The sequence below is a fragment of the Caretta caretta genome, chromosome 7 (genome assembly GCF_965140235.1).
Source record: "Caretta caretta isolate rCarCar2 chromosome 7, rCarCar1.hap1, whole genome shotgun sequence".
NCBI lineage: Eukaryota > Metazoa > Chordata > Testudines > Cheloniidae > Caretta > Caretta caretta.
In genome coordinates this window covers 60854185-60926273 of record NC_134212.1, presented here as the reverse complement: position 1 = coordinate 60926273, position 72089 = coordinate 60854185, and the positions used below count along the sequence as shown (strand labels likewise).

The 72089-nt window shown below is 48.2% G+C and overlaps 1 long non-coding RNA gene across 1 annotated transcript; it reads right to left on the bottom strand.

Annotated features, from left to right (window-relative positions):
* Nucleotides 1–43895: 43895 nt before the first annotated feature.
* On the bottom strand, nt 43896–61392 carry LOC125640525 (uncharacterized). Its single transcript, XR_007357800.2, has 4 exons — nt 61235–61392; nt 59175–59317; nt 50064–50142; nt 43896–45811 (listed from the first exon to the last, which is right to left on the bottom strand). It is a non-coding gene; the product is annotated as an uncharacterized LOC125640525 (long non-coding RNA).
* Nucleotides 61393–72089: the final 10697 nt, after the last annotated feature.

Below are 72089 nucleotides of genomic sequence, written 5' to 3'. Positions count from 1 at the left end.
TAAAGGAGCTTGCTGATTCCTTGTCAGCTGTGGTGGTGAAACGCTCCAGACCTGTCATCCTCTCATCAGCATTCATGTTAACAAACAAAAGCCCCAGATGCATATCCTTGCTTGGCTTTTTGGGACTCTCCCAGGTCATCTCTTGCCCAAGCCACACAGCCAGTCACACCCTGGACCTTGTCTTCAGAGTAGCTGTCAATATCAGGCACATCACAACCCAGCCACTGTCCTGGTTAGAGCATCGTCTCACTAAGCCAGAGGTCAGAGCCTTCCCAGCTCCCAGACAACAAGATTCTGGACCCTGATTCAACCATGAAGACTCATGGTCCCCATCCAATTCCAAAGCTAACGGACAGCATCTCTCCCCCTGCAGGGGATAAGGAGTCAAGGAGCTGGCAAATCATCACCATAGCCTGAAGGATAGACCGACTAGCTCCCAAAAAGTCACTTCCTCCCATCACGCACACAGATCTTTCTGGTTTCCTGTCACTCTGCACTGGATGAAGAGGGGCGGGTGGAAACTCGAGTCTGGATGGGGAAAAACAAGGCTGATACAGACAGGATGAAATACACCTAGGCTTGGAAGGATTTGATTTGTATTGGTAAGTACTGGTGTCCCTGAACACACACAAACAATTTCTATTGATAATAATCAAAATGTGCAGAGAGGCAAAGTATGGAAACTCCAGCTTGAGAACTTATTGCAGTTGGATGTCAGGATATTTGCATAGTAGATTTTGAATCTGATGGTAACAATTTGTGTTTTAGCGACAACAAAGCTTTATAACTTTTTGAATCTCAAGTGTCTACTCTCTTTAAAGAATTATTGTTGGGCTGCCTGTGATTTCCCACCACTGTGAAAATGTAAATCAATTACAATTGAGAAATGGTTAAAAATAAACCTTGATATTATCCATCAAAATATAATTCTGCCAAGCCTAAACATACCGAATCCCTCCAAGCCTGTGCTGAGGCCGTATTACACCACGCAAAGAGAATCTTCCTCTCAGCCTCCATGGTGCTATGCCAATGTACACTAGCTGAGGATCTGCCCATGGTGGGTGCCATCTATTCAGTGTCAGGCTGTAACCAAGTTCCATGCAGGTTCTCCTTAGATGGGACCCCTCTGTGCATGTCAGCTTAGTCTGTCCTAGTGCCCAGGTGTCTGTGCAGGATTCCCACAATCCATTGCACTATGTGAGAAACATCCACAATTCTCCACCAGCGGCTTAGGCAGCATGGGATAGCTGCCAGGTTTCCCACAATGCACTAGTACAAACATGACTGTGCAGCACAATAAATGTAGACAAGCCATTGTGGCTGACAAAATTCGGTTGGGAAAATTGCTGTGTGGACACGCTGACCCTGTACCCATGTCCGGTGAGGCTGTCAGAGCCCAGCCATGTTTCAGAGGGTTCTGTCTGTAATGCAGCAGCGGCCTGATATCACTCCCTGCACGTGACATTCCCATTCTCTTGGTGTCAGGGCAGTAGCTTGCAGTCACGCACGCTACGCTGGGGTGAGCAGGAGAGCAGGGTGAAGCTAGCCAAGTGGTGCTGACATGCCATAGGGGCAGTAAGGTCCAATGGGAGATCTGGGTGAATTCCAGTGGTAAAAAGTCCCGTTGACTTAAATGAAGGCAGAATGTCTTCCCCAGATTCTCGCTCCAGCTCTGCTCCTGACCTGCTGTGTGCCTTTGGCTAGTCACTTCACTGCTTTGTGCCACAGTTTCTCCATCTTGCTTTAAGATACAAAGACAATAAGTGCAGGGCTCGAACTGGTGTATATGCAGGTACATCATTCTAGGGACTGTATCCGGCCTTGGTCTCTAGGGCTGGAAATGGAGTGCTTACAGAGCTTATGCTGTGCTGGAATATACTAAAGGCTATTGTCGTCATTGTCGTTGTCATCTTCTTCTATATGAGGTCAGCTCTTGGAGACCTTCTTCTCCATTCCAATCTGTCTTGAAGCCGTTCCTCAGAAACTCCACAGCTAATTAAACTGTTTTGTATGACATCCATCCATCTAGTTTTGGGTCTTGCAACCCTTCTCTCACCCTCCACTTCTAAGTTTAACATCCTGTTTCTGTATATTCTTCCAATCTTTTTACATGCCCAAACCATCTAACCTTGGATTCCCTCTGCTTATTTGTAATTGGTGCCACCTTCACAATTCCCCTACTTCATTTGTTCCGAACATGGGCCCTCCCTGTAACTCCAGGTACCCATCTTAACATTTTCTTTTCCACTGTATTCAAGTTCTGCTCCTGTCTCTTCCTCAATGTCCAGCATTTGGAGCTATGCAAAAGGGCTGGCCTAATTACTGTCTTCTGGAGCTTACTTTTCAGTTTGATAGGCATCTCCTATTGCAGATCACTCTGTTCATTAAATGGCTATCACCTGTGAATGAGCAAAGAGAAGGGTCTAAACTCAGGCTGAGAAGAAATGAATCTGACAGGACACAGTGAAGGGGCCCTCAGGACTTGCAGAGGTTCAGTCCACGAGCCATTCTGCTCTGAATAGGGTCTGTGGAAATGGTCCAGGGAGATCTGTGGTTAGTATGTCTCTGAGACCAGAGCAAAGGTGGTCATGTTACAAGACAAGCTGTTTGTTCTACCTCCTGTTCCGTAAACTGCCCCTGGGCTCTGAGAATCAAGCTGGGTCCTTTCTGGCTTAGGTATTTTCACCTATCATAAAAGGTTTTGCAACTGGCCCTTAGGTCTCGATTCCACTGCTGGGGCATCTACCACAGTAGAACTCCTCTCCCTCTCTGACAGCTGCATTGCCTTGGCAGTCTGCAAACAGATTTTTCTCAGGCCTGGTCTACACTAGAAATTTAGGTCAGTTTAACTATATGGGTCAGAGGTGTGAAAAAGCCACACCCCTGAGCGATGCAGTTAAGCCGACCTAAATCCTCTTGTAGGCAGTACTAGGTTGATGGAAGAATTATTCTGGCAACCTAGCTACTGCCTCATGGGGAGGTGGATTACCTAGGCCGACAGAAGAACCCCTCCCATTGGCATAAGTAGTATCTACACTGAAGTGCTACAGCTGTGCCATTGTACCTTTTTAAGTGTAGACCAGCCCTCAGAAAAGAAAGCAGATGCCTCAGAGAAGAAACCTGTTCAGTAGGAAAATGTCGTGTTTACAGTGTCCCTCTGAGTCTAGAAGTGAGTCATACAAAAAACAACTGACTTTAAACAAAGATGAATGGCCCATTAGGGAAAAATATTCTCGGAGATCCCATACCACTGCCCAGTTGGAGATGACACTCAAGCTGGGGCCCGTTACACGCGTAGGACACACTCCCCTTGGCGGATTGTACTGCCAGACGATGATTTTTGGCAGCCCCTACAAGCTCCAAATTAACCTGTTCTAGGGTATCAAATCCATTGTGACTCTGATTCCTCTAGTGCAATTCATAAATGACCCAGTATCAGAGACTGGTGAGGAAATGCAGCTTCCCCAGCCCAGGCTGAGATGAGCCCAGGTACTTCCAATTATTAACCTGAACTCTGTTTTGAAGACAAGCAGAGGAAAAGGGGAAATGATGATGGGTCCCTTAAAAAGGAGATGGATGGGTTGCGACTATCCCATAGTATAAACTCTTTGCTAACCACAAGTGGTGGTATGTTGCTGTGAGTTATAAAAGCCATATGTGGGCATGAGAATAAAACGTTTGTGTGCTTAAAACAGCTAGGGAACTTCCAACATTATTTAAGGGAGGTAAGAGCTTGAGAAAGTATGCCTCATTCTCACTTTATCTCCCATAAATTATCCAGCTGAAGTGAACGAAATTTGGTGTTTACCCAGGACAACTGCTAGGATACGACATTAATTTAGAAAATAAAAATCATGCAATTTGACTCTGATAGCACTGATATCATGCAGGGAACCTTCATCTTTTCATTGATCTTTGGTGCTCAACAGAGTACACTTCTGGTGTCAGTGGTGGCTCGGGGATGTGCAATGGCCTGAGAATGCGAAAGCAGTTGCAGTGTTTTAAATCATAGAGTCAAATAATCTTTCCTAAGCAGCTTCTAAGAAGCTATTGCTGAGCACTGAAGTTCATAATGCAGCACTGTTCCCTGGAATTTCTGGGCCCCTGCAAATATTCTGGCAGTATCTAGCACTTTATTAACTAGAATAACACTTAGGAAAGTTTACAAATTGATATAAACCATCCTTTATATCTGCTTCCTTTTGCGAGCTAACCTTTTAACTCTTGTTTTGGGCTGACTATAAAAAGCCAGACTGTGCTACTGGGCATTCATGGGAGGGATTATATGAACAAAGCTGTCATTAAAGCACCAAACAAAGCTTCACCGATGGCTCATTTTTATGGCGGTCGAGGTTTGCTATTTGAATCAAGGCCTTGAATCAGAGTGAGGGCTGGTCTACGCTGGGAACTTACATCTGCATAGCTACATCTCTCACGGGGGTGAAAAATCCATACCACGGAGAGATGGAGCTATGCCAACCTCACCTCTGGCATAGACAATGCCAGGTTGATGGAAGGGCACTTGCTGGGGCCACAGTGCATAAACACCGCAGGGGGGTAGCCTGTGCCAGGCAGACACAAACACAAGGTCTGGCACCCCTCCCTCCTGAGCTGCCATGCCAGGAAGGTTCTGTATTAGCAGGGGCAGCAGAGACCCCCACGGTCACCAGGGGCCAGTCCATGGTGCATAGCACAGGCTGCTGTCTCTCTGGGGTGGCATGGAGTCCTGCAGGCAGAAATTCTGGATGGACTTGTGCTGCTCGCAGAGTTGCCCTGTGGAGGTGTTCCAGGAATTCCACTGCTTCACCCCTGGCCGTGCATCTGGTGCCAGTGAAATTTCACTGCACCTACCAGAGAAGATCAGAGAAGATCAAGTACAGGCTGAAGGGGCCACTGCAAGAACACTCCCCATTTCTCTTCACCTTGGAAGAACCACATGGCAGAGGCAGTGTGAAATGTAAGGGATGTGGCTGTGACAGTGTACAGTGCAGGGCACATGGCTGGGGCAGGGCACTACATGGGGCTGGGGCAGTGCACAACACAAGGCATGTGGCTGGGGCAGTGCACACTGTGGGGCGTATGACTGGGGTGGGGCACAATGCCGGGGACATGTCTGGGGTGATCCTTCTTGTCCAAAGACAGATTCAGAGCCGTTGGCTGTTTCCTACTGCTACAGTCTCCTCCCTGGCAAACGTCCCCTGCCAGGAACGCTCTGCCTGGAGCCGCAGCATAGGGTGGATTTAGCCCGTTGTCTTTGGGCTGGTAGTTTAGTGTGCAAATGGTGATACACTGGAGCTGTCTGTTCTGGGGTAAGAGATTGATTGATCTATAAAAGCACTGGAGAATTTCCCTGAGGTCGTAAGTTTTAATACATTCTGTACAAGCACCTAGAGTCCCTAGGACAAGCACGTTCAGCATGTGGTCATAAATAAATGTCAGTTTCAGGCTGTAAAGGATCCACCAGTTAGAAGTTCTCCCCGAAACTGTATTTGGCATTCTTCAGAGAGAGCCATTCAAAGCTCTCCTGTCCAGTTTGCACACAAGAGCCCGTTGCTGGTGCGGTGACACACACCGATGTCCCATTTGGGAAGCAGACTACCAGAGTCTGGCTCCCAGAGCAGCGCCCTGCTGTGCCCAGATGCCTGGCTCTCCGCGGCTGAGGAGCAGGCTCCTGTATGATTACTATTCTCAGCTAGGTATGTTTTGGCTGCTTAGAAACAGCTTCCCACAATGAAAGCCCAACGTTATCAGAGGTAAATCAGTGCAGAAAACTGCACAAATGGAAACCTGGACAATAGCATCAGTCAAATTTACTCAAGTCCGTGGAGCAGTTCCAAAGGCAGTCCATTGCTAAGTGAGCAAACACGGCTGCGGTTACAGCTTTGGAGTCTCCCATCAAAACCTTCAGCAAATGCTCGCATGTTTTGACGCCAGGTCTCGGAGCAGGCCCAGCCCAGCCATATGTGCTGGCCAGGCTCATTTGCTCTGGCCACCCAATAGTATTAAAATCATCAATAAAACCAAGGCTCAACCTCAAAATGTCAGATCAAATTCAACTCATAGGCTGCTGGTGGCTGGTTCTGCCAAAGAACAAGGTAGCTTCCCATCCATGGAAGAAACCCAGCTTCTTAGCACAGCCACAGGACGCAAACACAGTGCTGGCTGCTCTCTGCTCAGTGTTACCTAATCAAGGGATTTTTTTGGCTGCTCATAGAGAATTGAGCAAGGGCTAAACCGACATCACTCAACTCATTAAAGCAATGGTCGCCATGTCTCAGGCCACACTGGGCATTGTGTTATTGTTGTGTAGGGTTTGTTCTCTCCAAGAGACCCTGGTGCCATAGTGTCGGCCTTGTACATTCAGCCTCTGACCCCAGACACATCAGGACTTCCCTGAGAGCCCAGGGACAGGCTGGGGCTTGCATGAGGGATCTCTCCTCTGTCAGATCCCATTTCCTCACCCACCAATCCACAGCCAGAATCCAAAGCTGGGAGTCTGAAGACTAGCAAGACGCAGGGAGAGAGTGGTCCAGGCACAACATTCTCTGGTGACGGGCTGCATTTTCTCAGCTGCGTGATGGAGCAGCCATATGCGAAGTCACGGACAGACCTGGCCATCTCAGTCCCATAGCTCAGGCAGGGTTTACATCAACTGCCCCCCGGCCTGCTCACAGCCCCCTGCCAGTAGATGGTGCCCGGGTGTGGGTGAGCCCCTGTGGGAGCTGGAGCTGGCTTGCAGATTTACTGGGCTCCCTGAACAAAGCCTCCTTCCAAGAGCAGCCTTATTCTGTGCCGAGCAACATGAGCATAGCCAATGGACATGGGTGGTCGTGTGCACAGGAATTCCCAGACCTCACGCAGCCCTTGGAGCTCAGATCAGCCATGGACTTGCCGGACAGGGCTGGCTGCATGTGACAGCCACTGCCTGCCTGGAAAGAGGCCAATCAGACTTCTCCCCAGAACAGGCCCTCTGGGCAAAGGGGCAGCATGTGGCCAGGCAGCTGTCCACTCCCAGGGGGCAGCGGGAGAGGGAACCTACCTGTGAAGGTTGGTATGTGTTGGAAGTGTAGCCTGGTGGTTGCAGGGGGGGAGGGTCCATTCCTTCTTACTGCAGAGGGGGGGTGGAAGGAGAGCTCTTTAACCCCTTCAGTACTAGCGTGGGGTTTATACATCCCCATCACACAACCTCCCCCTCAAGTTCAGTGTCAGGGTATTCTCTGGTTTCAGAGTAACAGCCGTGTTAGTCTGTAGTCACAGAAAGAAAAGGAGGACTTGTGGCACCTTAGAGACTAACCAATTTATTTGAGCATAAGCTTTTGTGAGCTACAGCTCACTCAGTATGCATCCGATGAAGTGGGCTGTAGCTCACGAAAGCTCATGCTCAAATAAATTGGTTAGTCTCTAAGGTGCCACAAGTCCTCCTTTTCTTTTTAGGGTATTCTCTGTACAGCTGCGGGCTGGTTCTTGGTATGGGGCACACCAGCTCTGCCCAGCTGTGGGCTGGTTTGCTGTGTGCGGCACACCAGCTCTGTACAGCTGTGGGTTGGTTCACAGTACAGGGCACACCAGCTCTGCACAGCTGCAGGCTGGGTCGTGGTGTGGGGCCCACCAGCTCTGCACAGCTGCGGGCTGGGTCACGGTACAGGGTGAACCAGCTCTGCACAGCTGTCATCAGAACTTTGCAGGGGGATTTTTTTTAACAGCAAGACCAGAAATATAATCCAGGCTGCAAAAATGTCCAACTGCTAAGAGTTTGTGTTATCTAAGGGCCATTCCAAGCTAAACCTCTCCAGGAAATGGCAGTGTGTATGTGCATCCTGAGAACTACCTTTAATTTTTGCGAATAGTATTGCAAAGGTTAAATAAGTCAGTGTGTGTGTGTGTCAATGTGTAAGGGAGCATGTGTAAATTCACGTGTGTATGTGTGAGTCCATGTATAGGGTGGACATTAATGTCTGTGATTGGTGGGAAGAACAATTGTGTTGCTCTGGCAGGTGTGCCAGCGGTCTGCTGCAGAGAGCAGTAAAAGATCATTAGAGTTTCTAAATATTATAGGTAACTTTCTGACACTGTCGGTATTACGCCCACCCAGAGGTAACCTATACTGGACCTCATTGTGCCGGATAAAAATGAACTGATCATTGGGCTGGACAGTGGTGGTTACGGTGATTTTGGCATGATTACATTCATTCTGGGCAACCAAAGAACTGTCCTAATCTGTAATTACATAAATTTGGCTCTTCAAAAGGGCTAATTTCCCAAGGCTGAAAAAAATTGAGTGAAATTGATGGGGAGGAAAATTTGGCAGAAAATTTTGAATGAAAATTGGGAGTTGTTTAAGACTAGTTTATTAGAAAGCCAAAAAGACACAGTTCCTCTATCCAAAAAAGTGGACAACTTTGGGGAAAACCCCTTCCTAGTTCAGTGGGGACATGAAGGCAGCAATTAGACAAAAAAAAAAAAAAAGGCCAATATAGAATACATGACAAAAAGGGGAAGTAGATAGCAACCAATGTAAATGAAAAGTGATGAAGTGTAGAAAATAGATAAGAAAGCTATCGGGGAATAGCCATGGCTGGGAGCAGCAAAAGAAATCTTAGCAATGTATGGGGCAGTTTCTACATGGATATGGTAAAATTGTTAACAATGATGCAGAAAAGGCAGAAGTGTTCAGTAAATATGGCCTGAATTTGGAAAGAAGCAGGATGCTATATTCATACCACATGAGCATGAGGAAGTACTTTCCAATCCATTATTAACTGAGGAGGATGTTGGACAACATCTACTGGGACTAAACATTTTTAAATCAGCCGGCTCAGATAACTGGCACCCAAGAGAGCTAAATGAACTGGCGGAGGAGATCTCTGGCCTGCTGCTGTTGACTGCTAATAAATCTTGGAATACCAGGGAAATTCAAAAAAGACTGAGAAATTGCTCATGTGCCAATAGTTAAAAAGGGCAAGCTGGGTGCCCCAGGTAGGTATAAGCCGGTTAGCCTGACATCAATCCTGTGCGAAACAAGTGAACATAAACCTGATATGGGATTTAATTGACTGAGAATTAAAAAATGGGAATATAATTAATGCCAGTCAGCATGGCTTCATGGAAAATAGGTCCTGTCACACTCATTTGATTCATTCTTTGATGAGATTACAGGTTTGGTTGATAAAGGTAACTGCATAGATGTAATGTACTTAGACTTCTATAAGGTGTTTGATTTATATAGCACTAATTTTGCAATCAGAATGTTACGCGATACTAACATCAGTAGAGCACATGTTAAATGGATTAAGAACTGGCTGAATGACAGAGCTCAAAAAGTACTCATCAGTGGGGACTCATTATTGAATGGGGGTGTTTCTAGAGGGGCTCCACAGGGATCCATACGAGACCTGTGGCTATTCAACATTTTCATTGGAAGTAAATATAAAATCATTACAGATAACATTTGTAGATGACACAAAGATTGGCAGAAAATAATGTGGAAAATACACGTGAGGACAGGGCAGTCCCACACAGCGATCTGGATCACTTGGGGAGCTGGGGCCACCCCAACAAAACGCGTTTTAATACAGACAAATGCAAGGGGCAAGGAACGCAATCACCACAGAATGGTTATTGTCACCTGGAAAGCAGTGACTCTGAAACAGTAAGGAGGTGATGTTCCCTCTGCACATGGCAATGGTGAGACCAATACTGGAAACAGGATGTTGAATAATTGAAGAGGGACCTCAGAACAGCCACGAAACTAATTCAACAGCTGGAGGAAATACCTTACAGCAAGAGACTGAAAGAGCTCAACCTGTTTAGCATATCAAAAAGCAAATTGAGAGGTGACTTGATTAAGAACATAAGAATGGATCAGAGCACTGGTCTATCTAGCTCAGTATCCTGTCTCTGACAGTGGTCAGTGCTAGATGCTTCAGAGAGAGTGAACAGAACAGGACAATTTCAAGGGACCTGTCTCCAGTTTCTGGCAGTTGGAGGTTTAGGGACACCAGAGCACGGGTTTATACCCCTGACCATCTTGGCTAATAGCCATTGATGGACCTATCCTCCATGAATGTATCTAATTCTTTTTTTAACCCAGTTATACTTTTGGCCTTTAAACCATCCCCAGTCTGACTGCGTGCTGCGTGAAGTACTACCTTTTGTTTGTTTTAAACCTGCTCCCTAATAATTTCATTGGGTGACTCCTGGTTCTTGTGATTATGGTGTATGGGGCACAGATCCACAAAGGTTGATTGATTTCAGTGGACATTAGGAGCCTAAATACCTTTGTGGATCTGGGCATAACTACCATTACAGGGAGAACAAAGATACTGCGTACTAAAGAACTCTTTAATCTAGCAGAGAAAGGCGGAACTAGAGCCAATGGCTGAAGCCAAAGCCAGACGCATTCAAATTAGAAACAAGACACAATTTTTTTTTTTTTTTTTTTAAACAGTGAGGGTGATTAACCTCTGGAACAAACTCCCAATGGGTGTGGTGGATTCTCCATCTCTGGATGTTTTCAAATCCAGCCCGGATGCCCTCCTGGAAGATGCTTCAGTTAAACACAAGTTATTGGGTTCCATAAAAGAGTAACTGGGTAAAATTCTCTGGCCTGTTCTATGTAGGAAGTCAGACTAGATGGTCTAGGTATCCCTTCCAGCCTTAAACTCTGTGAACCTATTAATGTGTGAAAGGATGTGTGTGCATTTCCATGTGTGTTAGCATGCATGCGGGCATGCTTGTGTGTCCACGTTGCCATTGATCGTCAGCTACAATAGCCTCAAGCATTTCCATGATTAACAGTGGCATTTCCTAGAAATGTTACTGTTGTGGGGCAACGACTCACCGCTGCCTGCTGGTTGTCCAGGGAATTAGCTCTTTTCAGCCAGGAGCACCCTCTGCCAGTCAGTGTCTCACCTGCCACTGACCCTATGCCCCTCCCGGCCCCCGGTGCCCTTCTAGCTTAGGGTTCTGCCCCCGGCAGTACCCCCTCAGTCTAGGTCTCCCCTCCCCAGGGGAACCCCCTAGCCCTCCCTTGCCTCAGTGGCTACTGTCAGTCATCATCTAGCCCCCACTCCCTGGGGCAGACTGTAGTCTGTACTACTCATCATTGGCAAGGGGGGATCGGACCAGCTGCCTCTGTCTAGGTCTGGGCTGCTCCTCTGCAGCCTTAGTACCCTTTTGTGGGCCTTTACCTCGGCCTGGGGCTCTGCTAGGCTGGAGCTCCCCCTGCCCTTCCCCAGAACTTCTCTGCCCTAGGTACCCTCCTCGGCTTCCCAGGCAGCCAGGTCCTCCTCTCTCTATATAGCTAGAGAGAATGTCTCTCTCTTTCTGGCCCACTGCCCTCTTATAAGGGCCAGCTGCACCCTAATTACATAGGCTACAGCTGTGGCTGTTTTCCCACACAGCCCAGCTTTTTCCCTCTCCCAGGACTGTTTTAAGCCCTTCAAGGCATGGTGGGGGGGACCACCCCACTGCAGTTACACTGATAATTTTTGTTTGTGACATTTAAGTGTCATTTTTGTTCCTTGCACACATTTTGATTTAAGGGACTGGATGGGTGGGTGCATGTTTCTTTCATAGGGAAGTACATGGAGCAGGTGGACATGAACTGAACAGGTAAGACCCTCCTTGGCCTCCCAACAGATTAATTCCAACATGTTTGCACAGCTGTCCAAGTTTCCCGTTTCCTCTTCTTTGATGTTTCTTTTTGTGTGTCTTTTTCTGCCCATAAACATCTTTCTTTCTTTTTCCTTCATGGTCGTCAGCTTTGTGCTTGTCCACTTAGACTTGAGAAAAGTGCTGCTAGATTGCACTGTGCATTATGTGCCCTGGGAAAGGGCTGTGAATTCAAAGTACAGTTCTCTAACCCGCTAACATAATTTACCCAGGAAAACCCCTCACATAGTCACTCACACTGAGCTGGTTGTTGTTTTGATTTGGGGCTTTTTCTTAGAAATGGGGGAGGTAAGATAGGATAATTAACTTATATCTGAGATTCGTAGCACTATATGCTACATGAGAGCCATCTGTCTTAGATGGTTGAGACACAAGAAATCCTGCATCTTGGCAGGGGGTTAGACGAGATGACCCTTGTTGTCCCTTCTGACCCTATGATTCTATGCAGGTCCCCCTGGGACCAAGTGTTCCAAATAGCTCCTACGGAGATGGCTATGCAAACCCCTTTGCCAATGCTCTTTATGTGCATCACTGGGCAACTGCTTTTTTAAAGTCCCTCTCTGTGTCTGTGAGGGCTTGTCTATGTGAGCACTTAGTTTGCAGCAAGCTGGGGTGTAAATCGACCCTGCACTTGCCTGTGGTGTGAGCAGTTGTGGGGGAGTAGTTGCCCAAAAAGCCGCCCAGCATCTCAGATGAGCATGCATTCAAGGTGGCTAGCCCTTCCCGCCACTCATACCACAACATCCATACTCTCCGTTCGGCGGGCTTGCTCCACCAGAGCTAGCATGAATATGTCTCCTCGAGCTGGGAATGCCCCAGCTTGAAGTGTAGACACACCCTTCATGTTCATGTGGACTCTGTGCTGCACAGTAAAAGTACCCCAGCATGCTTTAAGGTACTCCCTTTTCAAAGTGCAACAGGGAACATGTAGCATGAGGCAGAAGAGTCCATATGGACGGGCAGTGCGTGGCAGGCTAGTGCGGGTAGAGTTGGTGCAAACTTGTATAGACAAGCCAGGGGTCGGACCTCTTACCGCCTCCATACTGGAGCTCTGGAATTGAATGCTTTGCATAGTGAGACAGTTACTTTTTGAGCTGGGCTGGATCCCAAACCACTACAGGGCAAGCAGGTTCCCATTAGATCACTGGTTCAAACACAGTCCAGGTTAGACATGATGAAAAGTTGTTACTGGTGATGGGCCTGCACCAAGACGATCAAGCCAAGCCGTGCAGCTATTGTTACTACCACTTACTGGCTGGTCAAAGGCTTCTGTGAAATGACTGCACAGAAACCAACCCTCACATTCTATGGAAAAGGCTCATTTCTCTAGAGCTGCGCTGCAAGGTTACACCAGCTATTTGCAAAACAAATGTTCACAGGAAATCTCGACTCTTTGTGACTCTCTCTGGGACTGCACAAGCATCCAGTTGTTGTGGGCTGGAATTCGTACACCCCTAATCACAGAACTATTTAGGACAGATATCCTCATGTGTGCAGGCGGCTGCTGTGGACTCACTTGGGGAGCGTGACATGCGGGCCCCAGGGCCACGCAGCTTCCTGATGCTGTGGATTCTGGCAGGCTAGCGCATTCTTCCTCCTCTGGCTGTCAGAGCTCATTCCCCTTTCTCTCCTGCTGGATGATTTGCTGATGACCCTGCAGTTGGGGTATAGCCCATTCTGCTCTCATGACACGTTGAGTGACTTCTTCATCCAATGGGACAAAATGCTGGACCCACTGAGACAGAAATTTGAGAAGATCAGACTCTTAACATGGTCCTGTGGACTCAATACCTCAATATCTGAAGTCACTGGATGAGATGAGGAGTGAGTCCTAGCCCAAACCCCTTCCCAAGGACCAGAGGGTATCTGTTACTAGCATGGGCATGACTATGCTAACAATGATGTTGTGATGCTTTTATGGGTGTGTGACTATACTCATGAAAAGGTGAATGGCTATTTTGTGGGTGTGACTGTGCTAATGAGTTGATGGGATGCTAGTATGTGGGCACGGCTCTTTTATTTATTTAAATTTTGGCCATGTACAAACTCCCCCTAAGGGCTTCCAGGCAAAGCTCTGAGCATCCTGGGCAGAAATTTAAAAACATGAGAGCATGGGAGTTCATAGATTCATAGATATTTAGGCCAGAAGGGACCATTATGATCATCTAGTCTGACCTCCTGCACAATGCAGGCCACAGAATTTCACCCACCACTCCTAAAAAAGACCTCACACCTATATCTGTGCTATTGAAGTCCTCAAATTGTAGTTTGAAGACCTCAAGGAGCAGAGAATCCTCCAGCAAGTGACCCGTGCCCCATGCTACAGAGGAAGGCGAAAAACCTCCAGGGCCTTCCAATCTGCCCTGGAGGAAAATTCCTTCCCGACCCCAAATATGGCGATCAGCTAAACCCTGAGCATATGGGCAAGATTCATCAGCCAGATACTACAGAAAATTCTTTCCCGGGTAACTTGGATCTTACCCCATCTAAAAACCCATCACAGGCCATTGGGCCTATTTACCATGAATATTTAATTACCAAAACCATGTTATCCCATCATACCATCTCCTCCATAAACTTATCGAGTTTAATCTTAAAGCAAGATAGATCTTTTGCCCCCACTACTTCCCTCGGAAGGCTATTCCAAAACTTCACTCCTCTGATGGTTAGAAACCTTCGTCTAATTTCTAATCTAAATTTCCTAGTGGCCAGTTTATATCCATTTGTTCTTGTTAGAAGGTAAAACTTCACCCAAACAGCAGTGGCAATTCCTCCCTCCTCACTACTGCCTACCTTCCAATCACCAGTCATGGGCCAGCACAGCTTCCAACCTAGCACACTGTCCCACCAGAGAAATCCTCCCGCAGCTGCCTCAGCCCTGAGACAGTGCCCAGCCAGAGGGGGTGGGGGAGCTTTGCAGCATGCCTGGAAGGGCAACAGCTATTGTTATACCAAGGAACAACATCCTGCTAGTATGAGAGTGACTGTGTTAAGCATCTGAGCATGCTCAGTGTGAACTAGATTTGCCAGTAAACCAGTGAGAATAAGCTTCGGGCTTGTGTGGCAAGTGAGAGGTACTGCACCATCCCTCCAAACATTAAAGGGCCTGGCTCTGGTTGTCAGTGTCCCGTGCACAGGTGTGTGAAAGGATGCATGCAGGACATTCGCTACGTGCTCTTTAGAATGTACACAGCCTGGAGGTTCTGCTCCCCAGCCCTCTCCTGGGCAGGCAGCGTGGTGCTCTCAGACAGGAATTCCTCAGGGGATGGGGCAGGAGTTTTCAATGCACAGTGTATTGACCTCTCAGCTCCATTTAGTTTCAACACTGACAGGAGAAGAGTTTCCAGAAAAGAGATTCAAACCACCTCCCTTCTCCCCAGAAGGACTCTAACTTGTTACCATTCCTGGCAGGCTGTGCTTCCCCATTCTCCAGGCTCAGGACAATGTGACCTATCAGACAGGGCTCAGTAATTTGACTCCAGGATCTCTGTTCATATCTCTGTTTTTCCTGGTGCTGTCTGTAATGTACGCCTTGCACACAGCAGGTTGCAGATTTGGACTGGCTACAGTGCTTCCAACATGGAGAGATACAAGAGATGAGTTCTTTTTATGATACTTTAACACACTGCCCTCTATAGCTGTTATCAGCTCAGACAAGGTGTGTTTCACACATACCTGGCTTCAAAAGCCACCAGATGGCTGAATATTAGAATACAGTTTTAGCATTCCATCACTTCCCCCCTTTTAGTTTTACATTCCTACCATTAACAACATTTACACTATCACAGTCTTTGAAGTTCAGTGTGGATCAGTCTGTTAAGTGTCTCTGAATCGTAGTGCTTTTCTAATAACACAACCCAAACATGTAACAGCTTGGTCATCTGGCTGCCCATTGATTGCAACAACTGGCTGTGGTCAGTTTGGGATCTTTGAGTCTTCTTTCTGTTCTGTGTCCACTGTTGGTTGATTTTGGTCTGAGTGTTCCATCTGAGGAACAAACTGAAGATGTTGACAGTTTCTGTTGAATGCTCCACAATCAGTCTTGTTCACATACGATCTGGGTGCTGAATACTTTTCTTTATGACTGCTGGAATCATCTTTTTTTCTCTGTCCACTTTGACACAAACATAGTCACCAGGTTCTAGACCCAGCATTTATCTGAGTGACATCTATTGTAAAAGTGTTCATAATTTCTTTTTGCCTTTTTATCTGATTTGGCTACTTTCTTCATGTCTGGCCACTTTGGAGATTATTTCTGAGTTGTCTTTCCACCAGGAGTTGTGCTGGACTATATCCAGTAGTTGCTATCAGTATTGATCTGTAGCTCAGAAGAGCAAGGAATGGATCTTCCTGCTGTTGGATTTTCTCGGTTGTCTGCACACCTTTGACAGCCTCTTCATTCGCTTGTGGGTAATGTGGGCTGCTAGTTATATGATCAAAATCATATTTCGCTTAGAATGATTTAACTTCCACTGCAGTAAATTGTGGTCTGTTGTCTGTCACTAGTTGTTCTAGAATACTGAAAGTAGCAAAAGTACACTTCATGTTTCTCAATAACCTTCTGATATGTTATGTCTTTCAAGGGCATTATTTCTATATATATGCATTCAATTATGAAATTGCTTTTACTTTTTTCAGGGCTAGGACTGATTCCATCTTTGTTTATTGTCTATCCCAAAACCTCAATTTTTTGTAGGCAAAAACCTAATTTTTCCTTGTTTAGCTTCAGTCCACACTGTCTGATTAAGCTTACAACCTCATGGAGGATTTTGTTGTGTTCTTCCATCAATGACTCGTGTATGAAAATATTGTCCATGAAAACTACAACTCCATTTGTGTTGGTTAACAGTTCTGCCACCTTTCGTTGGAAAATTTCAAGTGCACGGGTAATCCCAAAAGGTAATCATCAAATGCAAAATCTCTCAAATGATGTGATAAATGTAGTCAGTTTAGCACTCTCTTTGGCTAAAGAAATTTGCCAGAATCCATTTGAGGCATCCAGCTTGAAGAATAATGTAGCCCCTTTCACTTTGGGAGGTTTCAGAGTAGCAGCCGTGTTAGTCTGTATCCACAAAAAAAGAAAAGGGGGACTTGTGGCACCTTAGAGACTAACACATTTATTTGAGCATAAGCTTTCGTGAGCTACAGCTCACTTCATCGGATGCATACAGTGGGGAGATTTATATACACAGAGAACATGAAACAATGGGTGTTACCATACACACTGTAACGAGAGTGATCAGGTAAGGTGAGCTATTACTAGCGGGGGGGGGGGGACCTTTTGTAGTGATAACCAAGGTGGAACACCACCCATTGTTTTCATGTTCTCATGTATATAAATCTCCACACTGTATTTTCCACTGAATGCATCCGATGAAGTGAGCTGTGGCTCACGGAAGCTTATGCTCAAATAAATTTGTTAGTCTCTAAGGTGCCACAAGTCCTCCTTTTCTTTTTTCACTTTGGGAGGAGGTCATCCAGTGTTGGGAGTATATATTTTTCTCACATCTGCTTCATTAAGTCTTTTAAGAGCCAGACATTTGTATATTTCCATTTTTCTTTATAACCAGTACCATTGGGGTACACCCTGCTGTTGGCTCAGAGATTTTCTCTAATATGCCAATCTCTTCCATTCCCTTTAACTCAGTTTCCAGTTTATGAAGCAACAGGATGGGAATACACTATATGGTTCAGCATCATTTCTTAAAGTTATTTGTACTAGATCAAAGTTCCAGTATCATCAAATACTCTGTCAAGTTCTTCCACCTTTGTCACTAGGCCCATCACAGCTTCTTTGCTGCAGTTGAGAAGGTTGTTGTTTGATCACATATACTCTGAATGGCCCATGCAGTTCAGAGTACCTTTAGGGCTACGTCAGGTACTTTCATCTCTGGAGGGGTTGAAGGTGATTATATGTCCCTTCTGATATGACTATCAATCTGCTTCTGAATCAATGTTAAAGTTAATAGTCTTGTCATGAATGTTCAGTTTCACTCTCCAGAAAGGCTTTTAGTCATCACTCATGATAGATTCCAGAAACAATGGCTCTTGACTGTGTAGTAATCAGTTTCCTGACCCTCTTTGCGAGGCAAACAGCTGCAGAATGTCCATATTTTGTACACTTACTACATCTTACACCTTTGGCTGGACACACATCTTTGGGTTATGAAATTTTCCACATTTTGTGCATTTGGTGTGAAAGGTTTTGTAGTTAGCCCAGGATTAGTGCCTCTTTGCCTCAGGGATCATATGATAACTACTTTTAGCAGTCATGTGTATTTCTTTACAGCTTCTATGCTAGTTTCTGATTTTTCATGTTGCTCCTACCTTCTGTTTTGCTACTTCATTAGTTCAGTTTGCTTTGCTTTCTGGATAGCTGTATTATAGCGTTAAATATCTCATTAACTGTGGTTGCTGTAAGATGCTTTTGTCTGTTAACCCAATAACCTGTCTGTCTCTCATCTTTTCTTGTACTGGAGACCCCAAAATCACAGTTTTCAGCTAAGGCATTAAAAGCTCTTATAAAAGATCCAACAGATTCCCTTAGTTCTTGAATTCTTTTATGAAAGGCCATGTTTTCACCAACCACATTTCTCTGAGATATAAAGTACAAATCAAACATTGCCAGAACCCTTTCGTAGTCATCATTGTGATTGTCATCAGTAAAGGCAAAGGATTTAAAAGATGCATTCTGCCTGCTTCCCCAGAGTATCAATCACAGCTGAGACCTGGATGTCTTCCTCTTCCTGGTGGAGTTTGCAAGATTCTGCATTGCTACCAAACTGCTGCTTCCAGTCTGTCCATTCTGAGAGTCTGTCAAAGCTGAAGTTCCCTGGGCCATTGAAGAGTGGGGTGGTGATGAGATCGCTCCTGCAACTTGTGTTGCTGTTTTCCTTCTGTTTCTGCTCTCCTCTGGCACCAGTTAGGCTACCTTTGCTTCTGACACCGTGTCACATATTCCTTGTACATGGTACATCGCAGGGCTGCTACTAGCAGGTCAGGCTTTTGTACCAGCTTTGGACTGGCTATAGATTTTCCACCAGAGAGAGAGAGAGAGAGAGATATATCTCTATAACAGTGGTTCTCAAACTTTTTTTTGTGGACGACTTGATAATTGCTGAGCATCTTGGCGGACCACTTAATGATCTTTCCAAATGTTGTTTGTACCGTTAGCTAACTATTGTACAGTGCTTTGGATAAAAGCGCTATATTAAAAAAAAGTAGTAATAATAAACTTTTTTTGTTCTACAAATAAAAGCACACAACTCATTTTAATGTCAGTAGCCTTACCTTTCTAATGCGATGGATGTGCCCTCTCTCCCCCGCTGCAGCAGCCCCCGAGCTGGGACTGGGAAAGAGGGGGGTCTCTCCCCCGCTGCAGCAGCCCCCGAGCTGGGACTGGGAAAGAGGGGGGTCTCTCCCCCGCTGCAGCAGCCCCCGAGCTGGGACTGGGAAAGAGGGGGGTCTCTCTCCTGCCACAGCAGCCAGAGCTGAGGCTGGGAAGGATGGCTGTCTCTCCCCAGCAGCCAGAGCCCTGGAGCTCGTGAAAGTCCCCTCTTTCTCTGGCCACTGCAGCCCTGCATGTCCCAAATTCCCCCCACCCTCTCTTCTCACCCCACTTCCTCCTCCCACCTACCTCCTATTCCCCCCAAGGCCACCACCTCACCTTACATGTACATCTTCTCCAGGGTCCAGGCACCTAATTAGTGGAGCCAGGCCTGCGCAGCTCTGCTAATTAGGTGGGTGGCCCTTCATTCTCTCGTGTGCGGCCGTCCAGGCATGCACCTTAGAGGAAACTATCTGCAGACCTCCTGAATGGAGCTAGTGGACCACTGCTGGTCCAGGAACCACAGTTTGAGAACCTCTGCTCTATAAGATACTTCAATGCACTGCCAGGTATGGCTGTTACCCTCTCAGGCAAGGTGTGTGACTCACGGCACCACCTAGTGGCTGAACATTATAATACGGTTTTACAATTCCATCCCAGGTTTCAGAGTAACAGCCGTGTTAGTCTGTATTTGCAAAAAGAAAAGGAGTACTTGTGGCACCTTAGAGACTAACCAATTTATTTGAGCATAAGCTTTCGTGAGCTACAGCTCATTTCACCAGTGTCCCAGCGTCAGCGACTTAAGGGTTTTGTTTGTTTTTTTTGATACGGGTGGATGCTGCTGACATCTTGTTTGGCATTGCTTTGATCCAGTATCCTCCTAATGAATCACAGGTTCCACTGAGAGAAAACCAAGAAATCAGAAATAAAAACACCCCACTCTGCCTGTTTCTTGTTTCGGTTTTGTTACTTGACAGCTTAGCCCCCAATTCAGCAAAGCACCTAACCACATTCCTAACTGTAAACCCAGGTTAAGTCCATTGAAGTCAGTGTGACATTACATCATCTCCATACAGGCATGACACCATCTCATTTGCAGTCACTTGATTGCTCTCTTTGCATCCTCACCTTTTAAGCTACTTTAATTTTTGTAGGGAGACAGTTTTGGCTTGGAAATAGCCATCCACATGTTATGCTAACACTTTCCACAGTCACTCAGTCATCCAGGCCTAGCTTATTCAAGTCATATGTGTATTTGGCTAGTTTTCTAAGGCACCTCTCACGCCAGGCTGATAGTGGATTTGGTACCCTGGCTGGTGCCAGAGTCTGCCATGATTCTGCTATAGATTCTCACAATGCCTTCTCTGTCCCTTTCTCACCTCTGTCAGCAGGGATCTGGGGGCTCAGCTCTGTCAAGATTATTCTTGTTCTGTGGAGGCCAGTCACAGCACGAGGGTTGGCACCTCCTTCAAAGTGAAGAACCTCATCTTTTAACACTGAGGGTCGTTAACCATTGGAACAACTGACCAAAGGTCGTGGAGGATTCTCCATTACTGGCAAATTTTAAATCAAGAGTGTATGTTTTCCCTAAAATATCTGCTCTAGGAATTCTTGTGGGGCAGGTCTCTGGCCTGTGTTACACGGGAGGTCAGACTAGATGATCACAGTCATCCCTTCTGGCTTTGGGATCTAGGAATCTGTTCTTTACAAACTACCAGCGAAGTTAATGATGTTGTGGAGCTGGGTTCTGACCCTGCAAATACTTCCCCACATGCTGCACTATGCACAGGGAGCCAATGGGGCTGTGCAGTGGGGAAAAATTCAACATGAGGATGAGTATGTGCAGGCTTGGGGCCCAAATGCTCGGTGACAACAAAACTGATCATGATACAGTAACAATCTCTGGTAAAGCAGGTCTACCCTTGGAAAAGTCATCTGGGATTGGGTGCTGAATACAAGGCACTGATGCCGCTGCCCGTACCATCATGCCATTGACCTCTGGCTCATCACCTGGGCCCCTGCAGGGAACACATCATGCTTTGAATGCCCCGGGGACTCATCTGCGTCTGTTCCAGATGTCTCTGCTCAGCTCTAGCCCTGCCAGAATTCTCTCCCTTATTTCCTTTTATCCTGTCCAGCTGCTTGCAAACTGCCCATGCTGCCTTCCTTAATGCTGCCCTTAACTCCCATGCTTCAGTATATGCATCACTCACTAGCTGATGGGCAGGGGCAGACTGAAGGGTAAAGCTTGAAGGATGGAATAGAGGGCGCTAGGGATGCTTGAAAATCTTCTCTCAAAACTTTTTTTTTTTAAATGTAAAACTAGGTTTTTGATTCCCCAAACTTATTGTTTAAAGTCTCTCCTTTTGGCTTTTCATCAGAGAAGGCAAAACTAACATTTTTGGGGTTTAATGGGAGTGTTTGGCTGAAAATGTTTCATCGAGGGCCAGAAATATTCACGTTTTGGCAGTTTTTGGACAAACTTTTTCAGTTTTCATTTTTTTTTTCAATTCATTAGTCTTTTTACACAAATCTAATATCATTTTTCTGTTTTCCTAGTGTAAAGCCACAGGAGCTCTATTGAAGTCAGAGGGGTTGCTCTGGACATACACCAGTGTGACAGAGAGCAGAGTTAGGGACCCTGTGTCTGTAATTCAGACTGAAAGCTACTGGAGGCAGGGGCTGTCTCCCCTTGCACTGTTCTGATCATCCCAAGAGCACTTAGTGTGACATGTAGTTGGTTATACATAACATACTTGGTTTCAGCCTATCCGAGATCTACTGGAGGACACCGACTCCTGGTTGCATTGACCACAGGATGCACACACAACATTCCCTGTGTTGCTGCATGCCTTTGATGCCAGCTTTCTAAACAGGCGTCCTGGTACCCACCCTGCTGCCCGCGAGTGCTGCACCCCTGAGCACAAGCGGAGGACCGTGAGGCGGATAAGCAGATCAGAATGTTTCTTGACTTTGCTTCTGAAGAAGGACGATAACTAACTGAAAGCATAATTCCAACAGAAAGAAAGGACCATCCAGCATTAGGGCAGCCTGATGTCATCAGATCATGAGAAACAGGGAAATTGCTGCTGTTCTGAAAATAACCCTGCAGTCTGAGACAGGAGCCCAGCACGGGCCCAAAAGTCACCAGGAGTGACTGGAACAAACCTGGTGATTATCAACCCATTGCCTGGGAACTGGACAGAGAATTTGCAAGCACCTTTCTCATCTGCCCTGAGTTCATCTCCCTTGGTTTCCAACAGCAGGAGGCTGGAATCCCCTGGAAACCCTCTTCTCGTCTCTGGCCAGCTTCCCGCTCCCCAGGAGAGAAGTGGAAGCACTGCCCAGCCTGGGTTCCGCTCACCTGATGCCTGTCATCAAGCGTCTCCGGTGTCTTTACCGCTTTCTTAATTACCCACCTCTGCTCTCACACTAAGGTCTGTACAAATCATGCTCAATTGTCACCGGCAGATTGAGCTGTCATCATTCCGTATGTATTTCAGCTCCATTACTTTCAATAATACGCAGCCGCAGCTTCATACAAAACCAGTTATTACCTCTGGTGCCTGGTGACTCTGTGACCCAGACAGGTTCTGCCATGTCAGCAATTCAAAATGACAGATGGGCCATAGCAATTCTGTGGAACACAATGGCTACGAGTTACAGAGTTTAAATAGGAGACAGTTACAGTGAATGACTTATCCTTCAGGCTCCGGGCCCAACAGCATGGCTCCTGGAGAATAATTATTAAGTCTTATGCTGAGAAAGTTGTCTTGTCTCTGACAAAGGAGGATTTGAGTGTTGAGGCCAGCCTTTTCCTGGGGGATCATTCATATTCAACTGCAAATAATTTTGGGCCTGTTGTGATAAGAATATACAGCAGCTCCTGGAGTAGGGTGCTTGGCCAGGAAACCAAAAAGTGAAAAAAAGATGAAAGATGCAGATTGTGAAAGGTTGACAGTTAGACTCTTACTTGGAAGGAGGAAGCAAACTAAGAAAATGTGGTCTAAATGGAATTACTATAAGGTGGGGGTGCAACTGGCTGAAAGACCATACTCACAGAGTAGTTAGCGGTGGTTCGCTGTCACACTGGGAGGGTGTATTGAGTGGGGTCTCACAGGGTTCAGTCCTGGGTCTTCTACTATTCAATATTTTCAGTAATAATTTGGATAATGGAGTGGAGAGTATATGTATAAAATGTGCAGATGACACCAAGCTGGGAGGGGTTGCAAGCATTTTGGAGGATAGGATTAGAATTCAAAACGACCTTGACAAATTGGAGAATTGGTCTGAAATCAACAAGATGAAATTCAGTAAAGACAAATGCAAAGTATTTCACGTAGGAAAGAAAAATCAAACGCACGGCTACAAAATGGGGAATAATGGGCTAGGTGGTAGCACTGCTGAAAAGGATCTGGTAGCTATAGTGCATCACAGACTGAATATCTGTCAAAAGAGTGATTCAGTTGCAGAAAGGGCTAATATCATTCTGGGGTGTATGAGCAGGAATGTGATATGTAAGTCATGATATGTAATTGTCCAGTTGTACTTTTGTGAGGACTCAGCTGGAGTACTGTGTCCAATTCTGGGTGCCACACTTTAAGAAAGATGGGACAAATTGGAGAGAGTCCAGAGGAGAGCAACAAAAATGATGAAAGGTTTAGAAAACCTGACCTATGAGGAAAGGTTAAAAAAACTGGTCTAAGCACAGGCTTGGTAACTATTCAATGTTGGGGGTGATATTGTGCTTTATGTAGTTACACCCAGTACAACCCCAGAAGTACCCAGAATACCCAGAAGTCACCTGCTACAGGACAGTCCCAACAAAGAAAATAACAGAACGCCACTAGCTGTCACCTTCAGCCCCCAACTAAAACCTCTCCAGCGCATCATCAAAGATTTACAACCTATCCTGAAAAATGATCCCTCACTCCCACAGATCTTGGGAGACAGACCAGTCCTCACTTTAGGGGGGGAGGAATAGCTCAGTGGTTTGAACATTGGCCTCCTAAACCCAGGGTTGTGAGTTCAATCCTTGAGGGGGCCATTTAGGGATCTGGGGCAAACATTGGGGACTGGTCCTGCTTTGAGCAGGGGATTGGACTAGATGACCTCCTGAGGTCCCTTCCAACTCTGATATTCTATGATTCTATGATAAGACAAATTTATTAAAAATTTGGGGGGAGGGATAGCTCAGTGGTTTGAGCATTGGCCTGCTAAACCCAGGGTTGTGAGTTCAATCCTTGAGGGGGCCATTTAGGGATCTAGGGCAAAAATTGGGGATTGGTCCTGCTTTGAGCAGGGGGTTGGACTAGATGACCTCCTGAGGTCCCTTCCAACCCTGATAGTCTATGATTCACTTACAGACAGCCCCCCAACCTGAAGCAAATACTCACTAGCAACCACACAATAAAAACACTAACCCAGGAACCTATCCTTACAACAAAGCCCGATGCCAACTTTGTCCACATATTTATTCAAGTGACACCATCATAGGACCGGTTTCAGAGTAACAGCCGTGTTAGTCTGTATTCGCAAAAAGAAAAGGAGTACTTGTGGCACCTTAGAGACTAACCAATTTATTTGAGCATGAGCTTTCGTGAGCTACAGCTCACTTCATCGGATGCATACCATGGAAACTGCAGCAGACTTTATATATACACAGAGAATATGAAACAATACCTCCTCCCACCCCACTGTCCTGCTGGTAATAGCTTATCTAAAGTGATCATCAGGTTGGGCCATTTCCAGCACAAATCCAGGTTTTCTCACCCTCCACCCCCCCACACAAATTCACTCTCCTGCTGGTGATAGCCCATCCAAAGTGACAACTCTTTACACAATGTGCATGATAATCAAGTTGGGCCATTTCCTGCACAAATCCAGGTTTTCTCACATCCCCCCCACCCCCATACACACACAAACTCACTCTCCTGCTGGTAATAGCTCATCCAAAGTGACCACTCTCCAAGTTTAAATCCAAGTTAAACCAGAACATCTGGGGGGGAGGGTAGGAAAAAACAAGAGGAAATAGGCTACCTTGCATAATGACTTAGCCACTCCCAGTCTCTATTTAAGCCTAAATTAATAGTATCCAATTTGCAAATGAATTCCAATTCAGCAGTTTCTCGCTGGAGTCTGGATTTGAAGTTTTTTTGTTTTAAGATAGCGACCTTCATGTCTGTGATTGCGTGACCAGAGAGATTGAAGTGTTCTCCGACTGGTTTATGAATGTTATAATTCTTGACATCTGATTTGTGTCCATTTATTCTTTAACGTAGAGACTGTCCAGTTTGACCAATGTACATGGCAGAGGGGCATTGCTGGCACATGATGGCATATATCACATTGGTGGATGTGCAGGTGAACGAGCCTCTGATAGTGTGGCTGATGTTATTAGGCCCTGTGATGGTGTCCCCTGAATAGATATGTGGGCACAATTGGCAACGGGCTTTGTTGCAAGGATAAGTTCCTGGGTTAGTGGTTCTGTTGTGTGGTATGTGGTTGTTGGTGAGTATTTGCTTCAGGTTGGGGGGCTGTCTGTAGGCAAGGACTGGCCTGTCTCCCAAGATTTGTGAGAGTGTTGGGTCATCCTTTAGGATAGGTTGTAGATCCTTAATAATGCGTTGGAGGGGTTTTAGTTGGGGGCTGAAGGTGATGGCTAGTGGCGTTCTATTATTTTCTTTGTTAGGCCTGTCCTGTAGTAGGTAACTTCTGGGAACTCTTCTGGCTCTATCAATCTGTTTCTTTACTTCTGCAGGTGGGTATTGTAGTTGTAAGAAAGCTTGACAGAGATCTTGTAGGTGTTTGTCTCTGTCTGAGGGGTTGGAGCAAATGCGGTTGTATTGCAGAGCTTGGCTGTAGACGATGGATCGTGTGGTGTGGTCAGGGTGAAAGCTGGAGGCATGCAGGTAGGAATAGCGGTCAGTAGGTTTCCGGTATAGGGTGGTGTTTATGTGACCATTGTTTATTAGCACTGTAGTGTCCAGGAAGTGGATCTCTTGTGTGGACTGGACCAGGCTGAGGTTGGTGGTGGGATGGAAATTGTTGAAATCATGGTGGAATTCCTCAAGGGCTTCTTTTCCATGGGTCCAGATGATGAAGATGTCATCAATATAGAGCAAGTAGAGTAGGGGCTTTAGGGGACGAGAGCTGAGGAAGCGTTGTTCTAAATCAGCCATAAAAATGTTGGCATACTGTGGGGCCATGCGGGTACCCATAGCAGTGCCGCTGATCTGAAGGTATACATTGTCCCCAAATGTGAAATAGTTATGGGTAAGGACAAAGTCACAAAGTTCAGCCACCAGGTTAGCCGTGACATTATCGGGGATAGTGTTCTTGACGGCTTATAGTCCATCTTTGTGTGGAATGTTGGTGTAGAGGGCTTCTACATCCATAGTGGCCAGGATGGTGTTATCAGGAAGATCACCGATGGATTGAAGTTTCCTCAGGAAGTCAGTGGTGTCTCGAAGGTAGCTGGGAGTGCTGGTAGCGTAGGGCCTGAGGAGGGAGTCTACATAGCCAGACAATCCTGCTGTCAGGATTCCAATGCCTGAGATGATGGGGCGCCCAGGATTTCCAGGTTTATGGATCTTGGGTAGTAGATAGAATATCCCAGGTCGGGGTTCCAGGGGTGTGTCTGTGCGGATTTGATCTTGTGCTTTTTCAGGAAGTTTCTTGAGCAAATGCTGTAGTTGCTTTTGGTAACTCTCAGTGGGATCATAGGGTAATGGCTTGTAGAAACTCGTGTTGGAGAGCTGCCGAGCAGCCTCTTGTTCATATTCCGACCTATTCATGATGACGACAGTACCTCCTTTGTCAGCCTTTTTGATTATGATGTCAGAGTTGTTTCTGAGGCTGTGGATGGCATTGCGTTCCGCATGGCTGAGGTTATGGGGCAAGTGATGCTGCTTTTCCACAATTTCAGCCCGTGCACGTCGGCGGAAGCACTCTATGTAGAAGTCCAGTCTGCTGTTTCGACCTTCAGGAGGAGTCCACCTAGAATCCCTCTTTCTGTAGTGTTGGTAGGGAGACCTCTGTGGGTTAGTATGTTGTTCAGAGGTATTTTGGAAATATTCCTTGAGTCGGAGACGTCGAAAATAGGATTCTAGGACCTAATCACATTAGCCACATGATCAGGGGCTCATTCACCTGCACATCTACCAATGGGATGTATACCATCATGTGCCAGCAATGCCCCTCTGCCATGTACATTGGTCAAACTGGATAGTCTCTATGCAAAAGAATAAATGGACACAAATCTGACATCAGGAATCATAACATTCAAAAACCGGTAGGAGAACACTTCACCCTCTCTGGCCACTCAGTAAAAGATTTAAGGGTGGCAATTTTGCAAGAGAAAAGCTTCAAAAACAGACTCCAACGAGAAACTGCTGAGCTTGAATTAATATGCAAACTAGATACCATTAACCTGGGTTTGAATAGAGACTGGGAGTGTCTGGGTCATTACACATATTGAATCTATTTCACCATGTTAAGTATCCTCACACCTTCTTGTCAACTGTCTAAATGGGCCATCTTGATTATAACTACAAAAGTTTTTTTTCTCCTGCTGATAATTGCTCATCTTAACTAATTAGCCTCTCACAGTTTGTATGGTAACTTCCAACTTATCTGTGTGTGTGTGTGTGTGTATATATATATATAATATATATCTTACTATATGTTCCATTCTATGCATCCGATTAAGTGGGCTGTAGCCCGTGAAAGCTTATGCTCTAATAAATTTGTTAGTCTCTAAGGTGCCACAAGTACTCCTGTTCTTTTTACAACCCCTAATGTGGATGCAATTATACTGGGATAAAGGTGCCTTAAATTGCTTAGCTTTCCCTCTTTCCGTACGGCAATAGCTATCCCGGTGTAGAGCACTCTTACAACTATGTCCATTCTGTGTGGGGAGGGGGTTCCCACTACTTTAACTAGACCGATTTACATCAGGTGTGAGGGCAGAATGAGGGTTCAATAAAGAGACACTGGAGTGGTGCCCCATCTTCCTGATCATTCCAGAACTTTAGGCCAACAAGAGTTCATTGAGGGGCAGACTCAAGGGTACCTGTCTATAACCAGACAGCTAGGGAGTTAACTCTTTGAATCTATAAGGCCAGAGGGTAGAATCCTAGAATATCACAGTTGGAAGGGACCTCAGGAGATTATCTAGTCCAACCCCCTGCTCAAAGCAGGGCCAATCCCCAATTTTTGCCCTGATCCCTAAATGGCCCCCTCAAGGATTGAACTCACTACCCTGGGCTTATAGCAGGCCGATGCTCAAACCACTGAGCTATCCCTCCCCCCGTATCATTAGATCACTGGTATAACACAGGTCAGAGGATTTTACCCAGTTCCCCCTGTATTGAGCCCAATAACTTGTGTTTGGCTAGAAAGACTCCAGTCTGGATCTGAAGCCATCAAGAGATGGAGAATCCACTAGTTCACAAGGGCGTTCATTCCAGTGGTTAATCACCCTCACTAGTAAACACTTGAGCTCTTTTCTAATTTGCATGTGTCTGGCTTCAGCTTCCAGCCATTGGTTCTTGATCTGCCTTTCTGTCCTGGATTAAAGAGCCCTGGAATATTGCGTGCAGCTCTGGTTGCCCCAAGATACATTAGAAATGGAAAAGGTGCAGGGAAGGGCAACAAACATGATGAGGGGTATGGAACAGGTTCCATATGAGGTGACATTAAAAGGAGTGGGACTGTTCAGCTTGGAAACGAGATGACTAATGGAGGATATGAAATCATGACTGGTGTGGAGAAAGAGAATAAAGAAGTGTTATTTACCCTTGCACATAACACAGGAACCAGGGGGTCACCCAATGAAATTAATAGGGAGCAGGTTTAAAAGAAACACAAGGAAGTACTTCTTCACACAATGCACAATCAACCTGTGGAACTCATTGCCAGGGGAAGTTGTGAAGGCCAAAACTATAACTGGGTTCAAAAAAGAATTTGATAAGTTCATGGAGGATCAGTCCCTCAATGGCTATTAGCCAACATGGTTAGGGATCAGATTTCAGAGTAACAGCTGTGTTAGTCTGTATTCGCAAAAAGAAAAGGAGTACTTGTGGCACCTTAGAGACTAACCAATTTATCTAAGCATGAGCTTTCGTGAGCTACAGCTCACTTCATCGGATGCATACCGTGGAAACTGCAGAAGACATTATATACACACAGAGACCATGATGCAACCCTATGCTCTGCATGTCCCTAGGCCTCTGACTACAAAACGCTGGGAGTGGCCAATGGGATGGATCACTTGATAATTGCCCTGTTCTATTCATTCCCTTGGAAGCACCTGGCATTGGCCACTTTTGGAAGACAGGATGCTGGGCTTGATGGACCGTTGGTCTGACCCATTATGGCCGTTCTTATGTCCCTGTGTTCTAACAGAGGGGAATTGAAACCAAGGAAGCAGTTTATGTAATGCATCCAGACTGGGAGTCCTGCCTGAGGCTGGAGCACAGACCGGGCCCAGTGAAAGAGTCATAGCAGAGTAAGCCAGACCAAGGGACAAGGAGGATGCTTCTCCAAGTATTTAATGGGATCAGTTTCATGTGAAAGAATTTGCTGAGCTGCAGAAACCACAGCCAGCGCAGGCTGGGGGAACAAAGGGCAGTAAAGTTCTGGGCGGGTGTCAGTGCTGTCAGGTCTCAGGAAAGCGTCTGTTTTCATTGATATTAAAGAAGGTCCCCAGCTGATGGGGAATGTGAGTCCGTTTGTGGCAGGAGACAGGCAGTCTGGTCAGTAGAAATCAAAGCGAAACAAGCAGATGACTTTTGTAGGGGGAGCTCTTTCATCTCATTACTTATGTCTGTGCTGTGGTAATAAAAAGCGTTTCAGGAATCTCCTCAATGCAGGCTGTAAAGAGAGAAGGAACCATACCAGCCCTTGGGAGGGTGGGGTGGGGGTTGGGGGGGTTCCCCATGGAAGTTTGAATGTGAACTATTTCTGGCTATTGATCTGCATGAGGGAGAAGTGTGTTCATGAGAAGAACAAAGGGCAAAATGCTGCTTTCAGATCAGGGCTTGGCCAGTCCAGAGAGTGGGGGAGCAGAATAACCTGGTTATTAGACTGTGGGTGCTCCTGTTTCCTGTGCTATTCCTGAACTGTAGCCTGGGGAATTCTGCTGGGCGTGGGAGCCTCTCTCAGAATGGAACAACTTTGGAAGGGTGGCTGTTGCCATTGTGATCACAGGTAATAGGCATTCGGCATCTTCATGTTCCCGGTGACTTACTGACCGTGCCAGGATGCTGGAAGCACTGTCTGTCTGAGGCACTGGCCATGCTCACACCTATCTTGTATGCACTTCTGCTAACAGCTGATTGTCCCGGATGGTCCCACAGAGCATATCAGAAAGCTGCATGGAAGAGCGTTCGCAGCAGACGCTCCTTTGCAGCAGGGCTCCCCAGGGCTCTGCTGCATTCACAGACCTGCCCGAGGGCGACCCAGGGCTTTGCTCCACTCACAGATCCCAGCCTATATGGAGCTGGCCTGAAGCTCATGGGAAGATGTGACTGTGACAATCAAGACTGGGACAAATCCACGTTGTGTTAGTGGAACTGTGCCACGGAGCCTGTCTGGTACAACGTTATCAGGTGCAGTGTCTGATCCTGGCCCCGTTGGTCTCACTGTGGCCCAGCACTTGCCCGAATCCAGACCCATGTGGGAGGATGGGGCACAGCTGGATTGAAATGTTCCAGGTTTGTATGTGTCACATCCCTGAGGCACCTGGGAGATCTCAGAGAAACCTGTTGGAGTGGGAATCGCTATGCTAGTGAGTACGCGCTTCTGTGCAGGGAGGAGTATGGCAGAGGTGTGAATAGACTTGTTACCCCAAGAGCAAGGAGATTCCATTCACAGACATGAGTCTATTCTCCCAGCAGGGGTCGATGTCTGTCTGAAGGTTCAGTGCATGGACCAGCTCTTGCTGCAATTATTGAAATAACCAGTCAAAAACTGGGTGAGACGTGTGGGAAGTTTCCAAGTTGTTTCCATCACACAAAGGTCAGAATAGACTCATTGCTCCTTTTTTTTTAACAAAAGTCTTGATAAATTTTGAATCGATATTTTTTTATCAAAAGCTTTATTGCAGTCGTTATCAACATGGAGATTATCAGAATGGAAGGGGGATAAAGATCAGGATAATATTTTCCTATATGTTGTCAACAAAATTTTATTAAAAATTGTCTTAGAAAAGGGCATATATGAACAAAAAAAAATTGGGGGGGGGAAAATTGAATGGTCACAGAGGAATAGTCTGTTACGAAGCGGACATTGGCTTTGCCGTGTTTTGCAGGAGGAGCTACTGGTCTCAATCATTCCAGGGTGAACTGGAGCGGGCAGTGGAACTGCTAAATGGTTTTCAGAAGTGCAGGCTCTGCATTCTTTGTAAGGCCTATACTCCCAAAATGGACCATTTCCCCCACAAAAGCAATGTATTTATGATATGTAGGGCACGGCTGCAAAAACACTGGCTTGGTAAAGAAATCTGAAACGCCCTGCGGAAGTGCCTTGGGATGCTCTGCTGCCATTTGTGACTGCAGAATTCTGGAGTTGGTGGCGTTCAGAATTTTGGAAAAAATTACATTTTTTTTTCAGTTCTGAGCATCAGGGGGAATCCTGGGCTGCCGTAGGTCACTCCACATGCCCTGTGCAGAGTGGTACCAAAGGGTCAGAGCTGGGGCAGGGGCTGGGATCTGGCCCAGCGCATTCAAATGCACATGTAGGAATTTCCAAAAGTCAGCATTACAGCTGCAGTTTTGCTGCATGCAGGAAGCATCCCCGGAAATCAGTGACACCCCACAGGGGTTCATCCACTCACAACCCACTACATGATCTGGCGTAAACCTACCCTCAGAGATGAGGAACTGGGCATCCTGAAAACCACAGAGTAAGTGCAAAGCAATTGCTTCTATCCCTGCAGCTCTGAACTCTTTAGGGGAAATTCAATCGCACAACTACTGAAAACTACAGCTTCTTCATGAAAGTGATAACTGCAGAGGGTGGGGTGGGGGACCAAATCAATCTGGGTCAGCCTGGACTCTGGAGCTGGCTCCAGCCCCTCCAGAACATGCTAAGAAAGTTTCAGTCGCTCTCCAGCTGGGCAGGAGATGCATTCTGGTGATGGCAAGGTGAGGTCTCAGGCTTGTGGGTGTATGGTTTGGTTTTAATGTATTTGCCCTGGAAGCATCATGGAAAGTCAGATCCGATGTTCTGTTACTGTTATTATGGCAGTGCCCAGATCACCCAATCAGGATCACGCCCCATTGAGCTGGGCACTGTTTAAACACCCCCGAGAAGCAATCCCTGCCCCAGCAAGCCAGCAGTGTAGTTTAAGAAAAGAACATGGCCTGCAAGAGGCAGGGAGGGAGGCCAGGGGACATGACTTCCACACGCAGCGATTCAGAAATGTCCGCATGACCCAGTTTGGCATTTTCGGAATGGAAAGATTCAATTTTTCACTTTGTTAAAATAGAAAATAAAGTAAATTTCAATGTAAATGGTCAAAATGGAAATGCAACACTTCCATTGATCCCACATGGGGAAAAATGGAATTTCGTTTTCTGAAAAAATTCCAAATTTTGTTGCTTTCCTCCCGATTTGGGATAAATAAACATTCAAAATCTCACAATGTTTTGAGAGATGGAAAATCCGTTTTGCTCCCAGCTCTCTCCTGAAAGGCTGAGAGGTCGGTGGGGTCTCTCTGAGCCCCCTCCTCAGGATCTTCTGAGGCCTGAACTCCTGCTGCAGGCCCAGCCTGACTCCTCTCGGCTGGCCTGCCTTCCTGCAGCTGCTGGCCTCCGGCACTGTTCCCAAGCCATGGGGTCACTTGGCTGCTTGTGCCTGGCTTGTTAGACTGGGAAATGAGTCAAGAAAACTTCTGAGCAGCCTAAAAAAGATTGTAGCTCAGTGAGAAAAGGGAGAGGGAGACAAGATTTTTCCAAGGCCCAAATAAAAGAGGTGAGAGAGCCCTGCACCATGGCCTGGCTCACTCTGTCCTCTTTGTTTATATCCTTGCCATGTTCACGGCCCACGAAATAAAGAGCGGCCTTTTGAAATGCTGGGTGCACCCCAGGAAGGAGTGTGGTGGCGTAGGTTACAAGTTCTGCTTGGGGACAGGCGGGCAGGTGACATGCTCTTGTGGCAGGCGAGGGTTGTGACGGAGTGTGCGGTGTGCGTAATACATGCATAATCTGATCGGGGGTTATGAGACTGGCACTTGGGGGAATTAGTTGTTTTATATTTGGCACGGAGAGGAACTGTGTAGCTGAGCAGGAATTTAACAAAGTGCCCCTTGCACACATATAGACCCTGTTTAATTTCAGGCTGTGCAGAAATACTATGAGCAAGGTCATTACAAGAGCAGTGAGGACTCAGTGAAATCTGGGCAGGAGGACCGTACCTCCTGGCAGTTCCTGGAGCCTGCACCAGAACAGGGGGTGACGATGCTCCCTTTGGCACTGCTCAGTTGGGCTCCCGTGTACAGCCCAGCTCTTCTCCAGTCTGCACCTGTGTTTACAGGATGCTATTTTCAAATCCTCAATGCTAAAATACATTGTTTTCCCCCAATGGAGTAGTGGCCCAGCTACTCTGGGTGGCCTGTGTCCTGTCAAGACTTAGCTATTCCACTGGGAACATTTTTGCTGTAGTCTCGATTTTAAAAACTGGGCTTAGCTGCTGTTTCCGCTAGGAAATGTGTATTTTCCCTCTAGTGGCTCAAAAGTGGCTGGTGGGAGTTTGCTGAAAGTTAAGGGAGAAAAAGGCTACTTATGGGAACTGACCAAGCTTGGGAATTTCACCCCAGCTGGGAATGTTTGAGAAGAAATGAGTGTGTGCTGACTGGTGGTTATGATGGAAAGTTTTAGCAGCCTGAATGCTCGTCACTGTTACTGGCACAACAGCTGTAATACGCAGTTTGAAGGTCTGCGCACGATTCAAGCCGCTCGGTGATCATTACTCTGTAATTTTCTTGTTTTATAAACATTGAGTCCCCACATCATTATTTTTCTGGTCCTTGTGGTTGCAATGTTTGGATCTGTAGTTTGAGCAATTTCTGCCTCAGACCCGCCTGGGGCTGTTCCCAGCTCCATGGAGAGACCGTCTCAGCTTTCGTCCAAAAGCAAACTCAGGCCAATGCTGGAGGGAGTGCTGGGTAGGATGCTGTCTCCCTGCGTGGCTGGGTTGAGTGTGTCATCTCAGTAAAGGCCATAGAGGTGCATATAGGCCATGAGAGATGCAGGCACGGAGTCAGATGTCAAGGGCTAGGTGTTTAGGTGAAGCAGATGCTTCTTTTGTGGCTGTGTTTGGCTTGCCAGAGTGTGAAGTCATGTGACAGCAGCCAACCAACTCCATCACAACATGGTGTGATACAAGTCAGCCAGGGAGGAGGTGACATCATGTGACAAAAGCCACCCAGTGCCCCAGAAGTTGGAGAAAGCACATGCCTGGGGTGGGAGGGTGGCTGGGCTGGGTATCCCCCCGTGCCAGGGGGCATTGCTCCATCCTCCACTCTCACAAGGGTTGTGTCCTGTCTGGTTGCACATGCCGCAGGCTAGGGAGGGTGGCCCCACTCCTGGGGGCAGAGGCCTCTCACAGCTTCACACCCTGAGCCCTCAGGAGCTGCTGCCCAACACTGGACCCAAATGCCCAAGCTTAGTTCGATATCACGGCTCCAAGCTTTAGACCTGGGCACTGCCCTGAACACTTCCTCACCATGCATGGGATTCTTGCCTGCCCTCCATTATGTAGAGCAGTGGTGGGCAACCTGCGGCCCGCGGACCACACATGGCCCATCAGGGTAATCTGCTGGCAGGCTGTGAGACAGTTTCTTTACATTGACCGTCCACAGGCATGGCTGCCCGCAGCTCCCAGTGGCCACGGTTTGCCGGTCCTGGTCAATGGTCCCTGCGGCCCCATGCCACTTCCTGCAGTTCCCACTGACCTCTAGTTGTACTTGTGTGCCTAAATCATCTAGGTGCTTTCAGAAATCCAACCCTTGCTCTTGCCTATGATCAGATGCCCCCACTTCTCATTTCTTTGCTCTAACCTTTCTCCAGGGCATGGAGGTTGACAGGATGTTGTGCCATAATCCTTGGGGGCTCCACCATTCTCCTGCCCCAGAGCATGACAAATCAGGGTGCAGCAAACACCAGACCACACTGCCACCAACAGGGATAGAACCAACACTCTGCATCCTCAGAACACAGCTTTCTGCCTGGAACCTCGCTTACCTGTACCTGGCCGCACAGCTCCTCCTCCATTGACCACCCGTGCCCAGCAGGCCGTATGGGAGCCAGTCACAGCACGCAGCCCGGAATCACACTGGTCGTTTGTGCAGCTGGATTTCACGTCAAACTCGCATCCCCCTTGCTGCCCCACATCTCACCTCATCTCTCGCCATGCCCACTACCCAGGCTCCTCCGTTCCCCAGAGCATGTGTGTATGGGATTACTTCCCCCAGAGGCATGAGCAGCATTTCCTAGGAACCTCTGTTTGCACCGTTCCGTCCGTGTTTCGAGCCACTCTGAGTTCACCGATGCTTTTTTCGGGTCTCAGTGGAGGTCGCAACCCCTTGCATTCAGCCAGGGTCTTTTTCCCCCCTTCCCCCACCCTTAACTACCTCCCCCTCCTCCCCTGTCACCCAGAGCAGCGGAGACCACCCAGCCCATGACTCCTGCCAAGACACTTGAGCCAGCTGTGGACAGCCCCACGACAGCTGGTCAGAAATGTTCAAATATTTCCCTCGAAAACTCCCTGCTTTCACCAAGCAGTTTGGAGAATGTTGAAGTGAAACAAAACCAAAGGAAAAAGAGCATAAAATACAATTTAGATTCAGTTTTCAAAAACCAAAACCAAGCTTGAAATGTCAGAATTTCATCAGTTTTTCCATCCGTCACTGGGCCCTGCGTAGGCCGAGGTGGGCCTTCTGCGGAAGAGCCTGGCAGGCAGGAGCTGGGAATCATCTGACCCAGAGGGACAGCAGTTACTGATTGGGTCAGATGGGTCCTAGCTGGGGGTTATAAAGGAGGGTCCCAGCTCTGAGGGGACCTGGGACCAGGAGAGGGCTGGGAGTGCCCTCTCCTGTGACTACACCTACCTACCCAGCAGCCACCCACTCCACAGATCCCTCTGGGCTTGGGAAGGTCCTAATCATTAACCTGACAGAGGCCGCAGGATCCCACGATCTAGGCTGGGAACTGAACTGTTGCTTTATGTTATGATTACATGTTCCATTTTGTGCGGGTTGGAGAATAAACAGGGCCCTGCCTGAGGTAAGCGCTAGACTGAACTGGGCGTGGTTGATTGGGTCCCTCAGCATGCTCCTTCTCTCTGTCTCTGTTTTGTTCCCTGACCATGACAGACTGGATAAGGAAAGGGTTTTTTTTATTTTCCATTTTTTGATTTTTCTTTGTTTCCATTTTCCTTTTGATGTTTTGTAACTTCTCACCCATTGGAAAAGTCACAGAGCAACAAAAGGAGAAGCAAGAAAAAGGAAAGAAATCCCTCCTAGAAGCCGTTCATTCTAATCCATCCCATGGCAAAAAATCAACTGAAGGGGCAAGGGGGGGGGGTTGAAATTTGAATGTTTATTTATGTATGTTTATTTCCAAAATTTCCGAAACAAAAAATTCTGTTTGGACTGAAAGGAAACCAAAACTTTGCCCCATTTCACTGGGAAAATTTCCTACAAAAAAACATTATTTTCCAGCTCAGAAGTTTGAACAAACAAAACAATTGTTTCCAAACAGCTTTAAGTGCCACTGGGCACCCCCATGTGGCAGTATGGGGTATAACAGCCACTGGAACCTCCAAACACTGGTACGTCAATGCCACCAGGGTCCCTAGGCAGCAGCAGATGGAAGCACACACTACATGTGGGGCCAGCTGCCCTGGTGGGATGAACTGGGACAGCACCATTGACAACCAGGCGCTGATACAGTACCTAGGGAATGGCTGACACAGCTGGAACTTTGCTGGGAGGCTAAGCCTGCCCTCCAGCCTTGAATCACTAGCCACCACAAATACGATTCTCGATTTGCCCAGTGTTCAGCCCTAGGCCAGTGCCTGCCATGCAGTGCTCTCTAAGGAGAGAGCTTTCTTGAGGTGATGTGTCCTATCCTGCCAGTCCAAGGTAGCTATGAGGAGGTGCAGGGCTGGCTGAAGGGACGCCGTCTAGCACCAGCCCTGGGATGCTGAGGCCAGCGCTTCCCTCTCCAAGCTGGTACCCGTGCTGCCAACCCTTGCAATTTTATTGTGGGTCTTGCACTCTTTGGTGTTTTAAAGCCCCAGCTCCTGGAGTCATATTGTTACGTGAGGGTTGCGGCTTTATTTTTTTAGAAAGAAAGAGTCCTGGTTCATAGAAAAGCTTGAAATCGCAACCTGAGTGCAGCCCAAAGGCACAAAATCCAGAAGACCACTCATTTTCAAACAGTATTATTTTAGAACGTCTCCATGATTTTTCTGGGGTCCAACTCGCAGCTTGTGAACATTTGGGGCTGGAGACCCTGTAGTAATCCCAGTGCAGAGCCAGGCAAACGGATCCCTTTCACTTGACAAAGCCTCATCTGTTTTAGCCAGGCCAAGGCACTGCAGCTCCTGTGGGCAGACACAGCTTTGGGGAATGGGGGGAGACGCCGCCCTGGTGTTGACACTGTGAAGGAGTTTGCTGGATGTTTTTCCGGGTGGGAAAATCTCCCTTGTTGCTGCAAACACAACTTTCCATGAGCAGGGTGTCAGACCCCTCCCTCGGCGCCTGCTCCTCTTTGCTCAAAGCCAACTGCCTCTCCATTTCCCCCTCCCTGCCAACCTGCAAATGCTGGATATTTTCCCATCAGTACAATTTCTTTTCACAGAGTTCTACCCATCACTCAGCTGCTGGGGCACACTGGAGACAGCCTGTGGAGGGACAGGCCTTCCCTGCCCCTTCCATCAATGCTTCTTGTGCAGATCTTCGGGGCAGCCCGGAACACACTTTCCCTGTACACCTGAGTGGTCATTTCCATGCGTGGTGAGGAACTCCAAGCTGTCCAGGGAATTCCCGCTGCTTTGGGGTCCCCTAGTGGAATGTGCACATATGCCCAATACAACCTAGGGCGATGGGCCAAGCTGCAACATGTTGTGGTGAGTGTCTGGCAGAGTGGCAGGAACGTGGCCTTGGGGGGAAGATTCTATATGTCCATGGATTGCTGCACGCTTGTTGAGCTCCAAGTTCAAAGGTGCACACAAGGGGGGCCGTTTGCCACAGGGCTGAGCTGGACATAAAAGGTTGTTTACTCCGCTCACTAGAAAACAGATTCATTTAACGTTCCTGCTGGCTTTTTTTCTTTTTCAGGTCTGAAGTTTAAAACCCTGTCACTGGAAAACCCGGCACATACTCTGTTTGCAGGCTGAGCCCGAACATGGGTGTAGTCCAGGCCCAGATCCTCAAGGATCCGATTTCAGTGAAAATTAGGAGCCCAAATACCTTTTGAAGGTCCATGGATGACTCACATGAGTCAAGAGTCTCTGAATCAGACTCAGCGGTTCAGTTTTTGTAGATTCATAGATGTTAAGACCAGAAAGGACCCACTGTGGTCATCTAGTCTGACCTCCAGGATAATATAGGCCATAGAACTCCCCCCAAATAATTCCTTTTTGAACGAGAAATTCTTTTTGTCCTCCTCCGTATTTCATTGCTGGGGACATTCCAACAACAAGAATATTCCCCCCTTTCCGTAGACTAATTCATCCAATGTGCTTTTTCAGCAGTAATGACCGTAGCTTCATAGCAACCCTGTGAGGGAGATGAGTGCTTTATCCCCATTTACAAGGGAAAGCGATGCAGACAGAGGGGACAATCACACCATGAATCAGTGGGGGAGCTGGGCTGAGAATCCAGCTTGTTTGAATGCCGGCACTGGTCACTAACCATCATCAGGCTGCTTGCTTCCTGCAGGGTCTGTGCTGCTCAGCGTCTCACGCACTCTGCTGCTCACTCCCCAGCTGCCATCAGAGCTGATGCTATGCAAAACATTTGAATTAAACCACAGACCCACTCAACCCAGAGCCTGCATGTAATGAGGAGTTGGGCGGGAAACTCTTTTCACAGGCCATGTAGACTGTTAAAATTTTGAAAGTGATTCCCAAATTGCCCAAAGTGGGGAGAAAAGTATGAACTGACCATCCAAAAATAAATAAATAAATAAAAATCAAAATAAAAAATCACATTAGGTCAATTAAAACGTTTCATTTCGATCATTTAAAAACATTTTGTTTCAGTTTTGACCTTCATTTTTACTTTTCTTTTTTACTAAGAACGTACGTTTCCAAAGGGAAAATTTGTTTCAAAACAAAAAACAGAACCCGTTTGGGAAATTTCAGCAATTTCAAAGCTTGTTTTTATCTAATTGTTTTTGACAGGGACATGTATCAATAGCGACCTTTTCCTGCAGAGAGTTTTGGTTTCAATGACTCAGTCATTTCCAACTGATAGAAGTTTTGTCAAAAAATTCCCAGCCAGCTATAGTGTGACGTCTGAGATGAGGGATGTACACAGCTGCCAAACTCACCCCAGCTGCCTAGTTCCTCTGAGGACGTGGGGAGGTGATCCCCAGCAGCAAGACATGTCTGAGAGACTGGCCACTAGATACTCCCCACCCTGGTAAAATGCAAGCCCCTGGACACTGAGGAAGGGGACAGCTGTTGGGAATCATTCCCTTGGAGGTTGGAGTTCACTGCTTTCCAAATGCAGAGCAAACCTACAAGGCTGTTTGTATCATGCTGGCTGCATTTCTCTCTTTGAATTATTCATTCCCATTCTCTGTTGGTAGAAAACATTCCTAGGCCAAGAGGAGCGAGAGCAGAGAAACCGGAGACCCTGCGGGTAGGAGCTGTTGCTGCAGGTTAGCCTGTGTCCCCTAGGTGGCAGGCCAGAGAGCAAACAGCAGCTGCCAGCGGTTTCCTATTCCCATATGGCTTTGATATTGGGAAGTCAGCCCTGATAGCTGCAGACGATCTGGAGCCATCCTTTATAAAGTAAAAGGCAGTGATTGGTGTGCATGTCTGCCACTGTTTCCCATTTACACCAGAAGGCTTTGGGAACCAATCCAGCAGTACTTACAGCCCAGGCAGCTTGTCAGGCCCAGCTCCAAAACGATTTGTCAGAAGAGGAGTTTAACAAGTGAGGCTAGCCTAGCGTCCTTGCTTGGGAATAGGTCAGGCATTCACGGGGAGAGCAGCATTCCGCCACTTCTGTTTAGCAACACAGAGAGACAAAGTAAACACCAAGCATTAGCTCACAGGGTGTGGTGAGGTCCCTGGAAAGTCAGCTGGCTGGAATACCATATGTTGACTTGTTCCTTCTGGCTACAATGAAATGACACTGACACTGTAATTTAAGACACTGAAAATAGGTGCTCAGATGTGAAACAAGCTCTCAAGTGTATTACTGCCTACTGCACACAGTGGATTTTCAGGGAGCGCTCTGGCTAGCGGCAGCTCCTGGATAAATTACACAGAAAGCAATGGGGCAGCATCCGTTTGCAGGAGCAGCATGCGGCCATGGACCCCGGAGAGCAGTGACAGCTGGGGCCATGTCATACACCAAAAGGAACAGAGAGTGGTCACGCAGAGAGTCCCCTGCACACCATTGACTCATTTCAACCAATAGAATTTCAGCTTGCAAATTAGCCAGAATGGAAGGGTTATGTTTGGTTAAGTTACCTTTGAGGTCATAATAGCACTACATAAGAATAATGTGACATATTGACCTAGCCCCGTCTAGTGTTTATAGTCATAACAATCACAGTGCTAATCACTGCACGTAATCACAACTGAATGCCTTCAAGTGTAGCCTACATCAGCTGGTCAAATTGTTTGGGCTGAAAAGACTTTTGACAGAAAACGACTTGTCGAACAATATCAACGTTTGCCAAAAAACATCAGGAGCATTTGCAACTTTCTGATTTTTTTTGTCAAAAGGAAAATGTTCATTTTAATTTCATTCCATTTTTTAAAAACACTCTCTGTGCAATTTGATTTGATTCAAAAAGAAAAAAGCTCTTTTTTTGGTAGTGACAAAGGAGAGCGAGAAAGCAGAGAACAGCCCCACATAAAGCCCAAAACTGGAAACATTTGACTATGAGTCAACTCCAGTCTAATGCCACTTCTCATTTAGTAACTATAAGCCAAAGAAACCATGTTATTGAAATGAAAAATCCATGAAAAATGTCAAATAAAATTGAAGTGGCACTGGCATTTTTGCTGGACAATAATTGCCATTTTTGACCAGCTCTGCTAGAAAGTGTGAAAAGCTGGTGAAATGACATGATTCATTTGGTGCTAGCTTAACTCACCTCCTCCTTGTTCAGCCTACATACAGGCGTGGGTGTGCAAAGGGACACCAGTCATCACAGATCCACAGAGGCCATCTACCCATCCCAGAATCCCACCTGTCTCCTGTACTCCCAGGGAGCTGCTCTGTGGTTCTTTACTATTTTCATTTTCATGAGCACTTAAAGGCTTTGGATGAGCTGAGGGCCCCATTGGGCCAGACACAGCACCCATGCAGCATGCCTTGAGGCGTGTCCTTCCCCAAAGAGCTCACATTCAGACTAAGGTGAGAGGAAATGGTTGCCTCAGGTTCATCCAGCAGGTCAATGGCAGAGCTGGGATTAGAATCATAGACTATCAGGGTTGGAAGGGACCTCAGGAGGTCATCTAGTCCAACCCCCTGCTCAAAGCAGGACCAATCCCCAATTCAATCATCCCAGCCAGGGTTTGTCAAGCCTGACCTTAAAAACTTCTAAGGAAGGAGATTCCACCACCTCCCTAGGCAGGATTAGCACCAGACCTCCTGCGTTGCAGTGCAGGCCACATAGTGTCCTCTGGTCATCTGCCCTAGCCCCTTGGCTGTCCCACACCCCCATCTGGCTGCAAAGGTCAGGCACTGCAGAGGAGTGGTGCTGTGCAGAGCACCTCCACCCCAATCCCTCTTGCCCGTCTGACAGGTCCCTGTCAGTATAACTGTGCCCTCAGGGAATCTCCAGGGAGAGCAGCTGCCCGCTGACCGCACAGTGAACAAAGAGGGTGGCCTCTTGGGCTGGTTCTGCAGGGGCAGCCTGGGCGTGGCACCCCTTTGACTGCACTTAGCATCCTGCTTTTCATACTCTCTGGCTGGTGTTTTAGTGATGTGCTCTTAGGATGATAAACCGCCCCTGTGCAGTTATACGCATGGCCAACGCACTTATCTCAAGGACCCAGGGAGAAGCCACCAGCTAGAACTGAAGCATTTCCTACACCCTGCTCCTAATTACTTGAATTAAAGGCAGGGGTAAGCTCTGGCAGTTCAGGCCTGTAATCCTAGGCTTAATAAAGCAATGGGAAAGGTCTTAGGCACTCCATAGAAATCACTCTCTGGCAGTTTATTAGCTCTCACCTGTGCCCCCAACGAGTGTGGAAATGCTGCCCTGAACTGGCACCAACATGCCCAAAACTGTCCCTGATCAATCAACCAGGTGTAGGCAGGGTCAGGGCTGATCTGTGTCCAGAGGAGAGAAAGAATAAAACCATGCAGAATTCTCCTTCCCCACCTCGCTGATCCCTGCCACATGGCACTCGCTGGGCCTGCTCCACTGACGGCAGAACTGGGCCTCATCTTCAGTCACAGACCATGAAGAGGGAGACGTCCTGTTGCTATGACTAACCCAACCCTAGCCAGCCACTTATACATTTCTTCCACCAGACAAAACAGTGGGAGAAGGGAGCTGCTCTGTGGTATGTGGCACCCTATAATAGCCTGGCACCTTGCAAGACTTACCTCTCTCGCCCCTTATCACCTGATGTCAGTGATCCCCTCCATTTGTCTGTCTGAGGCTCCAAACCTGCCAGCACTTGCTTACGTGCTTTGGTCACCCACAGAGACAATCCCACTGCACCCAGGGTGACACATCAACATTAGTGTTTACAGGATCAAGTTCTTACACTGGCATCTGCCCGGTGCAGGATTGTACCTAAAAAGTGCCCTGCAAAGTGCCACGGAGACCAATGGTGTGGGACACAGAGGTAAACAAAGTGTATTTTAAAGCTGGTGGGGAATTTTGTGACAAACTGTTTTTTCACCTGGAAAATGCTGATTCATCAAAAATGAAACTGTTCCAAAAAGAGGGTGACTTTTGCTGAATCTCCTGCCTTGAAAAAGTTTTTTTGGGGAAAAAAAATGTTGAAATTGTCAAGTCGTCCTGGTTCAACATTTTTGAAATGGCAGGTTTCAATGTTTTGAGTCAAAAATGACATTTTAGTAAATTTAGACTAAAAAAAGCTGAATGGAACCTTTCAAAATTATCTGCACAAAACCTTTTGATTGATTCCCCCCAACTGAAAATTTGTTTGGATTTCTGACTCATGTAAATTTTCAAGGGTTCAACTTTTCATTTTGATATGCAAGGGTCAAGGCAATAGCGATTTGGGCTCCTATCAGACGTCTTCTCTTGTTTTGTCTAGTTCAAGACAAGAGTGTCTTTATAACTAAATAAAGACAGACAGAGCTCATGCTGTTGTAAGATCAGATTGCTTTTCGGTCAATCTGTAGACTCCTTTCTGCAGGTTTGTCTGCTTTAATATTAGCTTCTGCAGATGCTTTTCTTTCTGTCAGTTAAAAGCGTATTGCTAAAAGTGCCCTTAAACCTAAGCCTTTTGTTCCACCTTCTCTTGCTATTTACAAAAGCAAGTGTCTTTAAAACCACGCTCAGGTCCCTGAATCCTCCTCATGGAGCAGCAAGTCTTATTGCATCTAGTTTCCCCCGATCAGATCTGGAGAAGCCTAATTTGGAAGGGTCAAATGTCTTGTGGTTTCAAGTCTTTCTTGAACAAGAAATTACAGCATGAAATAAAAATCTGTGTATCTAGCTTGACCCTTCCTGCTATAAAAGTTTTATGGCATTTTTGGATAGTATAAAATTTACTCAACATGCATATGCTCTAAGTCATGTAGATTACAACACTCCTATTGGACTTTGAGCTTTGCCTGTTTTGAGTTAAAAACCCAGTAAATACCAATGAAGGGGAGGGAAGTTAATAGCCTTTGTGATGGTTCAAATAAATTATACAAGGAGTCACAGATAAGGATGTATTTTGAAGTTAATCATTGTATTTAAAGAGGCTGCTTTCATCAGGTGTCTGTATGTGGTGTATTAGCAGCACCATGTCACCGAAAAACCACATGAAACCATGCGTGCTAACATGAGAAATAAACCATTTGTGATCACAGTGCTTTTATCTGTTCCTCTGGTTCACTCACAGCTTGGAATAGAGTCAACTAAATGAAGAGAAATGAATGAGGACTTTGTCAAGGCTAGTTTGTTAGTGCTGGAGCCAGCTTTCTGATAGAGCATCGCCCCCCACCAACTTATACAGTCATCCTACAGTGGCTTGCACTCTTTACTGACCTGAGCTGACTAGCAGCCAGTGACCTAGAAGGGAAAGTGTTGTGTCTTTTGCTCTGTACCCAACCAACCAAATGTGGAAATACCAGAATTTCTTGCAAGACAGAAACTCCAGTTTTTGCTCAGATCTAGGTTGACCTTCCCCTGGGCTGTTGAGGACCACGAGCCCCAGGAGTTGTGTAACCCACAGAAGGTCTGCCTCTGACAGTGCACAGAGAAGGCAGGGCCATGTCCAACAGATTACACTGATGGTAATCCCATAGCCAATACTTTTTAGCAGCGAAAGCATGGGGCAGCAGCTGCCATGACAGCCCACAGAGCAGCAACATAGGGGGTCCCAGGATCTGGTTCTAGGTTGGGGAAGAGAATTGTGTTCCGCCCAGCAAGGTCCGTGGTGCTCATTCTTTGGGCCTCCATACAAAGGTCTTGGCTGGAGTCCCTAGTGAATCATCAAAAATGGAAGGTTAGTGGCGTGGAAAATCCAACAGGGGTTGCCACTCACACAGTAAATGCAGTAATTGCTGCAGCCAGCACTGGCTACATCAAAGGCTAGCCTGGACTTTAAGTACCAGTAACAAGTGAGAGAATGGGGTGTTGGCTAGCAAACCCAAGACTCTCCAGGATCAGGACCATTTACCCTCTAAAAAGCCAAGCTGCTTATCTTTCACAGCCTGGTCACCCCCATGGGGACAGATCCGGCATCACCGGTATTTAAAGGAACTTTGCCATTGATGTCAGCTGGAGCAAGCCCAGACCCTCACCGCACTCACGTTCCCATGTCTGTGCCTTGGTTTTACTACACGCACACTACAGTAAGGAATGTAACATTGGTGCCTTCTGTTTGTGGGTGCTTAGGAAATGTTTGCTCGTTAACCCCACAGCAGCCCTGGGAGGAAGGAAACTGTTTGGAACTGGGTTGCCTTTTGTCAACCCAAGTGGCTAGACAAATTTCTGAGCCCTGGTGATGTTCCAGTTGGAAATAGAAATTGATGGACTCTGTTGTTTTGTTTGATGCATTCTTGTTGATTTACAAGGAATGCACAAAGTCCTGCTTCTCTGAATGCAGACATCACCCAGAACAAAGGGAGCAGTGTCTTAGTTTATAGTCCAGCCAACACAAAACTCTCTCTCTAGCTTTTTCCAGGATCACACTCTGGTTACAGGTGCCTTCTTGCTTTTTTTTGCCTCTGTCTCTCTCTCTTTCTGTTCTTGTCTGTTTCCAGTTTCTGTGTGTTCTCGCCCACGCCCACCTGGTCATAATACTCAGTGGAACCTCCTCACCCACGTGATGCTAAATTCTGGACCGATTCATGACAGCAGTTCTCAAACTAGGGTCTGCAGACTTCAGGGGGTCCTTCGAAATTGCACAAAGGGTCTGCAAAATATTACAAAAGAAATTTTTTAGAAATCTCACTGCACATTTCATTGTCTCACAATTAAAGCTGACAAAATTACTATTTCTGTTTATACAACATATTCCATGATGCATGAACAACGCCATAATACTCACATTGCATAAGCATGAATTTAAAAAAAACCTCACTGCTTTGTGACAAATCAGAAGTGATATACGCTTTTTTGATGACTGTCTTTGGCAGATGGAAATGGAATATATTTTTACAGTGTGTGAGCAAATTATATCGAAAATGGATATGTTTTTAAAATGTCCTCATACTAGTACTGCTAGTTGTGCTGAAGCCATGGACAATGCAGAGTCAAACCATGAGAAACAAATGAAGATCAGAAAGTTTGATGAAAGTTATATTGATTTTGGTTTTATGGGATTTAGTAATGGACAACCACAATGCTTTGTATGCTTACAAATCCTATCAAATGAAGCAATCTAACCTGCAAAGTTGAAACGACACTTTACAACAAAGCCACCTGGAGTATAAAGATAAATCCAGAGACTTTTTTCAGTGAAAGAAAGAATACAATCAACAGAAAACTCAAATGACAAACAATATCTTCAGCTTGCAAAAAGTAAAAAATCCCACACCACTGGAGAAGAACTGATTCTTCCAGCTGCTATAGAAATGTGTGAAGTGATGGTAAGGGAAGATGGCAGTGAAGAAACTTAAGGCCATACCACTTTCTAAAGACACAATTTGTTGCCATTTTACATAATTTGAAAGCTCTTCAATTCTCCTACTAGCGTACGTGTGAACAGTTTGCAGTTCAGCTTGCTGAGACAAGTGATGTCGGTAACGCAGCACAGTTGTTAGTTTTTGTTCATTATGTTTGGCTGCGGGGGAATTTTGGAAGATTTTCTTTGTTAGGAGTTACCAGAACAGACACCAGATTAGGAAATATTCAGATTATTGGATGAGTTCATGAAAGCTGAATCTCTGAATTGGGAGAACTGTGTTGCTGTTTGCATGGACGGTACTGTCACTATGACAGGCAATAGGATGGGTGGTGGAGCAAGAATATGAACCATAAACCAACGTGGTAACACACTGTACGCTGTGTCACCAAGCCCTTGCATCAAAGAGAATGGAACACAAATTACATGATGTGCTAATCGTGAATGTTGTAAAGTCCTGGCCTTTGAATTCCCACCTTTTTGCAAGGCTGTGTTTAGAAATGGGGGCAAGACATGACAAATTATTGTTTCATATGGAAGTGCATTAGCTATCTCACAACAGCGTGTTGGAAAGAGTTTTTGAGCTTTTCAAAAAGCTGCTGAGTTTTCTTTCTGTGCACAATCCCAAGATCACCACACACTTTTCTGACCGGATATCTCACAGACATTTTTAACTTGTTGAATGCGCTGAACCTGTCCACACAAGGCAGCAGTACAACCATACTGTAGGTGAATGACAAGAGTGCAGCATTTCAGAAGAAAGTAGAGATTTGGAAAACTAGGCTGAGCAGTGGAACCTCAGATCTGTTTCCACTATGGACAGAATTTCTGGATATGAACAGCATGAAAATTGACTGTGAGAGAGACGGGATCGTTGCTCACCTTTGACCGAGCACTTCATGGTTTACTTTACAAATATCAACATGGAGGAATATGATTGGTTCCAGGATCTGTTCTCAACTTCTGCTGTGGCATCTCGCCATTTGAGTGGAAAAGCAGAACAGGAGCTGCTCGAACTACCTGTGCCCGCACACTGAAAATTAAGTTTCAGGACCAGAGACCTTGTCAGTTTTGGCCAACTATTGCTACAGAGTACCCAGTTTTAGTTACAGAAGCAATGATAAGTGTGGCTACCTTTCCCAAAAACATATATATGTTAAGCATCATTCTCTGCCATGCCAGCTATGAAGACAAAGTTCAGGTCTCGACTGGAAGTGGAGAGTGATTTACGAGTTTGCTTGTCAACCATCACACAAAGGATAGATAGACTCTGCTGTAAGAAGCAGGCCCACCCATCGCACTGATATTTGTAAGTACCATTCTACTCTTTTTCTTAAAGCATTTTACTAACAGTACGTGTTTATATGAAGTACACACTTTTGTCAATCAGTTTCTCAGTTGGTGGTCCATGATTAACATTGCATTGAAAAGGGGTCAACAAAAAAAGTTTGAGAACCTCTGTTCTATGAGATCCTGTTTTAGGTGTGGCCCCTTAAATGTTTCTTAGCGCTATCTTAAGTGAAGGGCACATTCACACATCAGCTTGAACAAGGTTTTAACTCAACACCAAGCAAGGTTTCACCAACCTCATAACATCTGTTTTTTAGAGGGCAAACAGATGTCTGGGTGTCATCATATTCCAGGCTGTTGCCTGGGCCATCTCACTTGCCCTTTTGGAGTATTGGCACAACATTAGCATTGTGACGTTGCACTCCATGTGGTTTATGGAAATACGAACGTGAATATGATGTAACTGGAATATGCTTTATGCAAAAGGTCTCTTGTAAGGTATCATTTGTGATACAGCATGGCCAGAGGGCAGCAGGAGAGTGTTAGAAGGGAGCCTTATTCTCTGTAGAGGGAAGAAAGTTTGCTATAAATTAATTAAAGCACTTGAAGCCAGTCACATGATAAAAGCCCCCTGCTTCAATCAGACAGGAGGAGGAATTGAAGCAGAGTGGATTGGTGTTGGAGCAGAGAGCAGTTTGGAGGGAAGCAGAGGAGAGTTTGGAGAAGTGCTGCGGTGGGCTAAGATGACCAAGACCCTAGGTAAAGGGACACCTAGTTTGTGCAGAGGGAGGGCAGGAAGCCCCACAAGCTGAAGGGCAGGAGAGGGAAGTAGCCCAGGGGAAGGAACTGCTATCCCTAGGTCCCCTGGGCTGGGATCCAGAGTAGAGGGTGGGGCCGGGTCCCTCCCTCTCCACTCCCCTCCTCTAGGACACTAGTGGGGCAGTTAATACCCCAGTTCAGGGGCAAGAAACAGTGCCCTGAACCCCCATCCAAGAAGAGAAAGCGCGAGACCCATTATAGTGGTTCTGGCAATTTGCCACACATTATAAAGCTTATAATCTACTGAGTGTGTTCATCCTATTTGCATGCATGTATTCTATTTGTATCATTCTTGTATCTGAAGCTAGAAATATGAAGTATAACTCTGAGGTCCTATTGTAATTATGCAAAGTGTGGGCAATTAATGGTGGCTTAGAATCTTGATGGCTCCCATTGACTAGAACAATTGGTTGTGAATGTGTTTATTTACCTGCAAGCCTTCCTGTGTATGTGCTGGCCAGCCCATGGGTAATGAAAGATAAGGTCTCACAGGACATGTGACCATGTCACAGGATACTGGAATCCATCTTAAATCTGGTACTTTTCCATTTAGAAGGGAGGGGTGGGGACCTAGAGAGACAAAAGACTCCCGCCTTGTGCCAAAGCTATAAAAGGGGGTGGAACAGGACAAAGGGGGCTTCCAGTCATGAGAACACCCCTGCTTTCCACCTAAGATGTCTGCTGGAACTAACAAAGACTGTACCAGGGGAAAGGATTGGGCCTAGATTAGGAAGGAGTCTAGTCTGTGAAAGAAGCTTATTGGAACATCTGAGGGTGAGATTTTACCTGTAAACAGTTTCTTAATGTATTAGACTTAGGCTTGTGTGTTTTTGCTTTGTTTTGCTTGGTGACTTACTTTGTTCTGTCTGTTATTACTTGAAACCACTTAAATCCTACTTTTTATTCTTAATAAAATCATGTTTGTTTATGAACGAACCCAGAGTAAGTGATTAATACCCAGGGGAGCAAACAGCTGAGCATCTCTCTCAGTCAGTGATATAGAGGGTGAACAATTTATGAGTTTACTCTGTGTAAGCTTTATACAGAGTAAAATGGATTTATCTGGGGTTTGGATCCCATTGGGAACTGGGTGTCTGCGTGCTGGAGATAGGTGATCTGCTGAGCAGTTTTTGGTTAAAGTCTACAGCTTTGGGGGCATGGACCAGACCCGGGTCTGTGTTGCAGCAGGTTAGCATGTCTGGCTCAACAAGAAAAGGTTCTGGAGTTCCAAGCTGGCAGGGAAAACCATCTCAGAGGTGATTCCAGCACGTCAGGTGACGGTCCCCAGGGGGTCTCTGTGACCGAACCCATCACAAGTACCTCCTCCAGTCCTCTGGAATTTCCCCAGGATCCCAAGATTTATTGAAAATGAACATCAGCGGGCCAGAGCTCTCATCAGCCAACTCTTTTAGGACTTTTGGGTGCAAGTTACCTGGGCCTGATGAATTAGAAATGTTTCACCCCAGCTTCCATGCAACTTCCATCCTGTGCATTGAATGAGGCAGGGGGGTCTGTAAAAAAAACAAAACCCATATATGATCATGTCATTAAACATTATATCACAATGCACAGGGGGTGGAATTAAGGTAGCACAAGTAACTTTAATTCTGGCATTTACTAATTTTTGGAGCGGTTGACTTTGCAAAGTCAATGTTATTTTTACATAGTTTTTATTTTGATATAATTATAGGCGAGGCTGGTAGTGCTGCCTATTAGCGAGGTTACCCAACATGTCCCATTATCAGCACGTGTTTTCAGTTGTGTATATCTTTGCCAAACTTTAGCTGTGGGACTGAAATTTTCCATGCCAGACATCTGCCCCAGGCTGAATTTTTTTAGAAAATTTGGAGCTACATCTTCTTAGGTCAGCTGGGGATTTGGCCCATAGCATCTGGGAATTAAAACATGCATGGGGGAAGTTTGACATATCACTTTTCAGATGGGAGAGAATGCATATGCCAGAGTCACAGCAGTGTGGGTGTGTCCACAGTACAGAAGTGGAAAGGGAAATCATAACTGCAGTTCATGAAAAGCATCCTAGCTTTCTGGCTGGCTTTAGGTGAAAGGTCTTGAGGTGGCTTGACATACAGGGCAAGTGAACAGCCAGTCCAGCTCACGTGCCACCAACGAGAACCACTTGGACTCTCCCAACAGCTCTCCAGAGCTTTCCATAGTGACTAGACTGCTACTGATTGCAAGTTGGCTGGTTCTCCACAGTGGAGTCTGGGTCCATAGCCTTGGTGGTCTGAAGAGTCAGCGGTTCTTCTGCAGGAGCCCACAACACATGTCCTTCCTCCTCCTCAGCCACCCCAGACTGAAATGACCAGTTGCCTTTTATCTGTTCCCCTCATGGGGAGCATGCATAGCAGGGGCAAGGGGGTATGGCCTCTTTGGCTAAAAGTGATTGGTTAACTCCTGTTTGCTCAGTGTGGGGTTTATATACTGTGGCACAGTAGGCCATATTTACAGGATGGGAGACTCTGTCCTAGGAAGCAGTGATTCTGAAAAAGATTTGGGGATCATGGTGTGGAATCAGCTGATCATGAGCTCTCAGTGTGATGCTGTGGACAAAAGGGCTAATGGGATTCTGGGATGCATTAACAGGAATCTTGAGTAAGAGTAGAGAGGTGATTCTTACCTCTGTATTTGACACAGGTGTGACCACTGCTGGAATACGGTGTCCAGTTCGGTGCCCACAATTCAAGAAGGATGTTGATAAATTGGGGAGGGTTAGAGAAGAGCCCCGAGAATGATTAAAGGGTTAGAAAGCATGCCTTATAGTGGTTGACTCAAAGAGCTCTACAAAGAGAAGGTTAAGAGGTAACCTGATTACAGTTTATATTTGTCTACATTGGGAAGGGGCTCTTCTTACCAGAGAAAGGTCAAACACAATCCCATGGCTGGAGGTTGAAGTTAGACAAATTCAGACTGGAAATAAGGCACAAATTTTTAACTGTGAGAGTAATTAGAACAATTTAGCAAGAGCCATGGTGGATTCTCCATCAGTGGCAACTTTTAAATCAAGATTGGATGTTTTTCTACAAGATCTGCTCTGGGAATTATTTTGGGGCAGTTCTGTGGCCTGTGTTATGCAGGAGGTCAGAATAAATTATCAAAATGGTCCCTTCTGGCCTTGGAATCTGTGAATCTATGAAAATCGGGTGGGGCAGCACGTACAGGCTAAACTCTGCTCTGAGTGAAAGCAGAGCCACCCCTTGACATTAATGGGCATGTCCCGGAACAGCCCTTAGTCTCGACAACCCTGTGGACTTAGCATTAATGTCAATGACTAATGCTTACTAGAAATTATGTACGCAACAGGCATATTAGAGCTTATTTGCTCAAACAACTTGATTTAATGCATAATTTACTGGGTGCAATAATATAACGACAGGCCATCGATTACCCAAGCAGCACCACAGCCCCACTTATATTTAAATACATGGCTACCTATGTTCCTGTACTCATTGTAGAAGCAGTGAGAAGCTGGGTAACACTAGGCCAGTAACAGCTGAGTTTAATATTAAAACTCTATTATGGTGAGTGAGCTAGTTTCAGTTATTTGGTTTAAACTGATGCAAAACTCCTCCAGTACCCTACCCATTAGTGCTATGGAGAGATGTGATAAGCAATACATGGTGTTTGGAATGGGCCATGGAGACATGAAAGTACCTCCCAGAATTCCTTTCTCGGAAATTTCCATATTTATGCCTCACACTTCAGTACCAACGGCACCACCTATGGGTGAGTTTGCCTCCTGCCTTTGGCTGAGATTTCCAAAGCTGCTTATGGAGGCTGGATGTTCCAATTCTGCTAAAGTCTTTGTCTCTAAATCCCTTCAATGGCTGAAAATCTCTGCCTCTGCATGCAGAATCGGCTGTTTCCTCTGAGGAGGGGAACCAGAGAAATACACTGGGGTATAAATGGGTGCTTCCTCTTAAAAGGAGGCCACAAGCTGCGGCTGGCACAGCTGCCCACAGAACAGGTATCTGCACCCACCCACTCACAGGCACGGAGGATGCAAAGGTGATTGATGATTTTTCAAGTTTTCAGCAAAAACCTGAATATTTTAATTGAAAACGAATTTTCTGTGAATTTTTTTTCCCCCAACAAAACCCCATTTTTCAATGGGAAAGTGTTTGCCTGGGTCTAACAGACTTTGTCCTGAAGAACTTCAATTCTAAGTAGACAAAGCATGAGAGAAAGCAAGATACTGTATAGGGTCTATTTCACAGCTAGGAAAGCGGGGCACAGGAAGATTAAAAGCCTTGTCCCAGGTCACTCAGGGAGTCTGGCTGAGCATGGAACTAAACCCAGATCTTGTAAGTGTCAGGCTGGGGCCTGAACCATAAGGTCCTTGCCTGCAGTTTCAATCTTATTTTGAAATTCCTAATTCCTGGGGCTTTTCAGCACCAGAGAAGAATTGTGTCTCTCATGGCAACCACAGAGGGCCAGTGCTGGTTGAAGTCAATGCCTTCAGGACAGCCTTTGAAATTTGCATATCAGTAGTGTTCGAAGAGCATGTGGGGCTGTGAGGCATCCCTCGCCAGCCAGAGCTTCGGATGAGAAATATTCCAAATGAAGGCAGCGATTCTCAGGAGTTCTTTGCAGTTCCATGGCCCAGGTTAATGGTGTTGCATTAACAATTGTCACTGTGGTCGTTACTGCAGAATCCTCAGAGCAAGCCCATGCTCATTACCAGAGCACTCGGCCTGGCAAGAAGCTGGTCTTAATCAATGCCCTTTCACCTGGCAGTACTTGAGATGTGTAACGTCTGCTCCAATAACTGGCGTGGGCTGTTCCTGCTCAGATCTCATTTTGCAGTCGAGTAACAGTTGCAGCGTGACTCTGTGCCATCTTCTCCCTGAACTGTGAGAACCACATAATGTAGGGCAACCATGATATCAACTTATCAATTCACAGACTCAAATAAAAGGAGGACACGTTCAAAAAACATTTAACTAAATCCTCCCACCTTTTTCTAGTGCTTTAAACAGCAGCTTTCAAACACCCACCAAAAAGAAGCCTGTCTCTTAAAAAAAAAAAAAAAAAAAGCGAGCTTTGGCTGGCCATGTCTTGGCAGGGTATAAAAGGCATTTTCTCAGCTCTGGCGCCAGACTCAGGGAAGCCTACTGAGCCCAGGTATCGGCGTGCATGTTAGACGAGAACAGAGGCTGGGGTCAGACCCTGCTTGCCCTGCCTGCAGGTCTTGGATATGCTTTCTGCTCTTTGCAGGCCACAGACGTCCGGCCCTCTTTAATGAGGAACAGGTGCCCAGGTACCGCACGCCCAGACATGCTTCTTTGCAAACTTCAGATAAAAGAAGGAATTTCATTTTGGTTTCATTACATATAATCTTGCAAAGTGCAGGCTTCATCAAGATAACTCTCACCACAGGCATGCGACGCCCTTCACCGCTTTTCCCACAGCTTAAGGCTGATCAAAATGAGCAAAATAATTTTAACATGGATCAAATACAGCCACCAGCCCACAGGCATGTTTTGAGTTTCCTCCTTATCTTACGTTTCGAAGTAAAGGCTCTGGTCTGAGCACTGAGGGGTTTTTAATCCGCCAGGCACTTTGAACAGCGCTCCCAGAGCTCTGCCCAGCGTGAAGCGCTGCTTTGTGAACTCAGGATTGTGGATTCCAAGTTTGTTTATTGCGTTTTGAAAGAGCTGAGCTGGACTGAGCGTGAGACGTTATCAGCTGGTCCTGCCGCCCACGCTGGCTCTGGAGGGGAGGATTCCACAGCTGTGCAACTAAGCAGGCTGCTGCTTTATCTCCTGCAAATGCAGCTCACAGACAGGTGACGCCTGGAGCTGACAGTCTGGGATGAGCTGCTGCTTGTCATTTGATTACCTGGCATCCCCAGGAGCAATCTGTCCCCAAGCCCATTTGTTGGCTCCTTGGGACGCACCAAGCTGAGAGGACAATACTGGAGTCAAACAAGCTGGTTCTACACCATGCGGGAGGTTGCCACCAATTTGCATAGGAGCAGCAGGATTGGGGCCTGCAACTGGGCTGCATACTGGGATATCTGTACTGTCACTGCCCCACGTGTACTGTGCCCTAGAACTCCCTGTATGGACACTCTCCATGTGAAATAAGAGAGGCTTTTTCCAGCTTAGCTTAAACTGTTTCCAAAGTGACACAAGCTAAACTGCACAAGGGTTCTCTTACCCCAGACTAGAAGTGTTGCCCGAGCTCACACCAGCCTAGCCAGAGTGCGATGAGTTCACACCTTCCCCCATAGCAGTGCATTCCACCTCCACCTCAAACTCTCCTGGAGTGCTGCCTCCTCGGCTGATTCCCATAGCAATGGGAGCACGGCTACAAAGGCAGCTATGTTGCCATTGACCGGCCTCCCCCTCCCCCCGACATGGTCTCTGAAAGCCATAATGGGCTGGCAGGGCTGCCCAGCACATCAAGAACACATGGACGCACCTGGTGCTTTGTAAATGCCACTGGCCTGAGAGGGACCCCAGCTGCAGGGATCAGTTGCTCAGCTGTTCCCACTCCTGCCCCTACTCTTGTCCTCCCTTTGCAGCAGGGTGGCCTCCTGAGTGCACACGGCTTGTGTCTGCTCTCCACCTCCCTGTGGCTGCCTTGTAAGGACAAAAGACCCCATCCTCTGAGCCTGCCAGCTACCCCAGTCCTCGCAGGCCTGGAGAGGAGAGCTTTGGGGGTTTAGCTGAGCCCTGCCAAGGTGGGAAGAGTTTGAACTGCTTGTGCACTTCCCTGCATCAGCTCAGGGAAGGGCGCTGGGCATCACCATGACAGATGGCGCAATGGAGACTTTGCTCAGAGTGGAGCTGTGGTTGAGAAAGCAAGGAGGGAGCTAGGCATTTGGAGTCCAAGTGTAACACTGACAGACCCCGGTCATCAGCGGGCGGGATTGAACCTGGGACCTCTGGAGCTAGATGCAGGAGCCTCTACTGCATAAGTAAAAGGCATCTGGCTGTTAGGTAAGGTCGTAGAGCAAACTCATTAATCTCTCTCTCTCTAAGTGGTCGTAGTGCCACTAGATGGGACAGAACACCACACTGAGGAGGTGTGTGTGTGTTACACAAGCTCTTCGGAGGAGCCATGTCTTGGAGCCCTCTGTATACTTATGTACCAACAGTGATCCAGTCTCAGGGCACTTTGATTTCAGCTCCTTGGGGCAGGGCTGGTTTTGGTGCTGTGTTTGTGCAGCACATGGGGCCTTGGTCCATGACTCAGAGCTCTGCATGATAATACAGATTATAATAATAATAAATAATAATATGAAGAAGAGCTCTGTGTAAGCTCAAAAGCTTGTCTCTTCCACCAACAGAAGTTGGCCCAGGAAAAGATATTACCTCACCCACCGTGTCTCCAATAATAATAATAATAATTAATAATGTTGCATCTCTCATGCCAACTCAGCCAGGAGATGGCACTAAGCTGGAAGGAGGAGAGGCCCCACTCTGCCCTCCGCTGCATGATCTGTGATGAGTGTGATGGATTTGTACTCACCAACCCCTCATCAGAGCCAATTAAACTAGTCCGTCCATAGGGTTATGAGGAAAGATACAGTCTTTCAACCATGCGGTCATGGGCAGATTCCTGCTGGGCCTTCGGAGGGACTGGTCACTGCAAGCACATCCCTACTACGCTCTTCACTCCTCTGGCTGGTGCATTCCTCCAATGGGAAGTGTTGCAGGCTGACAAGGCAGCAGCCTGCCTTGGACAGCACTGAACTGGTCGTACAGCCCAGCTGAGGTGGCCAAGGGATCCATCACCTAAGGCCCAGTTCAGTGCCATTACAATCGGGCAGCAAAAGCACTGTGGCTAAAGCTGAGATGAGCTTATTAATAGCTAAGTTTCCTTAGTGCTCTAAAATCTGCAAGCTGACACAGATTATCTAGAAAATTGCTGTAGCTCATCTCGGTTCAAGGCAGAGTTAATGGTGCAACATTGGAGTTATTTGGTCAAGGGATTCCCAAGAAGAGGTCTGGAGTGAAGTTTCCTAGTTCTTACAACATTGTTTGGCACATGCCTGAGGCTCAAAACATTGTACTGGTCCAGCCCAAACTGAAATCACCGGATTGCGTTTGAGCTCATCAAGTGTCCAGCACCCACTAACTCTTCGCAATATTTTACAAGCTACTTGGAATTAAGGTTAGCGCTACAAAGCGACTTAAGCCGGGGCGATATGCTACAGCCAGTGATCTGGGCATGCACTGCTGGGCTGCTGCTCTGTGAGGAGCTGGAGTGGGTACAGGGACCGGTGATGTTAGAGCTGCTGCATAGGAAGAGGCAGTGTGTTGTGGTAAGTCCTTCACCTCCTCCTCAGCCCCCGGCTGCTGGAAGCCAGATAGGGCAATAGAGAGGTTGCCCACTCAGCCCATGCACAGGAGGCTCCATTGCAGCTTAAGTCCTCCTGCTTCCCACAGCCCAGAGGAATACAGGACACCCAGACTGGACTCTGTGACTGCATTAGTCACCAACAGGTGAGTGTGGCAGGAGAGAACACGTGACATGTCTGCAAACAGCTTCTTCTGGACTGCTGAGGTGAGGGGAGAGAGGCCAGATTCCATCTGGCTCCTTAGGACTCTGGGATCTGGAGAGAGGTCTCTGGATCCTCAGGATGTGCAGGCTTGGAGACGTGTCTCCTGCCTAGTGCACAGTACCCTGCCGTGCTCCCCCACAAGGGTCGCATTAACAGGCAACTCTGCAAGTGACCCCCATGCCTCTGTATTTCCTTGGCCACATATATTGTACATGTATGTATTTCTGGTGGCTGGTCCAGAAAAAGAGGACAAGAGCTCAGTTACCAGCTGAGGGATTTGTTGGGTTGAGATCAGCTGGTAGAAGCATGCAATAGCAACAGAATCTCAGACTTCAAGAGTGATCTCTTACCTTTATAGACCTGCCCTTTCACCATACCCAGCTATTTTAAAGTTTAGTGTGATAGTAAAGAGACCCATTTTAAACCCTTCACCACGCACGACAAAGCCCGCTGTATTCATCATTAGCTATGATGCACCACACATGGCTCCCTTCTATGGCTTCTTGAGTGGGAGGGAATTTGGTCTGGTCATTTAAGGCCTAACTGTCAGAGTCAGGGCTCCTGGGGTCTCTGGCTTTGGAAGTGGGTGGAATCTAGTGGTTGGAGCTGGACTGGTATCAGCACAGTGCTTCAGTCCTGCCTCTGTCAGTGATGTTGTGTCTGACCTCGCAGCCAATTACTTTCCATCCCTGTGCCCCAGCTAATACTTACCCCCCTCAGAGGGGCTGTCAGGGGTCACTACCATAATGACTCAGGTTGGAGTGAGTTGTGCTCTTGGTAGCAAAGGGCCAGATTCAGTCCCCATGGATGCCCATGGTGTCTGTATGTGGCCATGGTTGTACTCATCTAGCATTACAGGCTGTTTAGCCCATTCCTGGCCATGTGTGGTGCATCTGCTCCTGGTCCTCTCTGGCACACAGCTCCATCACACACAAGAACATGGCCCACCAAGGACAATCTATCACCTCCCATCTGGTGTTCAGTTCTAGGATGGATGGTGAGCCCTAGTCAGACCATAGAAAGACAGGGTGGTGTCCTCCGGGGGAAACTGCTGGAGCCTCAGCCTCTGCCCCCACCTACCCCACATGCTAAGGGCTTCAAAAGTGGTCCCTGATCCCAGGGTGGGTGGAATTACTGCTGTGACTGATCCTAAGAGAAGAGCAGATTTCTCCTCTGCTCTAGGGAGACTCCCATAGGAAAAGCAGCTGGGGTGGGGGAAATACAAGCACTGCTCCTCAGCCCTTGAATAGCAGGCAACTAGACTTTAGGAGCCAAGGTACTGCTGTATCTTGCTGGAGAGCAAAAAAAAGGGCATTGGAGAAATTGTATGAAAGTCAATGTCATGGCTGGGTCAAGGGCAGCCAGACCTACTGGTCAGAGCCAGAGTCCACACTCACATGACAGGAGTCGAGAGCCAGCTGGGTCAGGAGACTGGAAGATCAGAAGCAAAAGACAATCTTGCGATCACAACCACAAATCAGATGCCAGGAAATCAAGCCAGGGAATCATCAGCAGGAACAGGCAGCACCCGGTCCAGAACAGGGAGCAGCCCCGGTATTCAGTCAGCCTCCTGTTCCTGCTGCTGCCTAAAGCAGGGCCAGGGGGCCGATTAGCTTCTCTGGGACTCCTCCAATAGGACCTCAGGAGTGGAGCCTCAAACTGGGGCTGAATTTCATGGGTCCTAGGTAAGCAAAGTTCAGCAGGCTTCCAGGTGGAGGGTTGGAGTGTGGCTGCTCCCATGAACCCTACAGACCTGGGTTGAAGACCCCTGGGTCGTGACAGTGAGTGATCTCTCCCTGCTCAAACCTCCTGCAGAAAACATTATCCAGGATCCTGGACACATCCTCTGAGAATAAAATGAGGATATCATGATGAGAAATAGGTCATGATGAGAAATAGGTACCAGGGCTGGGATCCAGGGATAGGGAAATCTCCCAACCAGGATATCTAGCAGGAGCCCCCAGTTTGTTGTAAGAGCCCCAAGTGGCAGGAAGAGTGAATGGTTCTTACCTCCAGGAGATGCATGGGACCTTCCATCTGAGCCTCAATGAGACCCACGTTCCTTGGTTTGAGAGGATGAGATCACCTGTCTCCACTGTGCCCTAAGCTGGGCTGGTTACAGGATACATCTGTGTGAGAGACTGGGATAGAGCCTGGAAGACAGATGTGACAATCAGGGTTCTGTCACCCCAGGGGGAGAACAGAGGATAGGTCCATCAATGGCCCTTGGCCAGGGTGGGTAAGAATGCTATCCCTAGCCTCTGCTTGACAGAAGCTGGGAATGGGTGACTGGGGATGGACCACTTGATCATTACCTGTTCTGTTCATTTCCTCTGGAGCACCTGGCATTGGCCACTGTTGGAAGACAGGATAAGGGGCTAGATGGACCTTGGGTCTGACCCATTATGGCTATTCTTATTTTTGGAAAGCAGACAACACTCTGGTCATGAATATTCTTGTGTGATGTAGGTCTGAGTGGGGTATAATGAGTTCTGTACGTGTACTGGAAATACGCCCCCTAAAACGTGTTGAGGGGTCAGACTTGATAAACCAGTTTGGCTTAGAGATGGAGAAGAAGTTCCTGTTTGTTTCATGTTCATAGAGCCATAGCTAAATAGGCAAGAGGGGAGGGGAGACGAGTGTGTACAGGACAAGTGCTGGGGTAGGACCCCGTCAAGTTCCCAGGTTTGTGGGTGAGACCTAGGACAGGTCTCTGTTGGACAAAGGACAACACCCTGCTCCTTACAATCCTCTGTGTCCATGGGAGAGAAGGGATGAATCCCTCCTTGAGAATCTCAGCAGCTTCCTAGAAAGGAGCCAGTGCTTTTCTCTGAGGGCCTTCTCTTGGACCTCACGGGGTCTGATGCTCTCACTCCGCAAGCCTGCCTGGGGCCTTGGAGTTAGCGCTCAACAGAACCAGGCAGAGCCCTGTTGTCGAGCACTAGCACCTTCCCTCTGTCCCTCTGCACTGACTGCCCTGACCACGGGTAGCCCAGTGGCTCTCAGGTAGCAGGACACAATGGAAACGTGGATCATCCAGTCTCTCATTTCCAGTCTACAGTAAAATTCCTCCTGCCCCTGCCCATAATGATCACCTCCAAGATGTGCTGGAGTTTGCCGTCAGCAAGCTCTTCAGCATGACATCCATGTCTCTGGGCAGGCCTTCTTCAGAGCCTATCAGCGGAGAGAGACCATGGGTCAGGGTGATGGAACCTGGGGCTACACCTGCCAGGATGACAGCTGTGTCTGCAGACCTTGCCCAGAGCAGTTCTCTGCAGAGGGCCTGGTGCACAGCAGAATAGGGAACAGCCAAGCTGCTAGGGATGGGAGCTGGGCTTCCTGGCAGAGTCCAGGAACCAAAGCACAGCATCTGCCAGGAAGGGATTCCCCACAGAGGGCCAACAATCTCCCACAGAGGGGGAGTCTCCCCCTGACACTTGATGAATCCTATGGCCTGTTCCCATCTTTGCCCACTGCAACCCCAACTCAGCAGCTCCAGCTACTAAAGAGAGCAAGAACCAGAGGCCTTCCTGCTCCTGGGACAGAGGAGTAGGTTGATGATCTACCTGGATGTGAGTGTTGGCCTTCCCCATGCCCATGCTCTATACTCCATTCATGGCAGCGCACAGGAACTGAAATTCCTGTTCTGGATCTAGGGGCGGCTTCAGTTTGCTGGCAGGAGACTGTACACACGACCTTGCAGTTGGGGAGCGACACAGGCACTAACGTGGGCATGGAAGTTTGAGGAACAGGGCAGAGGCCTGTGTGGGGCAAGGAGGGCAGGGATTTGGGAAGCAAGAGCAGAGGATCAAACACTTTCTTAATGTGGGTCAGGACGATCCCCATTTCAAAGATAGAGAAAGTGAGGCACCAGGTGGGAGAGTGACCTGGCCAGGATCACGTTACCACTCAGTGGCAGGGCTGCAGTACAACCCATTCCCTGCTCTCTGGACCCTGCTGCCCCTCCTATATGACCCCTCCAGCCATCCTCTCCCATAAGCCGTCCCCACCACTCTCCAATACTAGGCTGTTTCCATAATGGAAGCAGGCTTGTAACAGAGTTCACTCACCGATAGGTGCCCCTTTCTGGGAAGGCCTCGTGTCAGCTTTCTTGCTGGGCTAGCACCCTCACCGATAGTCACTAGGGCACTCTGGCAGTTTTTTGGCCGGGAACTCAGCCCTTCAGCCAGGTGAACGTGTTTTAGTCCACTCCTTCCTGGGTGGCGTTCATCCCAAACTAAAAGTCCAAAAATGTCTTTAAGAGAAACAAGGTCTTCTGTCCCTTTGGGGGCTCTTCCTAATCCTGACTTTGGCTCGGCCTGCCCTTGTTGGCCTTGGTAGCCCTTTCTATGGCCTTGTACGTCCCCTTCCTTAGAGGCCATGGGAGAACCAGTCCTACCCTGGATTCTAGGTTCTGCCTCAAGGCCCTGTACCGAACAGCTAGGCCTGCTTCTGTACCTTTGCTGTGGTTTTCCCTGGTTTTCTCCTCAGGTGGAGCTCACTCTGTAATCCATTTGGCCTAGCTCCAGGCTGTATAGCCCACAGGCCAAGTCCCCCTGTTATATACCCTCCTCCTTAGAAGGGGGGCAAGTTCTGTTCTTGTCCAAGCTTCATCCCTTGTCATCTCATCACTGTCACCGGCTGCGCGTGTACAGCCTGCGCGCACAGTGTCTCCAGCTCCACTGCCAGCTCGCTCACCAGAATTAAGAGGCCATCCTTCTCTGCTACAGAATCCCAATGCTCTTCCTGCAGCCACTCATTCTCCTTCACAGCTGTTTGCAGAGCCAGTTCTGAAGCCTTTAGCTTCTTCTGTAGCCTTTTTGCTACTACCACTGCATACGCCAAAACCTTTTCCCTCAGGGAAACCGGTCCCTCGATACTCCCGCTTGGGAGGACAGACCTTCCCTCAGCAACCAAGACTTCCATCAGCCCTCACGGATCACAAGGGGAAGTCAATCCTCCTGACTATGCCCATCGTAAACCAATTACTCATCGTTACGTGCCCGCCTGGCGGCCAGGCATGGCATCACAGCTCTCTCGCTGGGCTAGTGTTCCCATCGATGGTCGCTCCAGCACCATGGCAGTTTCTCTGCCTGGTAACTCAGCCCTCTGGCCAGGTCACCACCTTTAGTCCACCCTTTTGGGGCCCAGCTTGTCTCACACTAAAAGTCCAAAAAGATCTTTGCAAAGAAAGAAAGTCCTTCTGCCATCGCTGGGGCTCTTGCTCAGCCTGCAGCCCCCTTGCTGGGCTTGGTAACACTCTCCGGGTTCGTGTATTCCCCCTTCTTTGGAGCCAGTAGGGGAACCCAGTCCCACCCTGACACTGGTAGCAGCCCAGGGCCCTGTACCCAACAGCTAGGTCTGCTCCTTTCTGTTTGCTGCAGTTTTCCCTGGGCACTTCCTACCTCTCTTCTCAAGTTCCCCTCTAGGCTTTCCGTGCTGCTCTGAGCTGGCTCTTTAGGGGGAGGTACATGATGCCTCTCAGTTAGGGCTCATTCTGTAATCAGCTAGGCTAAGCCCCAGGCTGTGCAGCCCAGGGGAAAGCACCCTGTTACAGGCCTGCTCTGTCCACTCCTACTGTTACTGGGCTGGGGTCCTTGCTCCCCATTTCAGACCTGGTTTCCAGAGGGGCTGAGTACCCACAGGCCCCACTGCCTGGAACTGGAGCTTGCTTGTTCTGGTGACACTGACATTCAGGCCTTTCATCATTCAGAGGCTGACAGGTGTGGTGAGGGGACTGGAGAAACCCCACTGCTGAGCGGAAGGAGGTCAAAGAGTTGGGATTCTGGGAGCTGATGGGTTCGTTTGCCCTGCTGCGGGAAGTGGAGCTGGAGACCGGAGATGCCACGTGAATGAGACTACCTGATGCTCTCTTCATGCCCGAGGGGCTGGGGCCTTCTACCGGAAATGCTCTCAGGAGTCCAGGTTAGAGGACGTTGCTGGGGAGCCCCTTCCTAGGAACAAAACCAGGGTGATGGAGACGTCTCTGTGCCAGAGCTAGGAGCCAGGGACGGGGAAGCTCCCAGCCAGGCTATGCATCGGGGATCCCATTTCTCTCCCAAGAGACCCACGTGCCCCAAGGACAAAATGGCTCTTACCTCCATGGGGGAGTGGGGTCTTCCATCTAAGCCTCTTGGAGGCCCAGAATTGCTTGCTTTGATGGGACGAGGTGACCTGTCCCCACTGCTCCCGGAGGTGGCTCAGCTGCAGCCTGTGCCTGTCTGGGAGGCTGTGACAGATCCCAGGGCCTGGAAGAGAAGCTGGGAAGGAGGCTCCTATTCATTTCACACCCAGAGACCCCGTAGAAAAGCCAAGGGGAGAATAAAGAGCAGGAGGTGAAGCTAGGCCTGAGCCTGTCCCACCCCACCTCCTCAAAAGTGGAGCTTTCCGAGCTTCAGTGGGGCTAAGGACTGTGGCCCTGACACAATGGCCCTTCTGCACCATATGGGGCAGGGAGAGCTCTGCCTGGGAGCAGGAGGAATGGGATGGAGGTAGACCAAGGAAACAGGGGAGGGAAATGGGTGTGAGGGAAAGAGCTCCTGCCCTAGATGAAGGAATTTGGGGGGCAGAGGGAAGGACCCTGCTCCACAGAGGGGGAAGAGAGTTTTTGTGAGTGCCAGGGGGCTCCATTTCCCCTTCCACTAGCTCTCCATTTACAGGGAGCCAGAGCAGTACCTGCAGCAGGGAGCGGGAGTTGCTGGTGGCCTCAGAGGCACAGCCCCTGCAGTGCCTCAGGCACCTGGCGCAAATGCCAGATGATGCACAGCTGGCGCATCACTTTGGCCGAGATGTCCTCCTGCTGCAAGGGAACGAGAACCTATCAGAGACTCGGATGCCCCCGAGGAATCAGGGGGGATTAAGGGCACCTGGAAGCAGTAGCATTTCCACCCAGAACCTGCCCACCTTTGAGGGATGGATTCATCCTCCTGACCCCCAGAATGGAGTTGTGTTGTCTTTTCTAGTGACCTCCAGTGCCAACCCCCCTCCTTGTAGGGTGAACTCCGGTCACCTCCCCTTCAGTGCCCCTGACAGCTGTTCCACCTCCAATCCACAGCTCAAATTCTCAGAACCCTCTTCTCCACCCCCACCCAGGTTGGGCAGGGATGGGGTTCTAGCATGGGGGGCAGGAGGGATTCTGGCAGCAGTGAAGTGGGATGCTTGGAGGTTGAGACCTTTCCCCAAGTCATCCCAGCCACTATCGCTGAAGCCGCAAGATGGCAGCCCTGGTGAATGGGGCAGATCAGCAGCCCCTGCTGACTGAATCCTCCCGTTCTCTCAAGAGCGGGTCCAGCCCTGTCAGCAGCAGGACAAGCTTCCCCCGCCATGTGCCTCAGCCCTGTCTGGTCAGTCACCATCACCAGTCAGTCCTTGGCCTCCCAGGCTGCCAGTGATGGGACCAACTCTGGGTGGTGGCTCAGGTGACACGGATGTGAACTGGGTGCGGCCCTGTGGGACAGTAGAGACTCGCAGAGGGCACTTAGGGGACTTTTCTGCCCTTCCCAAGAGCGATAGCACCATGTCCTAAGAACATAAGTCCGTGATGAGGTAATGCTTGTCATTAATTAGCCTTGCTAAAGAGCAGGGTTGGAGCTGCTCCGGGGACAAGCTGGTTCCCTCCTGCTCATGGAGGTGAATCCATCTCCCTTCCCAGTAGCACCTGCTTTCACTCTCATTCCCCATCAGGCTCCTTGCTGCCAGGCCAGCAAATGGCAATAGGATGGGAACGAGGCCTGGGCCCTCCTGAGTATAATGCAGCTGCTTACCGTGTCCCCCGTCAGCTGCTGGGCTTCCCCCAGGAGGGAGTAGGCGAGGAGCAGCCCAGCCTGGCTGACATGCAGCAGGGGGTCATGGATGGCCAGGACTGCCGTGCGGACGAAGAATCTTCTCTGCCCCTCTAAAGAAATTTCCAAAAACCTAAAACCAACAAGATGTGAGGCATTAGCAGATTGCCCAGAGCCAGGTGCCAAATCCTGGGACTAGAATGGCATCTCCATCTAGTGGCCCCAGGAGGCAGCCGTTGCAGGGGACCCAGCCACCCCCACTCCCTGAGTTGTCTCATGCCCTCGCAGAGTGTCCTTACCTCCCCCACCCTGGCTGTGTTCCTGTAGCCCAAGAGCCTACTGTCCTGGTGCCAGTCCCAACACCACAGGTCTTCGGCCTCATGGATGGTCAGCCCTGGGAAAGACACACACACACACACACACACACGTTTGTCATTCTGGTTGCAGTGCTTGTGTCCTTCCAATCCCCATTGGTGGCTGCACAGTGGGCATAGTCCTCACTGCGTGCCTGGCCCAACAGAATTGCAGGGAGTGGTGTAGAACAGAGAAAGAGATAGAGAGAGACTCATCCTCCAGCTGGGGTCAGTCTGAGAGAAATTGGCTGGAGTCCCAGTCTCACTTGTCTCGCGGGTGCCATTTCCCAGCTGGGTTCCTTACCCCTCTGGTGTAGCAGCAGCTGGTAGAGCCGGTAAACCCCCTCCCTGGCCTGCTGGCTGATGTCCTTGTCTGGGTCACTGATGATCAGAGCCAGCTGTGCCACATGGTGACCCATCCTGGGGAATTCTGCTGAGTTCTAATGGAAGGGAGAGGGACAGGGGACTCCATCAGCATTTTCCCGTCAGCTCCCAGTCCCCCGCTGGGCCAGGACTCCTTTCCCTCAGCCCCTCTGCAGGAGATGCCAGAGCAGTGGTCCCCAACCTTTCTGTACCGGACACCCTGCCGCTGAAATGCCGCCGGTGGCACCATGGCACCCACGGGCACCGCATTGGGGATCACTGTACTAGAGAATAGGAGCTAGAGCTAGACCCTTAATTTCCTCTGCCCCCAAGGGAGCCTGGAGCACAGAGATGTGGGCAGGGCCCTCCTTGAGGACTTGCTTCCACAGCTGCTCCAGGATGTCAGGGAGGCATGAACCTGGAGCATGGTCCCCTTAAAAGCCCAGAGTCACCACTTAACCAGGACAGGAAGAACTTGACTCAAGCCAAGCTCATTCTCTGCTCTGACTCTGCCTACCCAAGAGGAACACTCCTAACCCACAGCCCCTGCAGCAGCAGATCCTACAGCCAGCTGGAACAAGCCCACCTACGCCTGGAGTCAGGAAGCTGGGGTCAGAGGACACTTACATCAAACTCAGGGAGGGTGATGGTGAATCTGAGCAGGGCCGTGCTGCTCCTAATGGCCCTGGCTCTCTCCTGCGACACCCTGGACATGATCCAGTAGTTAATGTGCTGTGGAGAAAGGAGGCATCTCAGGATCAATGGGCAGGTGCACGTGTTGGCAAATGAGAGCCGCCCCCCCATACCCAGGGGGGTGTGAGCAGGGTGGAATATTTAATTCACTGACCGGAGAGCTTTAGAAGGAGGATTGTTGCCCCCAGGACGATGCTTGTATTCTGCACCTCACAACTTGTCATTGTCTCTCTAGATTGGAACAACGTTCGGTGTCGGGCTGGTCCCGTCCTCCCTGAACTCCTGTTTCCTGAACAGCTCACCAGGAAGCAGAGAGACCCCTCCCCCTGGCTCTCAAGTCCTTGGTTGGGTGAAGGGATTGAGTGTGAGCACAATCCCCTCAGGAATTTCAGGGCCCATCGGAGAGAAGGGCTGATTCTCTGGGGTCCTCCTGTTTCTCTAGGAAGGAGCCTGTGACTCTTCTCTGAGGACCATCTTCTGGATCTCACAGGAGGGGTTCGGACTCTCACTCCCCAAGCCAGCCAGGGGCCCTGTGGTTAGTGCTCAACAGACCCAGGCATTGCTCTGGCTTGAAGTCTCAGCTCCTTCCTCTGTCCTTCAAGGAGGAAGGGCCTGACTCTGCATTGCACTGACTGCCCTGACCAAGGACGGCCCACTGGGGGCCCAGCTAGGAGGACAGACCGGAAAATGGATCTAAGAGTTCAGGTAAAATTGCCCCCAGTCCTCTCATCGGCCTCACCTCCAAGATGTAGTGGAGCCTGTCGGTGTCTGGGGACTCTGCCAGCAGGTTCCCCAGCATGGAATCCAGAAGATCTGGCAAGACCCTATGCAGATCCTGCACAGCAAGGGAGAGCCATGGGTCACAGTTAGGGAAACTTGGGCTACACCTGCCACAGGATGGGAAGAGGGGTCTCTGGGAAGCACTGGTGAGACCCCCGAACACATATCCTGGCCTCTCTCATTCACATCCCACTGCAGGCAATTAGCAAGGAGTGGCAGCTGGCTCTTCAATCCATGACTTTAGCATGATCTACCTGGACTTGGGTGGTGTCCTTCTCCATTCCCAGGGTGAAGACGGCATGCAGGGCAGCTCGAAGGAGGTGGGTTTCCAGCTCTGGCTCCAGAGCAGGTGTCATGGTGCTGGCAATAATAGAGAGGAGCCGGTATTAGACTGTGCAGTGCGGGGGTGGGACTGGCACCAACATGGATGCGAAACCGCAGGGAAATAGGCGCAGGCTGGTGAGAATGGAAACTGAGGCCCCGAGCCAGGGAATGGCAGGGCCAAAGTTTTCCAGACAGTGGCAGGGCAGCAATAGTGCCTGTTCCCTAGACCCTGCTGCCCCTCCTGTATTTGATCCTGGGAGTGAGCCTCTCCCCAAAGCCATTGCAATGTTACTGGGGTGAAAAGAACAGCCCAGCTAGAAGAGAGTGAACCTTCCTGCGACCTCTGCCAGAGGAGCCACCCTTGGGAGGTGACCGGGGAGTGGGAGGGGCAGTGACTCCCAGCCCTGGGCCTGAGCAGCACCGGGGTTAGGGGAACCAGGCGGGAGGGTCTCAGTACCTGAGGTTGCCCACAGCAATCAGGGAGTTAGCGAGGATGGTGCCGGGTGGAGAGTTATCAGGAAGCTCCTCAATGAGCTCCAAAGGAGACAAAGGAGCATGAGAGCTTCGGGCCTCACTTCCCAGTGACAGGTTTCAGAGTAACAGCTGTGTTAGTCTGTATTCGCAAAAAGAAAAAGGAGTACTTGTGGCACCTTAGAGACTAACCAATTTATTTGAGCATAAGCTTTCGTGAGCTACAGCTCACTTCATCGGATGCATACTGTGGAAAGTACATAAGATCATTTTAAACACACAAACCATGAAAAAATGGGTGTTTACCACTACAAAAGGTTTTCTCTCCCCCCACCCCACTCTCCTGCTGGTAATAGCTTATCTAAAGTGATCACTCTCCTTACAATGTGTATGATAATCAAGTTGGGCCATTTCCAGCACAAATCCAGGGTTTAACAAGAACGTCTGGGGGGGGGGGTGGGGGGGGGATGGGGGAGTAGGAAAAAACAAGGGGAAATAGGTTACCTTGCATAATGACTTAGCCACTCCCAGTCTCTATTCAAGCCTAAGTTAATTGAATCCAATTTGCAGATGAATTCCAATTCAACAGTCTCTCACTGGAGTCTGGATTTGAAGTTTCTCTGTTGTAATATTGCAACTTTTATGTCTGTAATCGCGTGACCAGAGAGATTGAAGTGTTCTCCGACTGGTTTATGAACGTTATAATCCTTGACATCTGATTTGTGTCCATTTATTCTTTTACGTAGGGACTGTCCAGTTTGACCAATGTACATGGCAGAGGGGCATTGCTGGCACATGATGGCATATATCACATTGGTGGATGTGCAGGTGAACGAGCCTCTGATAGTGTGGCTGATGTTATTAGGCCCTATGATGGTGTCCCCTGAATAGATATGTGGGCACAGTTGGCATTTGTTGCAAGGATAGGTTCCTGGGTTAGTGGTTCTGTTGTGTGGTATGTGGTTGCTGGTGAGTATTTGTTCTCCGACTGGTTTCCATCCCACCATCAACCTCAGCCTGGTCCAGTCCACACAAGAGATCCACTTCCTGGACACTACAGTGCTAATAAATAATGGTCACATAAACACCACCCTATACTGGAAACCTACTGACCGCTATTCCTACCTACATGCCTCCAGCTTTCACCCTGACCACACCAATACTCACCAGCAACCACATACCACACAACAGAACCACTAACCCAGGAACCTATCCTTGCAACAAATGCCAACTGTGCCCACATATCTATTCAGGGGACACCATCACAGGGCCTAATAACATCAGCCACACTATCAGAGGCTTGTTCACCTGCACATCCACCAATGTGATATATGCCATCATGTGCCAGCAATGCCCCTCTGCCATGTACATTGGTCAAACTGGACAGTCCCTACGTAAAAGAATAAATGGACACAAATCAGATGTCAAGGATTATAACGTTCATAAACCAGTCGGAGAACACTTCAATCTCTCTGGTCACGCGATTACAGACATAAAAGTTGCAATATTACAACAGAGAAACTTCAAATCCAGACTCCAGTGAGAGACTGTTGAATTGGAATTCATTTGCAAATTGGATTCAATTAACTTAGGCTTGAATAGAGACTGGGAGTGGCTAAGTCATTATGCAAGGTAACCTATTTCCCCTTGTTTTTTCCTACTCCCCCATCCCCCCCCCACCCCCCCCCAGACGTTCTTGTTAAACCCTGGATTTGTGCTGGAAATGGCCCAACTTGATTATCATACACATTGTAAGGAGAGTGATCACTTTAGATAAGCTATTACCAGCAGGAGAGTGGGGTGGGGGGAGAGAAAACCTTTTGTAGTGGTAAACACCCATTTTTTCATGGTTTGTGTGTTTAAAATGATCTTATGTACTTTCCACAGTATGCATCCGATGAAGTGAGCTGTAGCTCACGAAAGCTTATGCTCAAATAAATTGGTTAGTCTCTAAGGTGCCACAAGTACTCCTTTTTCTTTTTGCGAATACAGACTAACACAGCTGTTACTCTGAAACCTGTCACTGGGAAGTGAGGCCCGAAGCTCTCATGCTCCTTTGTCTCCTTTGGAGCTCATTGAGGAGCTTCCTGATAACTCTCCACCCGGCACCATCCTCGCTAACTCCCTGATTGCTGTGGGCAACCTCAGGTACTGAGACCCTCCCGCCTGGTTCCCCTAACCCCGGTGCTGCTCAGGCCCAGGGCTGGGAGTCACTGCCCCTCCCACTCCCCGGTCACCTCCCAAGGGTGGCTCCTCTGGCAGAGGTCGCAGGAAGGTTCACTCTCTTCTAGCTGGGCTGTTCTTTTCACCCCAGTAACATTGCAATGGCTTTGGGGAGAGGCTCACTCCCAGGATCAAATACAGGAGGGGCAGCAGGGTCTAGGGAACAGGCACTATTGCTGCCCTGCCACTGTCTGGAAAACTTTGGCCCTGCCATTCCCTGGCTCAGGGCCTCAGTTTCCATTCTCGCCAGCCTGCGCCTATTTCCCTGCGGTTTCGCATCCATGTTGGTGCCAGTCCCACCCCCGCACTGCACAGTCTAATACCGGCTCCTCTCTATTATTGCCAGCACCATGACACCTGCTCTGGAGCCAGAGCTGGAAACCCACCTCCTTCGAGCTGCCCTGCATGCCGTCTTCACCCTGGGAATGGAGAAGGACACCACCCAAGTCCAGGTAGATCATGCTAAAGTCATGGATTGAAGAGCCAGCTGCCACTCCTTGCTAATTGCCTGCAGTGGGATGTGAATGAGAGAGGCCAGGATATGTGTTCGGGGGTCTCACCAGTGCTTCCCAGAGACCCCTCTTCCCATCCTGTGGCAGGTGTAGCCCAAGTTTCCCTAACTGTGACCCATGGCTCTCCCTTGCTGTGCAGGATCTGCATAGGGTCTTGCCAGATCTTCTGGATTCCATGCTGGGGAACCTGCTGGCAGAGTCCCCAGACACCGACAGGCTCCACTACATCTTGGAGGTGAGGCCGATGAGAGGACTGGGGGCAATTTTACCTGAACTCTTAGATCCATTTTCCGGTCTGTCCTCCTAGCTGGGCCCCCAGTGGGCCGTCCTTGGTCAGGGCAGTCAGTGCAATGCAGAGTCAGGCCCTTCCTCCTTGAAGGACAGAGGAAGGAGCTGAGACTTCAAGCCAGAGCAATGCCTGGGTCTGTTGAGCACTAACCACAGGGCCCCTGGCTGGCTTGGGGAGTGAGAGTCCGAACCCCTCCTGTGAGATCCAGAAGATGGTCCTCAGAGAAGAGTCACAGGCTCCTTCCTAGAGAAACAGGAGGACCCCAGAGAATCAGCCCTTCTCTCCGATGGGCCCTGAAATTCCTGAGGGGATTGTGCTCACACTCAATCCCTTCACCCAACCAAGGACTTGAGAGCCAGGGGGAGGGGTCTCTCTGCTTCCTGGTGAGCTGTTCAGGAAACAGGAGTTCAGGGAGGACGGGACCAGCCCGACACCGAACGTTGTTCCAATCTAGAGAGACAATGACAAGTTGTGAGGTGCAGAATACAAGCATCGTCCTGGGGGCAACAATCCTCCTTCTAAAGCTCTCCGGTCAGTGAATTAAATATTCCACCCTGCTCACACCCCCCTGGGTATGGGGGGGCGGCTCTCATTTGCCAACACGTGCACCTGCCCATTGATCCTGAGATGCCTCCTTTCTCCACAGCACATTAACTACTGGATCATGTCCAGGGTGTTGCAGGAGAGAGCCAGGGCCATTAGGAGCAGCACGGCCCTGCTCAGATTCACCATCACCCTCCCTGAGTTTGATGTAAGTGTCCTCTGACCCCAGCTTCCTGACTCCAGGCGTAGGTGGGCTTGTTCCAGCTGGCTGTAGGATCTGCTGCTGCAGGGGCTGTGGGTTAGGAGTGTTCCTCTTGGGTAGGCAGAGTCAGAGCAGAGAATGAGCTTGGCTTGAGTCAAGTTCTTCCTGTCCTGGTTAAGTGGTGACTCTGGGCTTTTAAGGGGACCATGCTCCAGGTTCATGCCTCCCTGACATCCTGGAGCAGCTGTGGAAGCAAGTCCTCAAGGAGGGCCCTGCCCACATCTCTGTGCTCCAGGCTCCCTTGGGGGCAGAGGAAATTAAGGGTCTAGCTCTAGCTCCTATTCTCTAGTACAGTGATCCCCAATGCGGTGCCCGTGGGTGCCATGGTGCC